The sequence below is a fragment of the Clavelina lepadiformis genome, chromosome 1, assembly GCF_947623445.1.
Source record: "Clavelina lepadiformis chromosome 1, kaClaLepa1.1, whole genome shotgun sequence".
NCBI classification, from domain to species: domain Eukaryota; kingdom Metazoa; phylum Chordata; class Ascidiacea; order Aplousobranchia; family Clavelinidae; genus Clavelina; species Clavelina lepadiformis.
Genome location: NC_135240.1, coordinates 19,671,803 through 19,730,682, shown reverse-complemented (window position 1 = coordinate 19,730,682; position 58,880 = coordinate 19,671,803). Strand labels below are relative to the sequence as shown.

Here is a 58,880-nt window from a genome sequence, read left to right as displayed (position 1 = left end):
AATCAATACAGTTATAGCCTATACATGCTTGGACAATTAGAGCAGGGGTGTCCAACCTTTTTGGCCAAAGGGCCACATGCGATTTACGAATGATTGCGCGGGCCACTTGAATGTTTACTGCTAATTTCTAATTAAAACCCTCACACCAAAATTCTAATCTTAGAAATACGAATTATCCTCTTTTACAATTATAAGAACAATAAATATACCAAGATATAGTAAATTCAACAAAGATTTTACTACACGTCGACATTTCAATGTAAAGTTTGACACTGTTTTTCTCAAACAAGTTTGGCAATATTCGGTGAGATGGACGATGTAGCAATGCGAAGCGAGTTTTCCATATGGCTGTCAGAAATTAGCAAACAAACAATAAATGCCAATTTCTCGGAATGTAAGTTCGCCATAAATTACGTAGGCGATTCAGTTGATAATTAATATAAGTCATTTCGAAAAATACTGCGCGGGCCACTCAGAACCTTCCCGCGGGCCAAATGTTGCCGACGGGCCACGGGTTGGACACCCCTGAATTGAAGCGTAGCCAATGAAATCCGTCTGACCCGTCAGCTTCACGTCACGCTTCAGCTACTGTAGGAAAAACGACGCACGGCTTGTATAGAATCAGTCTTTATTGGATTGAAGGCAGAAGACGCAGTTATAGCACTGTTGATTTTGGTAGATAAGTAAATACAAGAATGCGTGGTTTTTAAGTGGTCGCTCTAGCTTGGCTGCTTGAACGGTATATGTGGTTTAAGCAAACTGCATCTCCTAATGAGATGAGTTGGAACAGCTGAAATAATAATGTTAATTATCGTTAATAATGATCATCGTTAATAATTAATCGTTAATAACGGTATAAGCACAAAGACAAAGCTATGCAGCAAACAGAAAGGAAATAAGGATGCAATTATACAAGCAGGAGAGAAGAAAGAAATTTACCAAAAATGAAGAAGGAGACAAAAGACAAAGGAAAACACCAAGATGGTACATGCAAATGAAATTAACAGTACATAAAAACAAAGTGATGCAAATAATGAAACATAGAGTTGTGTGGGTTTCTGCGAAATCATCACGAGAAGAGGAAGCGGGTGGCACGTCATCGGAAGGTCCAGAAGAAGACGGTTGATCACGAGAACGTCGAGGCAAAGGCGTCGATTCAGTTTGCTGTGGATGTCCAACTGATGCTCGATGTTGATGTCGCCAAGCGCGAATACTAGAGACAAGGAATCTGGCATACTGCAAATGGTACGGAGATGATCGGATAAACCCGATGGTGTGGAAGAGAGCCCACATCATCGCAAGGAGTTGCAGGATGAATATAAGGGCTAAGAAGAATTCGTAATCGATTCGATTAGTAATCTGCGATAGTGCTAGGAGTAACGTTTGTTTCGCGGCGTGCGCGAATGTGTTTGCGACGTAGGAGCCGTTGACCATAGTTTCATTGGTTGTAGTAAGGCTTGTTAAGGCATACTGCATTTGCTCCTTAAGAATGTTTCCTGTACTTTTTCCTGAGTAGGTCGTATACCTTGGGAAGTTATGTGATGGGCAAGCTAGTCAAGAGATGTGCTGTTGAATTAACATTTGTCTAAATTCAGCGTTAAGCCAAATTCTTCAAGACGTTGAAAACACAGCTTAAGGTGTTCTGACTACTCCCAACGATGATGTCATTGAGGTAAGCGAAGATTCCAAGGTGCTGCAGGGGATGTACCACTTCTCCTATGAGTAGGGAAAACGTCCGTAGAGCGCCGGATAAACCAATATATTCAAATTGACCAAGAGGACAAACAAATGCCGTCTTGTAAACATCTTACGCAGCCACACAGAATTGATGATAGGCGGCTGCCAGGTTGAGTTTAGAAAAGACAGTCGTACCATACAAAATATCAGAAAAACTATGTAAGAGCGGAAGATAACAGCTGTCGATTGTTTGTATATTGAACAATTTGTAATCTGTGACCAGACGATATTTGTTGCCAGAAGAACCTTTAGGAACGAGTAAAGCTGGACCTCCGTAGGGAACATCACTGTAGCGGGTGATGATTCGCTCAAGCAAGTTATCAATCTCTGTCTTTGAGATCTTCATATTTTCTGGGCTATATCGACGTGGTCGTACATGCACAGGAGAACCGGTAGTATGAATGTGGTGAACGATGGAATTTTTCACCGGTTTAACAGCTGAAATAGGTTGTAGCAAGTCCGGAAATTGATGTAAAAGATCTCCAACCGGATCTATTTGGCTGACAATGGATATGCAAACAGGATCACACGCAACATGATCTAATGTATATTGATGTTGATTCGGAACATCTATTAGATGTTTGGCTTTGGGTTCGAAGACAAATTTGTAGGTAGTGAGAAAATCCAAATTCAAGATGCAATAAGGTAAGTCCGCAAGAACAAATTCAAACGGATAAGAAAAGCGTTGATGAAGAGACACATTTAGTTGTTTGGCGCCATACGTAGTAATAGGGGAGCTGTGGGCAGCTGTGGCAGAGAGGAGTTTGTGGTTTGTGGCTTGATTTATCCGCCTAAGTAGCCGATAAAATTAGAGACGTTGCGGCGGCATTATCTACATAAAAATGGATATAATTGGAGTGATCATAAACAGTCAACAAAGGGCAGCCTCTTTTAGCAGCAGACGCGATCGACGGGACTGACCGGGTTAATTTAGCGCCGACCGCCAAGCGTTTTTTGTAAACTTACCAGTGAAGAAAACAATCTGATTAGAAGAATAGAACTGGCAGGAACGGCTGCAAGGGTTAAAACACGTCAGGGTCAGTAAAATGAAGAGCTCTGTGACTTATCAAGGTGTCTTAAGTCATCTTAATTTACCTGTTGAATTACCTGACTCTATTGTTGCGTGCGGTTAGAATCAGATAAATACTAATCAGTGTTAAAGTTAAGAAGCGGGCATTTTCAATAAAGATTTCTTATCAGCAGATATGCTGGAAAACAACCTGGGAACGTACTAGAAGGAGTGTTCACACGAATTTATTCAGAGCAAGTTTCTAAATATCAAACGACAGTTGAAGTGTTTGCCAAAAAACAAATTCATAAACTTCAATCAATAACTAGAAAACACTTTTGCAAGAAATGATGTAATGGTATTAAAAAATACCACCCCGGCCGCTACATTCCTCCACCGCTACGGAAGGAAAAAGTTAACAAATTAAATGTAACATATTGATGATAACAAACGTGAGCAAGCACAAAGAACAGTCAATTAATGAAATTATGGAAAAATGAATGAAAAATTACAGATGACAATACAATTACATCTTGGAGGGTAACTCCGAGAGCAACATGTTTTGCAAATACTGTTTGAACTGTTCGTACTGCAAATTTTCGTCAGCAACACAGTAAGTACAACGCGCGAGTAAGTCATAAAACTGCTGCAAGTGAGCCAAATGGATAAGAGAAGTAACTGTTGTCATGGTATAGATTTTTCCCGGTAAAGGAAATTGTGGAACCAGCTGAAATATTTACTCCAGTTGTTGGAACCAAGATAGAAAATCTGCAGCCGAAGTGGATAGTGGCGAAGGAAATGCAAGAATTGGCACCAAAATATTGCTTCCAAAGGGCTGAAATTGTTTTTGTACCGGACACAATGAGACACAGATAAACACTAATCCGTGTTAAAGCTAAGATGCGGGTATTATCAGTAAAGACTTCTTATCAGCATAGATGCAGAAAAACAATCTGGGAACATATTAAAAGGAGTATTCACGCGAATTTATTCAGAGCAAGTTTCCAAATATCAAACAACAGTTGAAGTGTTTGTCAACAAACAAATTCATAAACTTCAATCAATAACTACAAAACACTTTTGCAAGAAATGATGTAGGCCTAATGGTATTAAAAATACCACCCAGGATGCTACAGGCCTAGACTAATATCACAATCTTTATCCTCGAACTGAGGAAAGCATTGACATTACTTAAACTCACGACCTTGCCCATATTTCGATGGGTTGCCCTAGTTACTTAGTTAGCCGCTGTGCAAATTCCAATTGACTAGATTGGAATTTGCATGATTTGGATGGAATTCGCACCCACACGGGATTGCGCCCACTGCATTGCACCCCAACGTAATTGCATCCATAGGTGGGCAGTACCGCGGTACTATGGTACCGAATTACTGTATCGCGGTAGGTTTCAGTTCCGTTACCGTCGGTACTTTTGAAACAAAGTACCGAATGTCTGTATTGAATTACTTTTTTCAAGAAATTTTCGTAGATCCCGATATTCAGTACTTTTTACGTGGCTTTTTCAAAATTTTAACAAATATGTTTTCCAAAATACATGTCAATTAATCCTTAATACCAATTTTGACATCTGTTGATCTTTAGTAGTCTAGAAATGTCAAGTAAAATTTCAAGTGAGTAACGTCATATATGCTTTGACCTGGAACAACCTTTACCCGGGGGTATAATAGCGACAAACTCCGCAATTGCAAGAGCATCTTTTACACAAAAAGTACCAGTACCAAAAAAGTACCAAACTACTCTTTTAAAATAGTACCGAAAACCGGAATCGTCGGTACCATTTTTTTGCCAAGTACCGGTACCGTTATCGATCGTACTTTAAAAGTATCGACTGCCCATCTCTGATTGTACCCACACGGAATCGCACCCACACAGAATTACACCTACAGTACGAAAGAGCACCCACAATAGATTGCGCCAATACGAAAATAACACCCACACGAGATTGCACACACATGGGATCAGTAGCGTACCTCAGGTTTTTAGTGCCCAGGGACAGAGGCAGTGTTTTCTCCCCTCTTGTCAAAACAAATGAGAAAAACGAAGACCGAAGGAGGGAACTACAATGAAATTTGTTTAATTTTTGCGTTTGACCAACCCGTCCGAAATGTGCAAAGCGCAAATTATGAAATGTATCCTAATATTTATACGTACAATAATAGCTGGTATTTCATGGTCTACAATTTTGAAATCGCGTAGGCTTACAATACATCCCATTTTAGCTAGGACAGTCCCGATTTTTAAGGCTTTGTCCCGGCGTCCCGGTCAGTCAACCAAAAAGTCCCGCTTTGGTATTTAATTAACCCGCATTGCCCTACACTAACGAATATTAGCATGCTGTGATTGGTTTGTTTAACCAACTTGCTGAAGAGTGATGCCTGATGCGTGTTCTTGTTTCGTTGTGTTAAATGTGATAGTAATTGCTACGTCATTATGGCGGGTAATTGGTACAGCTGTGGGTTGATTGTTAGCGCATTCGCTAGTTCTGTAATAGTAGGCTAGTAGGAGGAGGTGTTCTTTTTGCGGTTAGGTTATTGAAAGAACTTACTTCGTACCGGTACTTGTTTGTAATTCCTTGTGCAAAAACGTTTATCTGGTAAGGCTCGTTGTTCTAATCTAAAGCGTCCTGGTTTTCAATCACAAAAATATGGTATGTCTATCCATCGGGGTGTCACTATTTCACCGGAAATAATCGTGTGTTTGTGACGGTTACGCCACGTGTCATGGGTTCTTTTATAAATGCTGAAATTTTATTTTGCGATGTTGCGATTCAATTGCTGACCAAGTTTAAATTCTCCTTAATGACGTTCAGATAAATTACCTCGCTTGCACTGGTGTGCCACATATAAATACTGTTGTAATGTTTGCAATCTTTCCTTTACTCTTGTTACTACTGCGCAATGTAACATGCAGCAAGCTTTGCCCAAAGGTGAAAGCCTTTGTGTCTGACAAAAAATAAAAATGCGAACTTTATCATTTATTTATAAATACTGTATGTATAGACAGAATTAAGCAACTGACAGCATAGTCACGCCGTTTGAGGAATAAGAACTCATACCATCGAGTCAGAAGGAAAACAAGTTACCATCTTCAATAGTACCTCGCTCATATTGCATAGGGCTACCATGTGTCCTCTTTTCTAAAGAAAAATGAATTGTCCTCCTAGCACTCCGAAAAATGCCCAAATGTCCTCCTTTTTTGCATTTTGCGCTTTCTTGCTTATATTTTCAGCAGAATTATATGTTTATGTGACTGTTCGGCTTGAGGCCTAAGTCAAGTCAAATGACTTTTCAGCGACAGCATGAGGTCTAATCATTTTTCTTATCATTATTTTAATATAGACAAACATAAAATCTAAATAAAGCTAAGCAATAATGCCAAAGAGGAACACGGGTTTTTCTGATGAACTGCGGCAGAAGTATCCTTGTTTCAGAAAAGGACATAATGATTTTGAAGCTGAATGCATTACTTGTGCATATGCGTATAATTATCCAAAAACATGTGATAATTTCTTTAAACGTAAAACTTTGTTTGCATTGTACTTGCTGGAGAAATTGTCCTCTTTTTTGGTGATGAAAATATGGTAGGCCTAATATTGTAACAATAACCACCAGAGAAGTCGGTCTTTATGGCAGAGATGTTTGTTGTGTAATACTTCATACAAGTAATACCTACTACAATGGAACTCATATTTGTCATACGTTTAAAGCTATTTTTCACAATTTTTCTTAACCTAACTTAAATGTTGTAACACAGTAACCTATACATAACCTAAATCTACCTTCTAATCTAAATCAATTCCAATAAAACCTTAAATGGTTAAAATCATCTTTTTGCATACCCATTCTCGTAACCTAACCGCCTATCTTTAAAAACATGTCGCGTGATATACATACAGTGAAATAGCCACTTCGCATATGTCGACGAGAAAAGTAATATTATTCGCCAATGACTGTGGGGAGCGGAAGTATGGTGCTAACCTCGTTGTAGAATTGTCAAACAGGAAGCACGCTTACAACAACCAACGAACGGGAAAAAAACGTGCAATATGTAAATTACAGGGGTGCTACAACAATAAAAGGTTGGCAAGGTGCTTCGTCATCAAGAAGAAAGGAGCAGGTCCAAGAGCAAGTTGGTTTTATAGCAAAGAGTAGGGTAGTAGGCTATCTGTCATTAAGAATAATAATGTAGTGGTTAAGCAGTTATTGCCATAGATAGGTGGCAAAAAACACAAAGTAACCGCTTAATTATAACGGAGTCGGCGGTTTTTATTACGTCACAATTAATAAACGATGTTTGATGAGCATGAGTACTGAGTAGCAGGTAATTGGATTTACGAGTGCTGTATGAATAGAATGTTTGATGCGCCGACAAGTAATAATTAAAACGTACCGTACTTAAGTGTATAACAAGAATATTTAATAATAAATAGGCCTAAGCTTGCTTACCGTTGGTGTATTTGTTCTGGTGAATGTGGACCTAAATGCTACTTAACTAAGTAGTAGCTGTATTGCTAACTGCTAGTCGCGCCGTACGGTAACTCAGTAGCGTAGGCCTAGTGGTTTGCATGCATTGTTTTGTAAGTACGCCATCCGAGTTCGATTCCTAGTTGCGCTTTCGTTCAAATACTCTTGAGCAAGACATGAACTACGCTGGATTTTGGTCAGTGGTCCTGATGAACAGTTTTAAATTCATGCAATATTAGGCTAGAAAAATCTAAATAAGATTGTGGGCACTCTTGTACTTTTGCTCTGCGAATATATCCTTTACGAGTTACTATCTGTGTGGCAAGATATTTTCAATTGTTTATACTTAACAATGGAAAATGTCGATCCACTTTGATTCTTTTTTTAATTACAAGCGATCTTTGCATTGGATTGTGAACATTTCCCTCAGGTGAGTTGCATATGAATTAAAATATAGATAGATAAATTAAAATAGATAAAAAAAATTGTGATCAGCGTCCAGACTGCAGAGTATGGCCGTTTTCAGCAAGATCTTAGACACCATATCGAACAAGTCCAGTGCGTAGGATTCAAATCACTGTAAAATAAGAACTAGGCAACATATTTTCAATACTTTTTTATCGCTAAACAGAATTCATATGCAACTCACCTGAGGGAAATCTTTACAATCCAATGCCCGAAACGTTTGTAATTTACAATAGAATCATAGTGGGTCAACAATGTCCATTGTTCAGTATAGGCGATCGGAGAAATCTTGCCACCCAAAAATAGGTGGTGGCAACTCGGAAAGGTCTTTTGAATTTGAAGGCGTGAATGAGATGGAGTTCTGAAGCATTAAAAAATTATGACAAAAAAATTTCTCAATATTCGATCCTGATATGGAAGAATAAAAGACTGAGCAGAATGACAAGCTCGATGACCAGAGCTCGAACTGTGAATCATCGCCAAATTAAAGGCAAGCAAAGACTTTTCTCAGTACGAAGATAAACATTGTGAAACCATATCATGCCAAAAACAAGAATACTTTACTATTACATGACTGTACTACCATCTGTGACATTCCTATGTTGAAAATAAGCATTACTTGCTACTTATTTCAACTGGAAAATAAGATAGTTTTCGCCAAGAAATTGTGCATGCAAAGATGCAAATTTTGGTATGATGGCTAAATTGCTTGCTACACTAAAGCCTTAATTCTTTGTTTGTTTATTTATTCTTAATTGGCAGTCGAACAAGCAGCTTTTGTTTGTTTATTCATTATAAATAGGTATGAAGATAAAAAAGTCTGACGTTCACGTTGATGAATCTTATGCATGCAGGTGCCACACTTTTGTTGTGGCTTACTATACTTGCCCTTCATTTAGAAGATAATCTAAAAATCTTTTAAAGAAAAGCTATTCCAGAATTTGGTGTCAATTTTTAAAATATTTCTGTAATTTATAAGCACTTTGTGTGGTGTTGTGCCATGCGGACAAAATGCCATTATATACAGTCTAGACTCTAGACTCTGGATGCATTACTGCCATGAGATGAGGAATCTCATTATTGCATGGTTTCAGTACGTTTAAACTTGACAGATACAATTTTCCAATCATATTATCATATGTCGTCATTTTGAAGAAGATGATATAAACAGTATTTGTTTTTTTTCATTTTGGGAATTGGCACCTGGTGCTGAAAGGTTAATCCGTTATAATTAGTAATTAGCGTTAATACGTTTTATTATGTTTTGTTTGCAGAATGATTGGTTAATATGCAACAAGGCACATATGGACATATATAACTAAATACTTCATTTCATGTTTTGTAACATTTGAAGCAAAAAGCAACTTCCCCATACCAACTTGCACTTAGAAAAGGGAGATATGTAGTTCACATCACATATATATCTGTTATATGCATCTTGAATCAAAATGTCTTTGCTTTGTGTGAGAGGTACGTTGTTGATTTGGCATTGATGTAGTTAGGTTGTATGATTTTTTTTTAATTGTTGTAAGAAATATAATATAACTCTGGTTTAATTTGTCATTTCTTTACAGTCAAAAAAGCAAAGCTTTCTGGAACCAGTGGTAGGTGATAATTTTAAGGATAAGTATTTGCATTGGTTAATTATTTTGTTAATAATTAATTAATGTGTATCCCTCACAGTTCGTAAGCCTACTTGTTGTATAGTTTTATATCAATTCTTGTAAGCTTTTAAAATTTACGCCATTATACGTACCTGGGGTGGAGCTTTTGGCAAAGAAATACGTGTTTTTTATGGATTTGCCAGCTCAGTTGATATATGTATTCCAAAGTGAAGCTCTCAAATTCTTTAAACAAGTTGATTGATGTTTATCAGATAAATTCAACACATACACGACACTAAAAGTCCAAAATGTAAAGAGCAGCACTGTTTATGTTAAAGGAAGTGAACCTGTGTGGGAACAAGATTACATGTTGTAAGTTGACTTCGGCTGACATGTTTTGGAAATTTTCTTTCTCTGAGTTTTTGTATCAACACATTTGTTTGTTTGTTTGTTTTTGTTCTGTGTGTGCATATTTATTGTCGAAATGTTTATGCTCACCTAGTCACCTAATATATACTTAGAACTTTTTGTTCATTTTCGATAGTAGATGATGGTCATAAACTTATGTGATACACTGAGCAGAGATCTTGTTATTGTTAATTTCACTATTTTTTTTCAGTGAGGTAAATCGAATGGATTTAGGCCTAACTATGGAAGTATGGAGTAAAGGTTTAATATGGGATACACTTCTTGGGACATCCTGGGTGCCACTCTCTGATGTTCTTTGCAGTAATGAGGTAATTTATTGTTGGAAGTTGAGACAAAAATAGCATTTAATGCAGAATGTGCAGATTTGTTTTATTTTTTAACACCATGTTGTTTGATATTTTTGTGAAATTGTTGTTTTTCATTATTGTCAGGAAGGGGATGGCAAGTGGTTTCAGCTGTATTCTAATGTGGATGTGAAAGATGGCATAGTTTGTGGAACACAAAATCCTACTTCACACATGATTTTATGTGATATACGCTTTGAATTACCTACTGGTAGTAATCCATCCTTTATTTGATTTCAATAAATCCCATTATTTTATTTTCTCTGCCCATTCAACAGCAAACTATTTATTCTAGTGGTGGTAAATGGTTTTGTTTGCTTTAGATTTATCAGAGCAAGAAGTGTTGGTGTTGCAACAGAAATTGGATAAGCTCAATGAACTGCACGATGAAAGTTGGATGGTATGTTACAAAATGATTAAATTCTAGTTAATATAGAATGCTTATTTGAGCAACAAATGTTTTAATATTTTTTAATTATCATATATTAAGTTGGTGTTGAACCTCTCAGTGAAACGTAAACAGGCAGTTTGTAGTGTGTGTGATTTTTATTAATGGCATCATTAAATAAAGTTAATCTACTGGTAACTAAGTAATTTTTTTTAAATACACAAATGTTCTTAAAAAAATATTAACTGTCTGACTAAAACTTGCTATTGGAGTAATTTGATAACCTATTTTTTAGATTGATCGACCGTTGAACTTATCTGAAAGAAGCCAAGGCAGTTCAATTTGTGATTATTGATTGCTCTTATATCAATATTATAGCCAATTATATTGAGCTAATATTTTAACTTGCCTAAATTTTATATGCTTAAATTTCATCAAGGCAAGAACGCTTTTGATTCTAACATGTTTTAATAGCAATTGACAGTGATTATCGAAGTGATGTCAGCGCTCCTGGATCTTATCACACTGCTCAGCATGTTAGTGTATCTGCTTTACAGAAGCTAAGTCACGCATATCAGGTGCATTTCTTTGCAATCTGTCGAAACCTTTCTGGTGTAAAACAGGCTAATATATTCATTCTTTGTTGTATATGGTAGGACCAAATACCTGCGGTTCGTAGTAATTCAATTGCATCAAACACGGATGAATCTTACAACCCTGATGTGGGGTCAGAAACTGAGTCACGTGTGTCTGGCGGTCACAATTCGATGGAAATTGGAAGGTAGGGTTTGTAGTTTAGGTTTGGATAGCCTACTAAAATATAAAGTTTTCCCTGTTGATAAATGTTGGTGATAGCAGTAGTATTTTTTACATTACTGCAAGTGTATGCTGTTTAGATATTTGAAACCTATAAATTTTTAATAACTTGTTTTGCACTTTTCTTTTTTGTTGGAATAAGTTGCTGCTGTATTTTTCCACTTGTTAATCCGAAATTTGTTTCTTCATATCGGATATAATATATTAATATTATGTCAACTTTGACAACTTAAAATTGTTTGAAAAAATGAGTTATATTTAGTTTTTCAGCGTTACTTTCTCTATTTAATCAATCAACTTGTATTTGTAATTACTAGGACTATAGTATCACGTCATTGAATGTGATACATTACTATCTGTCTTATAGAAAATACTTGATCACCTATTACTGTTTAGGTAAGACTATCACAATTATGTGCTGCTACTGTTGGTATTTTGTTAAAATTTTGGTTCTGCATCTTTTTTGGGAGCCAGGCATATTTTCATTGTGGCGCATACTATTGCACAACCTGATACATCAAATTATTATGATGTATGTTTTTGAATTTACTTGCGTTTATCAGATATATTTTGCTTTTTTTCCAAACAATTTGAATAATGTTCTCAGTGAGAATGGTATTTTAAATAATGATAGAAAGTCTGTGAAAGTACGATGATTAATTCAGCAATAATACAAAATCAAGCCACACATTTACTAAATTTGGACTTTCCTGTTTATGTTAAATTGTCTTATCTTTGTGTCGTTCACTTTATGCTTGCAAAAAGTTGTGTGAAATGTACTTTGGAAAATGGCGTTGCCAAAGCTTCACTACTTACTAATTTACACTTAATGTTTGGGTCACTGCAAGAAATATGTTGAGAAGCACTGCTCTAACTGAAAACTTAGGTTTGACCAACACAATGGTGTAAACTATATCACAACCTTAGCTCCCCTGCAGGAAGTCAGGTGTCTCAGTGAGGTCACCTTCAATAAAAAAATTCATTAAAGCATGATAAACAATAAATTATTTCCTCAGAAGTCGATTAACTGACCAGATTAACCAGCAGGTAAAAGGCAATTAGGTACTAACACAAACAGATAAAGGAACACCAAGCAGCATAACAAAGTATTAACACTAACGTTTTTGCTCTCAACTTCGTAGTGCGTTTTTAAATGAAGTTGTTCGTTTGACTAAATACTGAAAAGGACTTTTTGTCACCTACCAAAAAATGTGAAGAAAATACTGTAAAGCCATAATACCAGAAAATGTATATTTTTCAAAGTTTTTGGCGACTTCCAGTCACAGTAGTTGCGTAAATTAACTGAAAATGCGTGGATTTATTACTTACGCTCAGTTTAGTTATCCTACTGAATATATAATAATTTATAAAACCATGCTTAGAACATTCGTTTCGATTTTTGACAAAAAATCAACTTTGGTTGAAAATTTTTTAATGTAAAAAATTTTCCTGAGATGCGTTAAAACTTGTATAGAAACAAACACGATACATGGCCTCAAATGTGAAATAATAAAATGAAAGTGTACTGGTATATGTATATATAATAAGGAACGTAGTGTGACATGCTTTTAAATGGTATCTGGAAATAATCTTAACAGGTGAAACTAGTTTATGCACAAGTGGCATATAGAAAGGATAATAACATACAGTATAAAGTACATTGGTACAAGTAGCATAAAATATGCAGGGTGCGAAGTCTGTTATAGCTTCATGACTATCTCAAACCAGGAAAATGTTGAGAATTTCATGAGTCTTGTTTAAGATTGATTTTGTGTCCTTGGTTAATTAAGTTCACTTTGTCACTGATTGAAAATTTTCCATGAATAAAATGTAGAAATATCAGTTCTACAACTATCATCGAGTTATTTTCTTTGAAAATTTCAGTCTCTCTTTATTGCCCAGTGACACAGAAGCTGAACAACACTCACATGTTGGAAACTACATTGGTCAGCAACAAAATGGAATCGGTAAACAATTTTTTTGTAGGACATTTGCATTTAAAAACTACTTGATATTTTCAATTTTGTGGCAATCATTTAGGGATAACCTCATCAAATAAGGACAATGAACCTGAGATAAAACATGACAATTTTAAAGACAACACTGTTTCTCGTGGCAAATATCTGTGGGTTCACACTATCAACCGTGTTCGAGGTATTGGACCTGAGGTGGGTGTTGTAACTTTTTTAATAGAATTTACAATTGTTTTATTTTCACATCTTAAATAATAATAATGTAATAGTAAATACTCATGTTCTTCAAAAGGTATTCTCGATGGAAGGGATTGGTCTATTCAAATACTTGGCCAGGTTTTGGCACATTTATAATACTTGAACTGGCATTATGCGTAGTATTATTATATTAATTCTATCCACAACAACTGCCAGCTTAAAATCCATTTACACCAACAAACTGTGACAGCAAGTCATAAGATTGTGATATTTGCTGGAATTTTTGATTAATGTTTACCATCATCAGCCTGTGCAAATTTACCATTTTCAGTGGCGAATTTTTTTTTTACAAATGTAAGGTATTTGATAAAAACAATGTGATAAGAAAAAAATACTGTTTTTAAATAATTTTCCATAAATAGATGTGGTATTTTGTCGTAGCTACAAAATCTTCTAAGCTTTTCTTCCAGTTTGTCATAATATTTAAACCAATAACTTTCAAACATGTCCTTCAAACGTGTCCATCATATAAAATTTAGTTTCGATTACATTATTATCAAGGTTTATATACTCTTTTTGTAATTTTTATTCTGGGTTTGTTTCTTCAGGAAAATGCTGAAGAGGAATCCGGTAGTTACTCTTCAGCAAGCCGGAAATCATCAATGTACAATGTTGGGTAAGATTTGTATGTATGCTATCATTGCAAAATAGCACATATATATTGTTTAAAAGTTATTTTTGTAAGGTAAAGGTAATGACTACTTTTGGACATATTAAATTATCGTTGTCATTATTTAATAGAGACATGGTTATGATTAATGCTGTGGAAACGGAAACAGGTTTCCCTTTAAAAAGAAAATTTTACTCAAACAAACCACCGTGCTACATTTTTGGCATTGGATTACTAATTGATGGCATTTTACCTTTCACAATCATTGTTTTTGCTGCTGGTCTCCGTAAGCCGGTTAGTAAAATCGCCCTTAGTAAATCCAAAATCGGTTGACACTAAGATGGATACAAAGACGCTTAGTCTACTGGTGTAAAACAACAAATGAAATAAGCATAAATCATATAAAGTGTCCTGCGGAAAATAAACACTGTAGGTTTCTATATTGCTATTTTGATGTCACAATTTTTTTATGAGGAAACAAATTCCAGTACAAAATTTTGCTCTATGGGTTTACAAATAAGCAATTTTGGTTGCTGCGTTTGCTCAGTACTGTACGCTTAGGTATGCATCAAAAAACATGACAAAGGCCTGCACAACTCAAAATGGTACAAGGGCCGCAACAAGAAAAACTATTTTTCGCTGGCTGCATACTAATGTTGACCTAACACTCACCTATGACTATCACTAAACTATTATACGCTTACAGTCACTTCAACTATTATACGCATAGCTAAACTATGTGTATTGTGCAGAGACAATACAACAAAGCTTGGATTGTTTTTCGCTAATTATTACAGCAATAATGTGAGATCATTCAAAACACAAGCAAGTCCTAACTTATTTAAAATCAAAGTAATAAAGCGAAAGGTGTTATTACATTGTGGGCCGCATGTGGCCCGCGGACCAGATGTTGTGCAGGCCTGCATTACAATTACAAAATATTCTCAGCACCATAACTATGCACAATAACTTAAATCAGGGTTGCCCAAGACTGCGAGCATTAAGGGCCACATTAAGATTTGAGGAACACTTGGCAGGCTGCAAATGGGGAAACTCTAATATTAGCAAAGGACTTAGTTTACTGTTCTTATTGACTTAATGTTTTGCTCGATTACTATTAATGCACTTCTTGATACTTTCTACTTGTTTGCGACTATGCTTGCAACAAAGAGCAAAAATCATCAATTGTATGTATTGTACCACAATACTGTGACATTAGCTGTAAAAGGGCATTATAACCACATAATAATCACATTGACTTGCACTCCAATGATATGCAAATTATCTTGGGTTGTGGCAAAGGCAAACCCATTAAAACAAAAAGCAATTGTATTTTTACAAAGATTTTGCAATATGGTGTACCGGTACCAAAACTTTAGAAATATTCGCGAGGAGCTTAAATTCTGTCCAGGGTTTGCACTGCCCCGACTTAAATGTTATTTTTAATTCAATGATGTTAATTTTTATTTTAAAAAAATTAAAATTGTGCACAAGAATTTTTCCGTATTTTCGTATTCATTATGTTGTAACATAGTGGTTAATTGGAACAACTATTATACTTTTAAATTTGATCAGTGGCTGACTCGCTCACGTTACTTTATACGCGATGTTATATTTAATTGATAAGAAACTACAGTAATATGGGAATACAATGTTGGGACGGAAACACGGCTTAATTTTAAATTACTAAGGATTGCTATGCTGCCCTGAGGATGGCGGGCCGTCCAGTTCATGACATCATTGTTAAAAATTAACTACATTTATCTGTGGTCTTCAACATATTTGAAATTCTTAAACAAAAAAGGTGTAAGTAAGGGTGATGAATGAAACCTTTGCGAACCAGCACAAAATGCATAGTAACCTGATTTTGGGTTACCACTCAGATCTTGAGAAAAGCCTATTAATTTATAGCAATGAAGCCTTAAGAATGCTGTTATTTGAGCTATTAAATTGACATAAATATAATTCAATTAATAGATATGTTTATTCAGTATGTTCTATTTTTCATATTATCTTTGCAGAGCTAACACAACACTGATCTCAGGCGTTGATATTACACCAGAAATGAAATTTTCAAGGAAAAAATCTCTTCCACTTGTTAGAGATATTGTAAGTATATTTATATAAGTTTCATACAGTACGTATGCATCATGTAAATATACATCATCAAATATCAAAGCATCTAGATTTATGTTTTTGTACAGCTCTTAATAGAAGGAATGGGCTATTATAAATATCATCTTATGCAAGTTCAGAAATATTGCTTATTAAATTTGTGGTTTTATGACCATGATTAAACTACTACAAAACAGGTTTAGTTATACCAAGCTATAAATATCCCGATTAACAGCTAACTTATTTTTGTTATTTAGTTGTTCTAAGAATCTAAGGCATTTATAACTTGTGGAAATCTGAGTGATATGTAAGTTGATACTCCACATTGATAGCATTTTGCTAAATAAAGTCAAGAGTTTCTTTTGGGCACATTCCTTCTTTTGTAAAATTCATATTTTAACTTCAAAATTTAGTTTTGCAGACATGTTTTGTTGTGGCTGATACCATTATATACAGTGGTTGAAATATTATACATACCTCTTGACTGTTAATATGTTTTGTTTTCCACCCTTTTGAATGCAGGCATTGGTAAGTGTTGTTTTCAGCTTCTTAGGAATGGTGCCTGGGAAATGGCATTAATATTGTGTTGCAAATAACATCTTGAATGTTTTGTTTTTAGTACAATACAATATGTTTCATCTAGATAAAAGCTTCTTAACAATACATTCTACTTTCTCTGTGAAAGCTGCTTTTGCATGCCACAAGTGTGTCCATAATAACATTATTGTCCGATTCTTGTGAATGAGTGGACAATATTTTCTATAAAGCTTTCATGCCAATAAAAGTGATGCAGCTGCATCTGGAAGTTTAATTTTTATTGGGAAAATATTTGGACATGTATTTCTACCAAAAGTAAAATCATTCCATCTTCATTGAATAGAGATACTTAGATTTATGGTTGTCATATGTTGTACAAATTCATGCATCATATTTGAAATCATAATTGAAAAGTTTGAAATAACACAATGTACCTATAAGGGTGAGCTTAAATCATAGTATTCTGGTTGTTAATGGTTACAGGCAAACAAACTAAATTGTAAGAAATGAAAGCAAATTTTCAGGACACTGCGTTGTGTTTCAAGCCAAGGATAAAGGAATTCAAACTTGATTTAAATCAGATACCGTAGTTGCTTACTGTCTGTGCCATAAGAATCTCTCAGTAAAAAACTTTTCACAGGCTCTCTATATTTCTTTCTTAAACAATCAGCAGGAAGCATTATATAGAGAAGAATTGATTAAACGTGTAATTAGATTGATAGGAGGAAGTGGCTATACTAAAAGTCTAAAGTACAGTTAGTGAGTAACTTCTACAAAGGTGCAGTTCACATGTAATGCTAACTTTTCAGAGTAGAGCAAAGGTTATGTCTAAGCATATAGATACTAGTGAAAATGGTGCAAAAAAACTACATCGCAGGGGTTGCCAAAGAATCAAGATTCATGCAATGAAATATGACAGTCAAGTATGTATTCAAAGCTTAGTGTTACAGTGTTACAAATCAATGGCTGTTCTGAAATTCCAATTTTGAATTAATTGTTTTCTTTTGCCTACTCTTTAGTATGTGCTTTGGTCTGGTTCTTGCTAATATTTGGGAAAGTTTTTATAATCACTAAAGTTTCTTCTTCTGCTGCTGTTGATTAACAAGTTTTCATTGTCAATAAATGCATTCATGCTGAAATATGTGATATATGACACTTTTCTGCATAAAACATGTGACTTTTGCATAAGAAAGATTTTTATATCCAGTCAATTGCTGTGATGAAACGACAGTCTGGCATTACTTCAGCCTTAGTTACATCAAGAGCATCATTGACTGATGAGGATCTTAAAATGCATGTTTACAAGAAGGCTCTTCAAGCTCTCATTTATCCCATATCATGTACCACACCTCATAAGTTTTCAGTAAGTATAGCTGCTAATTCTTGCATCGTAGGACACAGTTATACTAAGGTTGAATTCATGATTTGACTTGACAATTTAATTAAAATTCAGGTTTGGTCTGCTACCACACCCACCTATTGTTATGAATGCGAAGGTCTACTATGGGGAATTGCAAGACAAGGCCTACGATGCACTGAATGTGGTGTGAAGTGTCATGAAAAGTGTAGAGACTTGCTGAATGCAGATTGCTTGCAAAGTTAGTAAACTTCTGATTAATCCAGGCATGACATGTTACTTCAGACTCAGTTTTGTTATTGAACTTAAATGCCTAATTTTAGGAGCTGCTGAAAAAAGTTCAAAGCATGGCGCTGCAGATAAAACTCAACACATCATCTCGGCTATGAGAGACCGAATGATGATTCGAGAAAGAAATTATCCTGAACACTTTCAGCTGATTCGGTAAAGATAGTTGAATGTTTTGTGTTTGATATGTACAAACGTTAAAATTCTAATTTTTCATACTGTACAGTATACATTAATGACATATTAAGGCAATATAATTTATTTTAGATCTGTGTTTAACATTTCCAATGAAAAAGATCATATCAAACTTATGGAAACAGCTAAGCAGTCTGTCTTGGACGGCACTTCAAAATGGTCTGCGAAGTTATCAATAACTGTTATAAGTGCACAAGGCTTACAGGTTTGACATACTGATAGTTGGCATGTCAATTCATTGCTGATGTGATGGTTTTAAGCAAATTGTTTTGTTTAAAATCACTTGTTATTCAGGCAAAGGATAAAACTGGTTCTAGTGACCCATATGTGACTGTGCAAGTGGGAAAAGCAAGAAAACGCACGAAGACAGTTTTTGGTGATTTAAATCCTGTTTGGAATGAAAAATTTAATTTGTGAGCTGCCATAATAATAAATGTGCAAATTTTATCTTAAAGCATATTCCAATCTACATTTACCTGTCTGGACATTGATAATAATAGACTGTATTTGATTGGTAACGATAATTTGATGTCTGTGTTAATTAATTTCCATAGACGATAAGTAATAACTAATAACAGATTGGATGAACTAAATTTGCAGTGATTGTCACAATTCCACCGATCGCATCAAAGTTCGTGTGTGGGATGAGGATGATGACATCAAGTCCAAAGTGAAGCAACAGTTCAAAAGAGAATCAGATGATTTTCTTGGCCAGACCATTATTGAAGTGAGAACACTTTCTGGGGAAATGGATGTTTGGTATAACTTAGGTATAACATGTTTTTTAATTAATACAACAACAAATGACTAGATAAACTTAACCAACAAAAAATGTGATTATATTTCCAATTTTTTTTTTTTTAGAGAAGCGTACAGATAGAAGTGCAGTATCTGGAGCTATTAGATTACATATAAATATGGAAATTAAAGGAGAGGAAAAGGTTGCACCATATCACTTGCAGTATACGTGTTTGCATGAGGTAATTTTGGTAGCTTTCATGATTGTTTGTTAAGGCTTGATCCAGTCCCAAGTTAAAAAAATCTTGTTTTGCCGTGTTTTGTTAGAATCTCTTTCACTATATATGCAAAATGAATAATGATATGGTTAAAATCCCTCATGCCACTGGGGAGGAATCTTGGAAACTTTACTTTGATGGTTTTGCTCAAGAATGTGTCGATGAATTTGCAATGCGATATGGAGTTGAATCCATATACCAAGCAATGACGTAAGATGTGTCTGCCTTTTTGTGGATGAAATTTTTGAAGGAACTTTAAGCATCACTTTTTCTAACCAAACGATATTTTGTTATTATTAGGCATTTCTCCTGCTTGTCATCAAAATATAAATGTCCAGGAGCTCCTGCAGTGATGAGTGCTCTTCTTGCTAATATCAATGCATACTATGCTCGCACGTCTGCATCTACTCATGTGTCTGCAAGCAATAGATTTGCAGCTTCAAACTTTGGGGTAAATTATCAAATGAAATATTTCATGCGTTCTTTTTTTCATATCACAATTGAATCATGTACTTGTATGTTTGTGTGATATGCTAATACTGGAAAACTTTATGCTTTTGCAATCATGAAATTATTTTTTAATACAGACTGAGAGATTCGTTAAACTTCTTGATCAGCTTCATAATTCATTGCGAATTGATCTTTCTATGTACAGGGTAAGCCTATGCGTATTAGTGGCTGTGGAGTAGTTATATTTTTCAATGTTTATTACAACATTTTATGGAATGGTTTACTTTGGCCAAGCACATTAGATTAAATTTTTAAAAGAGACTTAACAACACTTTTAAATTTTTTTCTGCATTTTTTTACTTAGTGATTTGGCTTTTGCGCTAACATTAGTAAGTTTCAATGAAACTCTACATTTCTAGAAACATTTTCCAGCTTCAAACCAGGAAAAGTTAATAGATTTAAAATCAACAGTGGATTTGTTAACCAGTATCACTTTCTTCAGAATGAAGGTGAGAAAATAAGAAATTATTATGCTCAGCCTGCAAGTAATGGCAAGAAATGTCATATGTATGTGTTTATATGTAAAGATTAATCAGATATTTTAAATTTAAAGGTTCAAGAGCTGCAAAGTCCACCACGAGCAAGCGAGGTGGTAAAGGGATGCTGTAAGGCTTGTGTAAATTCAACTTACATTTACATCTTTAGCGACTGCTCAGAAATTTACTCAAGAGAATACCAAACAACTAAATCTGTATGTATAGTGTTTTCCTTGTAGTTTCATGTGATTTAGATCAATGTGTGTCATCTTCCTAACAAAATGAAACCTGTTTTTTGGTGTTTTTGGTTACAGAATGAAGAACCAGAAGAAGCTGGTCCTTGCATTGACAGCCTTGATTTCTGGCCGAAGCTCATCACTCTTATGGTGTCAATTATAGAAGAGGACAAAAACACTTATTCTAATGTGTTGAATCAGTGAGTTGATTTTTTGAGTGTAATATTTACCTGGCAAAGCAACTTGTTATAATTACCAGTTAACAAGATATTGTTAATTTATCCTTAAAGTAGCTTAATGCTTGTAATAATTTAGCCTAATAGCTGAAGTAAATATATTAAATAGTAAAACGTGTGCTACTGTGCTTTTTAATAATAATAATAAACGATATCAGCATGTGCTTTGCCTTTCTAACTTCTATTCAATAGAAAGTGAAGGAATTGTTTGTTTAAAACATTTTTTAAGTTGGTGTGGTGATGATAGTATGCCATTTTTGTGCATAGTTATTGTTCAGCTTTCAGCAACAACTGTTTTATTAAGGCTACTATGCTTACAGATTTCCAAATGAGTTGAATGTGGGACAGGTCAGCGCTGGTGAAATGTGGAAATTGTTTTCGGATGACTTAGGCAATTCTCTGCTGGAACATGCACAATATAAGTTGTGCAATACTATACAATACCTCAATCTTCAGTTCAAGGTCAAATGGCTTTACAACGAATACATTGTAGCATTGGATGCTTTTCAAAATGTTGTCCCAGAATATCCCAGGTACTTTATTAAATAATTTATTTTTCTTTGACATATCTATATATATATACTACGTATGGTAATCAAAGGATCAAATTAAAAGTACAGAAAGGTTTAAAAATAGATCCCTAAATAATTCTTATAATTGAATTGAAAATTAAAATAATAAGATATCACCTTACCGTGTAGATAAAACCTACTTCAATATAATCAATAATGCAGGGTTTGTTTTTGATGATATGTTTTAGCTGGTTTGAACCATTTACTTTGGATTGGCTTAATGAGCATGAAAGCCAGGCTCTTCTCTACCTCAAAGGAGCATATGAAAGAGATAAACGCGATGGAGTGAGTCATCAGTATTGATCAGTTATTTATTGTATTTTTGTCATCTTTTTGCATATATATAAAATATACAATAAAAGTACTGTGGTTATTTCCTGCGCCATTTGTTGTTATTTTCTGTTTTTATTCGTTTTTTAAACTTTATTTGCTACTTACAATTTGTGGTTTTCTGTCTTAGTTTCAACAAAGCTCTGAGCATGCTCTGTTCTCCTGTTCAATTGTTGACATATTTACACAACTTAATGAAGGCTTTGAAATCATCCATAAGTTAGATTGTCCTGATCCAGATATACTCTGCCGGTACATGACAAGGTTTGCCAAGGTGAGTTGCTTTCTTAACAGTTAGCTTTTAATACTTAATTTTTTGCGTGAATGCTGTAGTTACTAACTATAAATGTTTTAATATCTATAATTGTTTAATATCTGTTAATTGCAGACTTTAGGCAAAGTGGTCAGCCAATATTCTGAAATTGTTATCGACGATTTTCCAAGGCTCTGTTCCACAGAGAAGGTGGCCTGCATTTTAATGAACAACATCCAACAACTTCGTGTGCAGCTGGAGAAGATGTTTCAGGCAATGGGTGGAAAACAAGTAAGTATTCAAATAGAAAAAGTAGCAAGACCTTAATGTTGTGTATTATATACTTAATTTGATTTTCAAGATACAAAGTTTTACTTCGCTTAGTACTGGTATGTACGATTGTACATGCAGTGCAATAATAATTTCATTAATTACGTAAATGTTTCTCATTGAATCTCCATAATAAGTTCAGTACAATGATGTGTTCCAGCTGAATCTTGAAGCCACTAATATTCTAGATCAGAGTCAAAAAAATCTGATTGAATGTCTGAAACAATTAAGCCAGATGTTTGGAGAAAGTTTTACTACTCATGTAGAAACGAGTATTAAGAATCTTGGAGGACTGCTTTATGAAGTATGTAACTATATCATGCTCACTATCTATTTTGAGCCTCTTTGCGCTTGGTTTCATTGATTGGATTTTCAATTAGTTTGACAAATTATGCCATGAAAGTTACAAAACGGAATATTTACCCATTTATTTCTTAGATAAAAGGCTCTGGAAATATCCCAGCTGCCCAGAAAGATCGTGAAAATGTTGCTCATGAGGCTGACAACATTATACGTCCGCTTATGGATTTATTAAGTGAAAGGTTTTGACTCCTTCTATTGGATAGGTGTTTCATAGAATTTGGTATCAGTAAAGGCAAGGTGGTAATATTTATTCACATCTTTTTGCAGATTGAAGTTGTATAGCACAACATGTGAGAAAAAAATCTTTAAAGAGGTTCTCAAAGAGCTCTGGAAATTGGTTATCAAAACACTTGAAAAAATAGTTGTTCTTCCACCTTTAAATGACATGAGGGTAAATATACTGTTATTAAAAACAAATATTGATTTGAAGTTACCTCATATGCACACGCCGTGTTTTTCCAAAAATACGACCTTCTCCAAATAACTTGTAGTCATTTCATTGAACTTCTCTAGGAATATAAGCTATACCAAAAAATAGCCTACTCAAAACGGTTGGTACATAACAAGTATCAATGCAACAATTGGTGTCTTTCAGCTTTTTTCCCCTAAGCTAAAGTACAAAGTTTGTTTGTGTAAATTAGGGATAAGAATAGGGCTGTTTTGAAATTAATCATGTTTACAAAAAGAATTGAACTATAACTGAAAACCTTTCACCAAAATCAGCCCCAGGAATTTGAAGCTTTGGCCAAAATGATATAAATGGGGGTTTTATTTTAGGATAAACAATTAAACATTGATGATCGTATCTACTTTTTAGGCATATTTGTAATATTCAATTTATTTCTTCTCCATTGACATCAAGGGCTCACACTTGTTGCTCACTGCAGCAAAAGAACTTAGTCAGTTTTCTAAGTTTAAGGTAAATTGTTTTGATTATGTTGTGAATGTGTTTACTCTTAACACTAAATATGCCTTGCATTATTAACAAGGGTGAACTTTGTTTTTTTTTCTCACTGATTACTAAAGGCGGTATAACAAATCTCAATTTAGAATCTGAGTTTTTTTCTTCATTTTGGGACTTGAAATAAAATAATTGCCTTTCACTTTGGCTCTTTGCAAAGGATGTGCTGTGCAGTGGGTAATAGAATATTTTTGATTCTCACTTAGTCACTTCTTGCATTACCATTATTTCACAGATACAGGTCACCTGTAACAATTAGAATACCATATTCTAATATGGCCATTTTAGAGTTAGAGTCAAAATTTGCAAAACAAAATAATGTGAAAACGCTTAAGGTTTCAAATTAAAAAAGCATTCAAATGTACCCATCCTTATCCATAACCATTGACCAGCTTTTCATAACTCAATCCAGCGCATGTAATCATCGTACATTTAACTTACCCTGGTGTTTTTCATACATCCAAAGTCTTTGATTAATATTTTTTTTCCTGAAAATATACATATGCTTACAAAAGTTAGTGTTCAGTTAGTGTTTCTCAGAAAAGTGGAAACCTTAGACTAAATTTATGAAACGTGGTGATATGTTAATGTAAGGTGTTAATGTGCTTGAGAGTATTTCGAACAGTGATTGCAAGCTTTGATATTTTTGTTGTAGCATGCTGATTGTTTATTTTACAATTTTTTTGTGCCAGGTGTTATTTGGTTCAGTTATATTTGCAACATTTGTAGTAAAAGTGTTGTCAGTTTCTAACATATATCGTATATACTACATCTTAGTGAAAATTCATTTATTTATTGACAATTCATTAGAAAAAGCTTTCGTGCAATCATCTGTGAAAAAGTTTTCTTCCTTTCTAATTACATTTATTTAATTTTTCATTAGAAAATTTAAAAATGGTTTTTGTTTTACACCAGAATTTCCAGGTTAAATGTTTGCATCTATACATATTGTCTGTGGCCAATCACCTCAAGTATTTGCTTAAAAATAAATAAATTTTCTTGAATTATTTCCAGGACATGAACCGAAATGACATGACACAGAGTCTGTCTCCAAAACAGTGCACAGTTTTAAATGCTGCATTGGATTCCATAAAGGTGAAATTAATTTACACCCTTACTCCACAACCAATTTTTACACTAGCATTAACATATGCGTTGTACTTGTGAATTTGCAGTTTTATTTTCATGCTGGTGGTAAGGGTTTGACGAAAAAACACCTGGACAATGATGACGATTTGCAATCACTTAAATATGCTCTTTCACTTTACACTCAAACCACTGATGCACTGATCAAGACTTTCATTACAACTCAAGTTCAGCAAAGTTAGATGCTTGGTTTTAATGAATATGGTAGTTTTTGCTGACAGTTCCTGATAATTATCATTGAATTTTTCTGCAGATAATTCCAGTGTCCAACCTCTTGGCAGAGTATCAGTTCAGGTCGACGTATTAACACATCCCGGGACAGGAGAGCATAAAGTTACTGTTAAAGGTGGAATTCAGTTTCTTGTCAGATCGAAATACTATAAAATTTAAGTTTTTGAATTTTTAAACCTGTTATATGGGTTTAGTTGTTTTGGCAAGCGATCTAAAGTGGATTACAACTGGAATGTTTCGTCCTTTCGTTGAAGTTGTCATGGTCGGGCCACATATGAACGGTAGAAAAAGAAAGTGTTCCACAAAAAGCAAGAATAACAACTGGTCCCCTAACTATAATGAAACGTTCATTTTGTAAGTGCACAGTTGGTTTAATGAAAAATTTAGTAAGCGACTTAGCTGTTAAAAAAAGCTAATGATAAATATTGATTTTATAAAACGACAAAGCATTACCCCAGAACACTTGCAACTTGCGAGCTAAGTTTTATTGCCTTTTGACGGCTATATTTGATGCTAATGAGATTAGATAACAACTGTAGCAAATTGGCGAGCATTATATTGAATTATTGTAGGCAGAAAATATTTTTTTCGAATATTGTTTTATTTGTAAGAGACGATACTAAGAGTAAAAGTATTGAGCAATATTTGGCAGCATGTTGCATTTCTTGTTTTTAGCCGACAAATCTCGGTTATGCCATTTTATTTCAGCAACTTAAGCAATGAAGATGCCATCTCATCGTATGAGCTGCATTTCTGCGTGAAAGATTACTGCTTTGCGCGTGAAGACCACGTTATTGGGGTTGCCGTCATGCAGCTGGAAAGCATGGCTACGGAGGTAATCCAATGTTCTTTTGCTCTCGTTTTTTCCGAAATGTACGTTATGCAACAAGATTATAATTTTTTAGTGTAAGCGGTTAACTCTGTTCGGGGTCTTACAATAAGACTTGGCTGTCACTATTTCACCAAAAAATTGTACTTTCGAAATTATTTTTTTGCGGTTACTTAATAACCTAACTTCAATATTATAACATAGCAACCTAAACCTAACAGTAGTCTTCCGTCTCATCCTCATCCTAACCTAACCGCTTGCCCTAAACAACGGCGGTGATCTATTTCCATGAAATATTCAATTTTTAGGACTTCCAACATTTGCAAAAGTACACTGCTCGCTTATTACACGCTGTATAAGACATATGTTGTCAGGTGTACAAAGCGTTTGTTACGTGCATAACGTTCGAATTACATGTTACTCGCTCTGTAACACAAACAGGTTCTTTTGGTATTTGATAGTTCGTAATTAGAATACTGCGGTCGTGTCTACTTGGGGTAAAATTGATGATGATCAATCTTTTTGTACGTTGACGCAGAAGCCGTTTTGCAATCTAGTTGCTAATGTTGTTGGATGTATATTCTACGAAGATCGAATACAACAGCCAAGACAGTAGAAAACGTTTTACCCAACAGATTGATTAAACAAAAAATGTTTTCTACTGTCTTGGATGTTGTTTTCGTTCCACGCATGAGTCGCAACTCTCAAAACTTTTTTCCTGTTGATTACAGTATATATTGTTTTTACTGGCTATATTTTTTTAGAGTATTTATCTATTACTTTTAATGTTAGAAGGTTGGTTGCCTACCGCTTTCAATTTTTTTTCGGTAACCCTGTATGAAGCTACCACTTACGGTCGTGTAAGACCATCGTGGGAGATTGGGCTCATGAATGATGTAAAAACCTTTGGTGTCAGTTTCGTGAAGTTCTAGAAATGTGTTTTTCTCAATTGTTTAAATCAGTTAAAAGTTTATACTTAACCAAGCATTGATTGCCAAGATTTGCCACTCGTCACGTTCATCAAGCTTTTTAATATTCTTACACGGAAGAATAAACGGACGACGGGGCGTTTGGCTTGTAGCTTGTAGCTTGTAGCCTTTGCGCATGTCATTAAAAGTCATTTTTGACGATTGTATTTATTTTACATTGGATTGACATTTCAAAAGAGTATTTTAGTTGTTAAATACGGATCTAAAACAATAAAACGTTCCTGCTAGCATCAGCAAATCATACCGATCTTATTATACAGCCTTCATAAAATTAGTTGTATCTTTGCATTGATTTGTTTTATACCCAGGTACTTAGTTTAAAGTAATCTTATATTTTCAACTAAAATCCTCTTGCTTTGTCACATTTTCCCGTTCATTAATTGTTTGTGAGCAATTTCTTTATCGTATTTTTTTCAGAGGTCGTGTACGTGTTGGTGCTGGCTCAGAGAAAACATACACCTCGATCAAACAGGTTGGACAATTTTAAGAATTTTGTCACAGCGCGGCGGCGATGAAGTAGCGCGGGAGTTTGTGCAGCTCAAGTCCAGTACCAGGTCAACAGAAGAAAAACCACCGCCGTGAAATTAACGTATTTTTTCCTTTTTAAGCTTAACTTTTAGAAATAGGTGCTTTGGGTTTCTTTTCGCTTTGCGTTTATCCGAATACCATTATAGTGCCAGCAGTATAGTTACATTCTTCATTTTTGTCGAGATAAGTGATTAAAGTTTCCGCTTGAAAATAACTTGTTTTGTTTTTTTCCAGATTTTTTTTTATGTGGTTACAAGTGCAAGTTTTGTGTAAAGTATTGTTCGAACTTCTGTGCAATTTTCTGCTGTATTATATCTAACTTTTTACTTTTTCCAATACTTTTGTTTTAACATTTGCGTTTAACCACGGTAAGATTTAACTATTTCTGCTATCCCTTTAAATTTATTTTGCACAGCATTGCATGAAAAGTCATTGGATAAAAATGATAATCTAATTACGTGTAGGGTAGAACGCTTTGTGTGGTTCAGTCAAGTGAGACAAAACAAGTATTAAGGAAAAATTGATGATCACTTCTTAAAAATCAAAATTACTACACTTAATTAGAGTTCAGTAGTTGTAATAACGCTTAGGTAGGTTTAGCTTGGATGGTGGACTTTGGTTCATTTTACCATAAACCGTAAGTAAACGTTATGGTCTAGGTTTAACTCAGTATGTACTGTATGTTTCTAAACTACATTAGTAAAGTAAGCGTTTATGAATTGCATGATTTTTAAGATTACCCATTCAGAAGTACCCATTTCCATGTCGCTTGGCCGAATTACACATTGCTTTCTAGGATGTACGCAACAGTTTTCGGCTTCGTCCACTATGACCTTCTATAGCTTTGTGCAGTGGGTTACTAACGTTGTGTTAACGCAGTATTTGTATAACATGTTTGATGATCTTTGACAATAAATTTGCACGGATTTTTCGTTTTTTTTATTTTAATGTGTGGCGTCGAAGAAATATTCATGGAACTCCGTTTTCGGAAAGCTACATTACTGTATAATCCTAGGTAAGCCTTGCACTGTATTTCGTTATCTTTATTTATAGGAGGGCTGTCCGACAACTTGGTGTGCTGTGTGTGTTATGTAATAAAAAGGAAGCTCTTCACTTTTGCAGATGCGGGAGTAGATTCGCGTTACATTACATAAAATCTAATACCAGTCCATTTTCCGCAGCTATATTTGTATTCTCTTATTTGAAATGTCGAATCTGTCATAAATCTTTAACATTGACCTAAATTTCTTAAAGGGGCACGTGCGTTCAGATTTACTGAATCAATATCAACATTGTGATCACGTTTGTATACAGCTGGGTTCACCAACACTGTAATGCGTTTTTATTATTTTGGAAATACGCTTCATTTACACAATCTTGCAAAAATGGGATCGATTAATTAAACTACGACAGTTTGAAATCACGCAAGTTAGTCAAATTAAATACAAAACCTACCCGCAGTTGTCAGTTTTGAAGTCGTGCAAACACTATCCTCAATCCGAGGATAAAAATTATGACACCTTTCTTGCTATACATTTAAGTACGTATAAACTATCACTAAACCGAATTCGTCTCTTTTCCGTGAAACGTTCTTTTCGCACTTAATCCAAATACCAGTGGACAGCGCCATTACACATTGTGATATCTTAATTGTCAACTACGCGACATATTTTTGGCAATACCCTAGCTGTTCAACTATTACAAAGCATTAATTATTGAAAAATTCTTTGTCCGATTTGCCCACACCTTACTGACGACTATTCTTTGATTGGAGGACAACTTCTAATAGCATTTGACTCTCACTGCACTGGAAGTTCCAACCCATCACATAAGCGCAACAAAATTAACTACAGAAGCTGTTTTGTTGTTGTTTTGTTGGTTATGTTATCAAATATACAGTAGTTGGTTTATTCGGGTCACTCACAAGCAAAGAAGGCTGGGGAATTTACAAGCGTAACGAGAAATCTACAACAAATTGCTGTTAGATTATTATTATAATAGATGGGTATGCGAAAAGTTGATTTTGGCTATTGAAGTTTTATTGAAGTTAGACTCAGATTAGAAGGAAAATTAAGGTTGCTATGTTATAACAATTAAGTTAAGTTAACAAGAAACTTAAAACTTGCTTCGAACGCATGATTTTGTTAGGTGAAATAGAGGAAGCCTTTTGTCTTCAACAAGCCGTCTTCTAAACTCAGGCAAAAAAACAACACCGGCCGTCATGGCCTCTGATAAGTCAGGATTATCGTTCTTTCAGCCGACATGATCTGATTGTGACTGGTGTAAATTTTACAAAAATTTAGCTTTCTGATTTATTAGTATTTAGAGCTACAACGTAGGTAACCTACGGTTAGCTTCAAAATAGGAATTTTTTAGAATCACATAATCATGTCCTCGCAGATAAAACTGTCGAATAAACATCATTCAGCTCAGCTATTTTCATTGGCCAGAGCATAAAATCTGCTTTGACAAAAACTTCATCATTGTAGCACAGTTAAACATGTATTAAAAGGTGACACGGATACAAATTAAATACAAACATTCAGCATCAATTGCTACGGCAAACAGTTAATAATATAAAAACACAAAGGCTGTAACGCATGCGGGAGACCTTCCAACGTTAAAACGACTGAAATAATATTGCACGATGTATGGCGTTGCACGAGTTATAACTTGAGCTGAAGTAGAAAAAAATTATCTCAGCTGCAGGTCCATACGTATACTCGACCATGCTCGTCTCCGATAAAGATTTTCTCATGATCTCTGCAAACAAAAAAGCAAGTATAACCACAAGGTGAGCTTGGTAATTGCAGCTGTTAGATATTTATTTCACTTGACTACAAGTCAGCAAATAAGTGGTATACGTACTTGGACATTGCAATATAAGTGACGGATGACTGGGTTAAATTTCCACATTTGTCTTTGTATAAAGGAACTTCTACTTTTCCTTTCAACACTAGTTGTTGCTTCCATTTAAAACCTTAATTAAATAACACTGAATCACAAAACCTATCCAATAATCAGCAAGCTAGCGTTATGATCGCATCCACAGCTATTGCTTACTCAATAGACCGCGTAATACACATTAGAGGACAAACATTTACCGATATGAGATGAATTGGAAGATTTCTGTTCAACAGTCAGTTTACTTGAGGCATCTTTTTCATTCGAGGATACTTCATGCGATTTTGATGCCGCTGCACCTGGCTGGACATTTTTCTCAACAACCTCAACTTTCGATACGTCGTTCCACGGTAATTCCGTTACTTCTCCAATAGAAGACAACGAAACGCTGTCACAGGACAGCTGAAAACGTAGATGGTCATAGAAATGTGGCGAAGAGATGCTACAGTAAGTAAAAATTTTTGTACTGCTTACATTTTCGCTCATGACATGGTTGATCATAGTCGGATTCTTCTTTCCGGTGTTCGAATAGCAACGGAGATCATCGACTTCATCTGTTTCTGGAACTTGAAAGTGTTCCAAGCACCAAAACTTTAAACACGATCATTGGTGTAGTGTTAGTATAGATCTTTTTCATGTCGTACAGAGGTAACAACGGGCTGCACTGAAGTGGAAAACTAACTTACTCGAACATAACCATCACTGTGGCCTGTTGCAATCACCGAGTCGGCATCCCATTCATTTAAGCAAGATGATGACACAGTGGTGATGTTCTGCTGACGAAAATTCGAAGATAGAGCACTGGCAAACGCAATCAGCTGGCCGTTTATTGACCATAGATAGAAATTAGTTCCAGAACAGGTGATGATATTGCCCTGAAAATAGAGCCAGGGTGTATATTCAATATTCATGTTACGTTAACATGCAAGTAAAACGTACTATTGTCGTTAACAACTATACAAAAACAGTTCCACAAGGTTATTTCAAAACCATTTGTTCTCATTTGCTTTCTGTCAATGGAAGAGTGAACGAACGAATCAATTAATTATTATCAGTACTAGATGCCTACAGTTTTTTCGTTGATGCAAAGGTGGGAGATAGGCGCATCATTACTATGCTGAAGTTGTCGAACAAACACTAGGTGGTTGAGATCCCAGAGGATGCACGATCCGTCCTCGGACCCACTGACAATAATTCCGTATGAAGCACAAGAACCTACACTTGTAACTGCTTTTGTGTGACCGTAGAGGGTCTGAAATAACGCAGAAAATCGTTCAAAACGTAACGTACTTAGGTGCACAAATCGCAGGGTAAATATTCACCTTTACGAGCGCCATGGTTTTGTTTCTGTCCTTAACAGTGGGTATTTCCCAAACACGAACCACAGTGCTTTTGTCGCCAGTAATCAGCAATCGTTCGGTGGCCATGGTAGCACATACGACTTCAGCGCAACCGAGGTTTTCAAAAATCTGCAAAATTTCATTGCCTAATGAAATTCGTACTTAGTACTTCTGCCAAGAAGGTCATGTTTCCATTAACGTTTGCCTGTGTGTTGGCAACATTACTAATACTTGTCAACCCTTTTTAATAAAATTCTCAGCATACTTTCGCTATGATAATGAGAAAAACTGAATTAATGTTGGGATTTATAAACCAACCAACAAAATGGGCGAATAAGCAGTGCCAGCTTAGGCCATGTCTGTTTACTATTCTTTGTATGAAAAAATAGAACATGCAGGCAAGTAAAAGTACCAAAAGTGTGATATGCGGCTTGTTGCACATTATGTGATTAATTATAAGCAGACATTGGAACCATGAGCAGACACCGAGGAATATTGAGCTATATTGTAGTTTTTCACGTCTTTGTGCTGGTGCTTGTTGTGCAAAATTAGCGGCGCGAAGGTTACGGCTACTGCCACTGTAAGTGAGCCACGAACCATGAAAGGTTGATAACCATTGGACTAGACTAATACTCAGCAAAGTCGCAATTATGAGCTATTCTTGTTTAAATGACGTACTAAAAAAGACGAAACAAACTATTTTACCCAGCCTTATAAGATAAGCTGCAAACGGTGATATTATTTTAAGCCGCGCTATACAGTAGATTAATAAATTGCGCTAAAAAATGCTGCAATAGGACATTTGCCACATGGAAGTATTCTGCGGCCATGGCGGAAGTATACGTTCTGTAAGTGCTTTCCTAGTTGTTAAAATTAATTTCCTTGTACCTGCATTGCCCTTTCGCTTTCGTAGTAACCAACACGAACGCTGAGGTCTTTATGGCCCCATGAAATGCATCGCGAGTTTTGCGGCGGGATGAGCATTTTGCCACGCTCAGTGGCGAAAACTCCACGATCGTGTGGAATGATATGACCAACCACGCCGTGCAGTTCTACACAAAATAGAGTGTGATTTAAAATGTATGCGAGCGATTTCTGAAGGAATGGTACGTACAGAGACTAGGAAGACAATAAATACAGTATAAAAATACGCTCCCCACCTTTAATAGGGCTAGGGTTACAAGATAATAACTCAATGTGGTGATAAAAGGCCTTGTCAACAGGCGATATGCCTGTGCTGGCCGACTGATCGCTACGAAGTTTCTTCTGGGGGTGAGGACGTTTGAATAACTGTTTTGGAATCTGAATAAAAACAAACATAACGAAAGGAACAAGTTTAAAGTTTAAACTCTTCTAAATCTATCTGTTGTTGACAGTGCTATATGTACCTGGCCGAAATTATTTATGAAGCCAATGGTAGCGTTCCGTTTTAATGGATCCTTTATTGAATAGATGTCAACTTCGCCTTCGTAAAAAAGATGATGAAATACATTGTAGTCTTCTAACGCAGTTTCGCCCTTCTGCTTATAGCTGTAGATAACATCACATTGAAAATTTAAAATAATTTAGTAAACATTTGCATTATATAGGTCGCCATGTATGATACGATTCTCTTACCCAAATATAAGGTCAATCCACTCATGCAAGTGACTGGACACGTAATCACACTCAAGTGCCTCACGATGAGCTCGAATAAACTCGTGAGGGCTTCCACGCGCCCACGGTGGCAAAACGACGTCATCAAGCTTCACTCCGTTTTGCTTTTGACCTATGCCAAGAATAAACAAATAAAACTTGTCCTTAGCTCATAGCGTGATTGAATCATCAGTGCGCTCTAATTGTTTAATAATTGTTTTTGAATGAAAGAAACCAGAAGTAATGTGGGATGAATCATCTCGCTTCCCTATTTTCCAACATTACCAACCAAGGTCAAATCGGTTCGTGTTCAAAAGAAATTCAGGCAGGTAAAAAAATTCCGGAATAAGTTCCTTCACATCGGCCATATTCTTTTGACTTGCCGATATCCAACTGTCCTTGATGCTGTGGAACATTCTATCCGCCAAATCAAAGTGGCCACCCTTAACGGATATGTGTAGAAGTAAGTATGGCAGATAAGTAATAAGTGCAGCAGGCGTTATCGTGTTGCAAAAATGAATCATTTGAATGAGGCTGTGTTTAATGATGTGCAGTTAAAACACCACGCACAACGCAAACACCTGCAATCGCAAGAAATGTTGCGTGAACGGCTCCATTCTAACCAAGTATGAAGCCACGATCATTGCAGACGAGTAATGTGTTCCATAGTGATAAGGTGGTGTATCAACCCCTGCATGAAGTAAACGTCAAAACTGTTATTATGGTTTTCAGGGTAGTTAGGATTAGAATGAGAAATATGGGGAGTCAAACAAGTACCTCCAAGTTCGTCCCAGTCTCGATACCTTTTCTTATATTGCTCTAATCTAGATGGAGTTTGAGCACCCATGGGCTTGCTAAGATCTCGGAAAGTTGCTGGGTTTGTCAGGTCTAGAACCTTAACAGAAAATTGAAATCAAAGTTAGGAATATTGCCAAAATAATCGTCGTGTTTTGCTAGAAGTAACAACATTTGCAGTATTGTATTCTTGAACGAAAATAGACATCATAAAATATGAAACAATTTAAAGACAAAATGATGTCATGAAATTGACTTCAGTGTTACTCGTAACTGGGCACATCAGCTAGATTGTGCCTCCAATTATTGTGTGCGTTTTGTTTCATATGCACTGGTATTGTGTTTTAAGTGCACAATCAGCATAGCATTTAGTGCGTGAGCACGAAATAGAGGAGTCGCCAAATGGGTGTTATTATATAAATCATAGCTTAATTTATACAACAATGTCTTCAGCAGATCAGCATTTGATAAAGCTTCATACCTCAGATGTGTAGTCAGCTACAATCCATGGAAACACGGGATACTGCATTAAGTCATTGTACGACCGACCAGCTAGTGTGTTCAAGTGCATCAGATACTGGAAGTTGTTAATTTCACCTCTCTGTTAGAGTGACAAATACAAAAAAGAAACACGATGAATTAATGTATGCAAAGTCCAAGTTAAACAAATGTTAACTCTCTGTCATTAAAAAAATAGTAATTATTATTAGCGGCTACTAATATTTATCTAAGAGCTCATAATTGTTTCGCAAAAAGTTCACAGTAAATATCAAAACAAAAGTTTCACCTCCCAACGACTTGTAACAGTTTTCTCTCCAATAAAATTACTTAACAAGGCAGGACCCTGCTGTTCCACACTCAATCCACTTCTCTGCCCAGATATAGAATCTTTTCCACCATCAGATAATGTCTTTGCAAAGGACAAAAACCTATTTAAGAATTGATGGAATAAATGAAGTGCAACATAATATTCAGTGACCATGCACACTGTACATTGATCAAGAAGTATATTAAAGTAAACATCTTCAACACAATAACTTGGTAAACATGATCTGCATTATTAATTATTATGGGCAACAGTATCAGGTAATGTTTTCTTACTTGTTGTAAACTTTTACTCTTGTTCCTTGCGGAAACACAAGTAAACAATTACTTCCATCTTTGTTGAAGACTTCTAAAGCAATGTTCTGAAAAGTACATCCTATGTCATACACACAGGAGTGGTCACCAAAAAATAAAAATTAATACATACACAAAAGTATTACAAACATGAACAGACACCGCAATCAAAAACAAACTTGTAAAAGATATCTTCTTTTATGAACTTCACGAATATCATCATATGAAAACTTGCTGCACATTCGATCAGAAAATGAAGAATCGTTTTTCACTGAATCTTGATTTGGCAATGAAGCAGAAGGGATGATTGGTTCATGCCTGTATTATCCAAAAACATAAAAGTAGACAATATAGTTACAATGATAAACATAACACAAAACCAAAGGGTTTTTAACACCAATAGCTCTTTCTACAATGTTATCATTATGAGTTATTTGACTTACTCGCCAGGCAAAGATGAAATATCTCGTATTTCTCTGCTTTTTAACATGGTAAATCCATCTATAATATAGTAATGGTCTTGGCCAAACAGCAATAAACCCTCATGAACATCTAGACCTTGAACGCGGGCAGATCTGAACATGTGCCTACATGAAACACAACAAACAACATTCGAATGAAGAACATATATATTATAACTAATACCAATACAACACAAATTCAACTTTTGGCACACCTTGGTGACACATGTTTATTGTAAAGCAATGCTACCAACATAAAGATTAAAATTCTTCAGTTGCTTTAACAATATACACCACTCAGATACACTGAACTATATTTTTACCATTAAAAATTTCTTTATTGAACAGTATTAGCAGAAAAAAACAGTGCCTACCTAATTTTTTCACCAGTTTCCAAGAGCTTGAGAATGGTTTGATTGTCATGCTTGTCTTTTTCCTGAGCTGTCTGATCAGGAATACTTGAAAGGGAATCTGATGTCACCATGTCACTAGCATGCTTTAGTGTTGCACCATTTTGTTCAGGAACCTTAGACTGAGGTTCGTTGTTATTGGTGGTAGAATTATCTTGTTCAGGATTTGTGTTAATTTCAGAATTTGCATCTTCATTGGTTTGACCCTCTTGATTTTTATGTTCAAAAGTAAGTCCACATATGTCACAGGCAACAGCTTCCCTTCCACTGAGTGTGTGAATTTTTGTAGATGTCTCTGTCTGATTTGGTTGACAGTTCAAGCAGACATTCAATATAACTGCTTCATCTTCAACAGTGTCAGATGCTATCAAAATAAAAACCATTTTTAAAGACATTTATGCTACTGCAAGTAAGAAAAAAGAATATAAATTAAAAAATAAGCTTTTCCATAAAAGTTACATTCACCAGAAGAATCTTTCTCTGAAATATCCCCTTCAGTTGATTGTCTTGCTTCTGGTTCTTTGTCAACACATTTCTCTGAACGTTGATTGTCTCCATCAAAGTAAGGAGATAGGTAATTGATCCTTCGATAATACTCCCAGCTGTCTTGGCTGGTTGGTTTTTTATGTTTTGAAAGCTAAATTAAATTTGAATATTACCACAACTGAACTGACATAATTATCAGCAACTATGATCATCGGGAAATAATACAGAATATAACTGGTTACTGATACTCGGGCTAATACGCATAATAACATCTTATACATCATACATATGTGATATCAATATTTCAGGCTGACAATGTGCTTACTGTACTCTCAAGCTGTATTTGCATTCGATGTGGATAACGTATGTAAAACATTTCATCCCTCATCATTCTTTTTCTCATACGGCATGGCCCTTCTGTGGAATCGAGTGTCCACTTGGTTAGGTTTTCCTCATTTGCTGGACCCCATACGCCACGCTCCCTTGTCAGTTCTGCAGACATTTGTTCCCATTCTTTTTTAGCATATTTTGTCAAGTGGTTCTGCTCCTACAAAAGGAAATCTCACCTACTTATAACATAATTTATGCAAGAACACACGATGGACCACTTCACACAATTCCAAACTTTGGTTTTTAAATGTAAAAAATAATCTGTCTGCAATCCTTGTTAACGTTACACAACATTACTGTAAGTCACAATGTACATTTATGAAGGACCCAGAAACCTTGTCATATTAGACTGTTTTTATCAGTTTTAGTTTTCCTTCAGTTAGCAATGATACAGTCAGATGAAGTGGCCTAGCCAGAGATTACATAATGACGACGAGAATGAAACTAGCTATAGTGCATAGAGAATGTTGTTTTTTTAGTGAAGTTTTGCATTTGCTATCGAGTGAAAAGTTGTTTTCTGTTTTCAGAAAACCATCAAGCAGGTTATGATTGTAGCAGCCTAGAGCTGTTAGAAACAAGGTAGCGCCTGTTAAGCAGATTTAGATTAGGAGGCTATTCTATGTACATATCACCAGTTTGCATAAGCCGCCACTTTTTCTGTTCCCCATTAAGTTGGTGATTTAAGCAAATTCTACTGTATATAATCTTCTTGGCATAGTTCACACAAAGATTCCTGAAACATTAAGTGCATAATATAATATCATACCTGTTCATGTTCGTCATATTGCAAACGAACCAAGCTCTGGACAACTGAAATGTGATTGAGAGTCCAAAGATGCCTGTCCTGTTCCCAAAATATAACATAAACATAAAACATCAATGGTTCAGCAAAGATAACAATTTTATGTGCATGTTGTAGACATACCATATACCATGGCCATTAACGCTTATTATAAGAAGACATTGGTATAATTACCAGTAAAGTAAAGAACTCAAATTCATGAAGCATACCCTATCGCTAGATAAATGTTCACAGCATAATTATATAATACACAGATAAAAAACAAACTGATGTCAAAACAAGAAACACAGAAAATCTTGCCATTAGTGACAAGCTTGTTATTCATTCTCTGTGGAAAAATTCACGGCACTTTGAAAATATACCAAACCAAACATGAATCCGATTATTACACACGCATATCAACCATTTTTGCTTCTTTAACACATACAAATCTCGGAGATAGATTCGGGCCAAATACTGCTTCTGATAACTCATTGCGTAATGAAATACACACAACTACCGAAAAAAATCTTATTGCTATGTGATCCTAATTGGTATTCTTAAGCCTACAAGACTAAGAGAAGTAAGCTGAACTCCTTAATGCATATATTCAATTAAATTTTTTATCTCTAAAAAGGTAACCTGTAAAATGGTATATCCACTCTCCTCTTCCAAAATATACACATCACGCAATCTAAAAGCAAGTTCCAAATCTCTTTTGAAATCTTCAATGATGTTTACCATAGCATTTACTGGACTATCCCTTTGCAAAGAAGGTGAGGCAATACTCATATTAGAATCCGAGGTAGAATTTAGGGAGCGTTTTCTTGTCATCCACTCAAAAGGAGATGATGAAGCTGACAAGGATGGAAAAGAGAATGGCTGACTCGGACTTGCCTGTGCAGAACTTGGAGCTGATTGAGACTTGAAGCGAAGTGGTTTGAACTGAAACATGGTGCTAGTTTCTTCGCTTATGCCCATCAAAAAATGTTCACGCTAGCAGTAAATAGGTTCGTTCTTTTTAAATCAAGCAGATACCAAACTTCACCGATTTCCTCACAAAAGGCTTTCATATTCAAAATAGTACTGGTAATTGCACCTTCCACAGAACATCACATTAAACCTTTTTTGGCATTTCCGTACAAACCCCTAACAGCTTATGTTGTTAATCAAGATCGTCAAACAAACTACAGTCACTTACATCACATTCTGTAAGTAAGCCATAGGCTTACTCAGACTAAGCTGGCCTCAGGCGTTAGAAGTTGGTTGCGCTGGTGATAACAAAAAGTTTCAACTCGACAGAACGCTTAGACACGTCGATCATACAGTCAGACACCACGTGCTATGATTAACGGTCCAAAGGCCTGCTCTTACACCAACTTTTTACGATCACAGTAATTCATTACTTTGCCTCCTCGCGTATGGTAAAATATGGCTACTTTTAGCGTTAAACGAGAAGAAAAGACCTGAACAAGCCGATAGTACAAGACAGTTTAGCCGGTCGCGCTCACTGAGCCATTCGATGTCTGGAGTGCAGTCGTCGTTTTATCTTGTTAGTTGATGTTCAGCGCAAAGACGCTGACGTCATCGCGACACTGTCTTCAGCAAAAGGCTCGTGAAAACAAACAACACAGCTGGCGGGATTTTTTTGTGGGATGGAACAAAACGAAAATAATTTCTCTGCAACTGACTGAAAGAAACCTTCTCAGAAAAGCTAGTACCCCACTGGACAACAGTGAATAACGACAGGATGGGAAAGTGTGAGAAGCTGACAGAAAACGCGACATTCAGATGTAATAGTGAGAAGTCATTATAAATCAGTTACCATCGTAACGACCAGAGAAATACCGCTGCAAGCACTTTATATTTCGTTTCACTAATAAACCACCATGTTGTGTTCATATTCATTTCTGTTTTCTACGGATAAGTTGCATTTACAGCTAATAATTTAGAAAAATGTGCGAAGTCAAAGCGTTAAATAAATGTCTATGTTAATATTGTCCATGTCTCAGTACGACGCTTGGTTAGCACTCTCGTTATTGCAACACCACACGAATTAACTATCCAACAAAAAAAGACATTTAACCGAAAGCGACCAGACGAAGCCAAGCCAACACCAACACCAAGTTAAATAAAATACAAGTTGAATAAAACAACATTAGTTTTACACGCAGGGTCAAGTTATGTAAAGACGTTAAATGTCGAAAAGGTTTTTGTCATAACGATACTGGGTTTTTAAAAGTATTGCTTTGAACACAGTGTTTGATCAAGTACGACAGCCCATCAGACTTAACTATTTGAAAGGCTTAACTTCGCATGAAAACAAGCAAACGAGCTTTACCAACTGTGCATACTGCGAGACTATTTTTGTTCAAGTGGAAAAAAGCGTCAACTTAAAATACTGTTCTTGTAATGCCGTTTGGTGTCTTAAAACCGCGTAGTCCAAGCATAGCATTGCAGTAAATGGTAAGGTAGTAACATGAAGAAACGATTACGCAAACTTGCAATCGTATGGTTTCAACCAAATGACCCTTAGAAACGTTTTCTTTTTACAGATTAAGCTCTTTTCCACAAAGCTTCAGAAAAAATTTAAACTGAACATAACCTTTGAGCTGTTTTCTTTAACAGCTTAACAGAGTTGCAATCAATATTGCGTTTACTATTTACTGAGAATTTCATTAGTACAAACTGCGACAAATAACTTCTTTCCGACAAGCACTGCGCTGTCACTTTTGTTAAAACTGGACAGGTGTAAAAATTAACTTAATAACAGTAATTTTTTAAGGGGCCCAATCTTTTCTACCACACCTGCTTTGAATTACTGCTGATACACATACTATATCACAATAAGAAAAATTACTGCGCAGGTCTAGCCCCTAGACCTATCCGATGTAAAAATTTTGCAAACTTAGAATTCTTTACAAGTCTTAATCCCCTGGGAAGCTTTTTAAATCAAGCTAATTAAAATTGAAAATGACTTAACTAAAGTTCGTCATATTACAAGCTTTTCCAGTACATCTGTACTAAAGAAAAAAACTAAGGGATTTTTTGAGAAACACCAATTCAAATGATATTAGCTGCTAATTGGAAGTAATATTAACTGTTTGCAAAAGCTGTACAGTGTATACTACAAACTGATTTAAACTAAGCCCACGAAAATATCAAGTAAATTGTCCGGTTACTCATTTTGCTGTGCAACTAGTGGATTATACATAAAAAGGTATAAGCTATTTCAATAATTCTGGGGTGGATAAAACATTAGGTACTACTGTAGTAGTAATAAATAAAAAATAATAGACTACAAAATAGTTACCAAAAAAGCATGACCTAAAAAAACTGCAAAGTGTAGTACCTGTCACTTATTTTACTGACTCACATTGCAGCCATGAAGCATATACAAGTTTACAAACTGGGGTGAGATGAATTTGTTGAAATAAAGGAATCAAGTACGTAGTAGAATATCTGATTCAACATACCTGAATAGTGATGTTTTTACCAAGTTTTGATGGAAGTTCTTTTTTTTGCTTCCGTGTACCACCCAGTACTACTGTACTCATGCGCTTCATCAATTTCTAACAAAAACAATAAATAAAAACATACTTCACCTATTTCATATGCAATCATTATACAGATTAGCATAATTCGCTAAGAGTTGTGGTAAAATGTATGAACCTGTTGTTGAGGTGAATCCTTGGGGTCACCAACTGCTCCTTTTTTCTCCAAGGTAATGTAAACTGCCCAAGTTTTTGCTGCAGCTTCTCGAATTTGAACACGAGCTGAATCCAGATTAGATTGCTCGGAACCGAGATCGTGAAAACTGATCTAAAGGAGCATATTTCTAGTGTTTGGTATCACATACTGATATTTACATTACACGAAAAGGCAAAAGCGTTAGAAAATTATTAAATTAAGCAACCTTAAAAATTTCAGCCAATATATCCTTTTTTGATGAGACCAGTTCACTCCACAACCTTGCTGAAGCATTAGTTAGTAATTTTTGACCTTTCGCTTGAGGTGTGTTTGGAGTCCCAAGCATATATTCTTGTGGAATTTCTGCAGAACTTACATCTTATAATGAACAGTTACCAACCAGTATAAGAAAATAAATGGCAGTCAAAATTTGTGTTACCGTCTGTCACTGAGGAAGTTGAGCTCTTTTTCTGTATATCTGGTACATGCCAAGTTGTCAGCCTTTGCTCAGCTTCTATTCCAAACTCTTGACCTCCACTAGAAAATAGTCAACACACAAACATGGTTAGTTATTTTCGGCATGTTATTGAAGAAATGGTCATCCAGCACTTTTATTAGATTTAGATCGGGTGGGAGCCTGGTCAACAATCATTGTCTCTTCAGCAAAGTTTTAGTCATATTTCAAAGTGATAAAAACTTACCTATCGCCTGAGATCATAAACAAGCAATGACAAAGGCAGGAGAGAAACATTGGGTCACGAAATTTTGCACCAAATACAACATTACTGAAAAATATCAAAAATAGATATGTAATGCATACGTCTTGTTTGGTAAAGAATAGGCCATTTGCACAAAATTACCAGTACAAACAATGCTATTGAATAATAAAATCTACGAAACTATCTACACACCGGTTAGTTGTAAGGCAATGTAGTGCATCAAGAACTACCATTTGCTCTGAGATGGAAGAATGCCTTCTTGACAACTGATGGAGCATCAGTCGAACAAGACTACGATAGAGACTAGTAAGTGCATGAACGCTTGCTGAAAAACAACATTTTTGTAGATGCAACTTACACTATCCCCACCTTGACTAACATGATTTTTTAATCCATGGCTATAAACAAATTTATTGCCATGTTATACAGCTGTTTGTAGTTGAAGTACTTACGCTTGTTCTGACACAGTGCTATTAACTTGGCAATAAAATAAAAAATCTTCTTACAGTCATCTGTGAACATATCTGCATACAATGCATATTATACAGACAATAAGATAACAAGAATTTTACCAAAATCTTTTCCTTGAAAGCAAATATGTACACAATTGGTTACATTAGAACTTAAAGCATTCAAAAGAACCAACTCTAGAAAACTTACTTTGCCAGACTTTATCCACAATGCGTGATGCTAAATATGTGATATTAGTAGCACTGTGGTACGATTTAACATTTTCCTCAATGTTGGATAATGTGTAAGGTTCAATAAAATGCAAGATAATATCAGTGATGTATTCTTTATGGCAAGATGCTGAGCATTTTTCAACAGAAATCTGAAACAAAGTATTCCAGGCATCCCATTTACATGTAACATGTTATAAAAGGATTATTTCTAGATTGAAATACAAAAAAAACGATTTTCATTTCTTGATTTAAAATATTACAAAACTTACGTACATAATTTGTATTATTGTGTACCTCAAATAGCATATCTATAACACTGATATTTGCTTTGTTTTTGTTGGTGGTTAAAGAATCCCACAAAATCTTTCCAATCAACTGTATGACAGCTTTTGAACTGGGATGGTCTGAAAGTTTGTCATCGGAATGCTGACCCGATTGATTAAGAAGATCTTGCATGGAAGGCTGTAGTGATGATTGGACAGTCTACAGAAAATGGATTACTATGCATAAATGATCAAATCAATTTCAAAACCATATGAAATGCCTTATAGTGAAGCAAATCAAGAGTACGTTGCATAGTAAGCATTAGGTATAGTGGAATTTTCTACACATGGTATCTGTTTGATCAATTAATAAATAATTTAAACAGGGAAGCACTGAAACTAAAATAAATCATAGGCAAACCATGGAACATGAAATGATTTGGTCAGGGGGGAACAATGTCACAGCAAGGGCAGTGATCAACGATGATGTCATAAACACAGAGAAAAGTTGAGTAGTGTCATTGTCATACAATTGCTCAAATGTTTCAATTATAATGGGCGGATATGTTAAAATCCACAATGATTTATCAGCCATTTTCCAATTCTGTCAAAAAATTTGAAAACATTAGCAAACAATAGAAGATAATGATAGATCAAAATAGTAGCTTATTTCTTGAAAAATATCTTGTAGTCCAAAAATATAAAAAAACATTACAACAAAAAATGTATAGTTTTTACTAGCCTGATGCAAAATTTGTCTCAGCATCAAACAGAGAATTTGAAGAACCTCTGAGCTTAGCTGCTTTTCTTTACTGTCTAGCAGAGATTGGTGCTTTGATAAAAAAACTTTTATGCTGTCCACGTTGAACTAAAAAGATATTTCTATGAAAATAATTTGCTAAAGTAAAAATATTCACAACAACTACTTATCTTATGTGTTAATAGGCATGTATGGTGTAAGCAAATTTACATAATTTATGTCCACCTGCGTTTAGCAAACTATTTAGATGACATAAAACTAAGAAAAAAACTTACATCCATGTCTGATTTGGACTGGTACTGGGCCACAGCAAACCTAATAAGTAACTCAAGCACTTCATTGCAATTAGCATGATATGACATAAGATGTTGCAAAGAAAGAAAACCTGGAACTGGTACAGCATCACGGCAGACAGTGGGGTGACAACGACCACCAGGAAAATCATTTACTGTACGCACATTGAAGCCTGTAAATAAAATAATCAATAAACTACTTGTTAGATGTTTGACATATTTCATTTAGTTCCAGGGCAATGAGCTTTAACTATTAACATTTTTACAATGTCTGCACTAACTATATAAGCTAACTTCTTCAAAAGAATACACAAATTTCAAAAAGGTTAAGCAGATAATTTCTTTGACAGAAAACCATAAACATTAACATGTATATCAATACAATTGAAAGTAGACCACTGACATTCAATGTAAATGAGAATCAAGAAGTTATCTTCTCAACTCACCTAATAGTGACTCTTCCTTTTTATCCAGCATGATATCAGTACCTTTCAACCAGCCGCCAAAGTTTTCACCAGAACGAAATCTATCTATTAAGCTTAAGGCTGGAGAATAACTTGGCAGTGATGTTGTAGGTAATGATGCAGGGGTGGACATGGTAGCACTGCTACTTGGAATTGACAACTGATAAGAACATTGTAAGGCAGTGAACAGTAAGTGCAATGATGTTCTAACCGTTGAATAGTGCAAGTGAGACTGGAGAAACAACAAAATCCAGTCAAAACCAAGATGAAGCTCAATTTTCTCACAGAATCTATAAAAACGAAATTACAAGAGCGTTTAAGACTTTTGCCAATCCGACAATTACATGAAGCACAGACCAGTAATGTATACAAAAAATCTTCATGGCAATATAGGCTTTACAATAAAAGTCATACATTGTGCCCTGTTTTGAATCCTGTTGAATACATTTGAGAAACAGTTGAAGAATTAAATTTCTCAAATGGATAATCCGTTTGTAATCAGTTGAATCAAAAATAAGAGGATATTGAGGGTTTTCTGTAAATAAACAGAAAAGTTATGGTCAATATCAGTTAATTAAAAAATGTAATATACACAAACACCACCAAAAAGATTAGAAAAATATACCAGAAAAATTACTGATTGCATCAGATAGCACAATTTCATTTTCTGACACAGTTGAAGGCGTGATTAAGCTCACAGCAAATTGACCTAAACTGAAATTAAAAATTTCGAAAGATAGTTACGGAGAGAATATAATAGAGTATATTTCATCAAATATGAGCATAATTATAATTTGTAATCACTGTCAAAACAAATTCCATAAAATCACAAATACAACTGAAGAATTTACCACACTAGATCAGAAGAGTGAACATCTATATTGAAAATGGCTTGAACAACTTTTAAAACGGAAGTGATTGTTGAAAGTGAAAGGGATGTGTCAGAATAAATGAAGTTAACACAATTCTGCACCATCTCGAAGCCACACATTAGTTCATGACTTGCTTTAATATCACTTAAAAACAAAACAAAACTTAACAAAAACAATGCTATAAACTAAAAATACTTTTAAAATGTATGACAATGACAAGAAATCACATACCTGGAGTCTGTTAAAAGTTCATAAAAATGATCAAATAAGGATTTGTGAATTTCTTCAGGTGCATTATGCCACAGTTCAAGGTCAGAGAGAAGATACTCAAATGCTGGTGAGTTATATACAATTGTTTCTGAATCTTGGCCTGTGTCAATTGTGCCGGCAAGAGAAAATGCAAGATGAAGTATGTGGGTGTTTAACAAATTCTTTTTCTCTTTTAAGTGCATCCCCAATGCCTAAAAGAAAGAGAGTTTGGCGTTAACTTACAATTACTAATATTTCTGCCAGGTATATTTTTGATGGCTCAAAATGACCAACAAACACGTCAGTTTAACTTACCTGGTAACCTTTTCCTTTCTCCATCTCTTGCATCGCTCGATCATCACTTTTCAATACGCATGCAAGAAATTTAACAGCAGCATACAACCCTTCAACATCAGATGCCATTGCTACCAATTCAAGTGCAACCGAAATTCCACCTACATCCTGTAGAACAACGAAAAACAAGTACTACAGTATACAAACTATACATGCAGAGTACAATGGACATATACCTATTTTAATAAAAAAAATACTACATAAACATAGAAGATTAGTTATAAAAAAAAGTTTACCAACTTGTTTAACAAAAAAGATTAGATAATTAGCACCATCACAAAATAAAGTAATACCTGTAAAACACACCCAATGCTATCTGGCACAAAGCATCTGGGTGCATCTTTGTACTTTCTACCAACGGCAAAAGCCCCAATTGACCGGGCAGCACCAGGTGCGTGGACGCAGGCATTGGCATAAAAATCTAGAGGAGCATTTTGATCATCTTTGTCATAGCCCAACTGAAATTTGTTAACATTCAATGTGCTTTTTGTTTCGACGTGAAAAATCAAGTCAAAACAAAGGAGTCTTGTCGTATATTAGACAATTTTTTCTACAAAAAACCTTTATTGAAAGCTGCTTTTGATCAAATGATCGTGGTGACCGTTTTATAGTTGCAAAAGAAACTACTTCTCTGGAAGATGGCAGCAGGGAAAAACAAAGGTGTTCTTCTGTGAAAAGTGGTCCACAACTCCCATCTAAAAAGAAAACATTTTATTAAGGTGCAGCATATAACAAAGGAAAATTGAAGAGCATAGCAAACCTTGCAGGGTAACATTTTGATAATTTCCGGTATATTCTGGACCAAGATTGTATTGTATTGAAGCAGTATTAAAGGCAAAAGATGACACTTCATCAAACACTCGCAATGAAGCCAGTCTCCAAACAAGTGATGATCGAATGCTAAACTGAGATGGTGTTCCGACCCATGCATGGACAGCAAATGGGGAATTTAGAGTTTGTTGTGATGACCCACCTGGATTATTATGGATGTACCGAACCTAAAGTGAAAATGTTTTACAAGGCTGGAAGGTAAGTCATCAGCAAAACTTTGTATAATGGCTACTCTCTACAGCCTAAGGTTTTACACTGACTTTTGAAACTCCCAACAGACTGCCATTAAACACGGCCGTTATGTTGCTGTGCTTTAAAACAGTGGACCGCTGCAGCGTTATCTGCAAGTGGTGCCACTGCCCTTCAATACAAAGATGTTCAATGCTAAAAGTTGCAATGGCTTTCGAGTCTTCAACATCATGGGAACCAGCACCTAGCAAAAATTGTATACAAGTATCTGTAAGGAATCGTTACTTTAACCAGCTAAACTTAACTAACTAAACTTCATATACTAAGTTTATAAACAAGGAACTCATATATATCTAGAAAAACATACCAAACCCAAGTACATCTAGCTCATTTGTTGACACAACCAGTTTTCTGTGATTAGGAGATATATGAATGTATAAACATGTAAAACTCTGTTGGGTAGTAATAACCTACAAAGTAATAAAAGAAAGTTAATCAGAAAAGCTATGAAGATTTATAAATTTATTACTCATTACAGAAACATATATAACGTTTTTGCCAAAAACTTGCCCAATTTTTTAACATTATTCATAAGTCATGTTGATATGCCCCATACAAACAAGAAGCAAAAGAAACATTTTACAGAAGGTAATTGATTATGTGAAAGCAACCTGACCTGTCGCTCAAGAGTGAGAATTCTGATAGGATGAAGTTGAAGGCTGCAAAAACTTTCGATATAAATCCAAGCAGAGATGGAAATGCCATGTGCTGGTGGAAACACACGTTCATCTGTTTATGCAGGGAATTGTTAAACCAATGTAGAAATTAGAAAGATGCCATAGCAGCACAAAAAGAAATAACTGCATAATTACTACTTTACCTGAAGCAACAGGAGCACCCACTGTTGATTGACTGCGAGCAGGTTGCGGAAAAATATTTGGAATAAATAAATGGCTACTTCCCTAAACAAAAAAAAATTTTGTTTATGCGGTATTGTGGCAAAATAAATTGCAAATTACCTCTCATTACATTATACTTTGGCTGCAGGCTTTCACTGCAAACAGCATATAAAATATTCTTATGTACACCCAACTTTACTTACCTGTACGGACAAATCAAACTCAACAAACGCTGGCAGTGGTTTATAACCTGATGATACATCATTACTAACACTAATGTTGCGTGGAGTTGCAATTGAAACTAAAGTCTTCACTCTGCTTAGAGATACAACTCCATTTTTCATAAGCAAATCCTTGCAATGCAATGGCTTGCCCAAGCGCAGCATTTTACTAAACAAGATGAACATGTGTTATAACAATAATGATAAAACAAACACTGTACCATTTCGCTGAAAGGAAATACTAAGTACATGACATAAATTATTCAAATCCTACCCTTATTGTTGTATTTTTATTGAAATGTTATGATTAACAACAAGTATTTACTATTTATACATGGAGATAAATAAGAAGATAGAAAAAACAGAAAAAATCAAAAAGATACCGAAGCTCCTGTGGAGATACTGCTTGTCTTGCAAGTCTCTCCAGTAATCTCTGGCAAGAAGGATTAAGTGGATGACTGTCATCTACCAAAACATCTTCGAAAAATATCAATAACGTTGAAAGCATACCGACCTCACTCATGATCTGAAACAAAATATGAAAATGTTCTATTAATGTCAAAAGTGAAATTTATCAGCTAGGAAAGCCTCAAGCTAACAAGAATACCTGCTCATTTCTTTCCAGATTTAAGATGAAATTAATTTCCTCTAACAAATAATATTGCACTGTAAAAACATCCTAAAAACATAATGGAAAGCATTGTTAGTTGACAGCATGCTATTCTACTGAAAGCTGTAATTTCAGTATAGTTTGTTGTGAATATACAACTGACTATGTATCATAAAAACATTGAATACCTTCTTTTGTAAACTTGTACATGAAATGCATGTCAGAAGTTCTAAGATTGCTTTCACCATTTCAGGATGTTGAATGTAACTTGCACATATGTCATATCTAAGACTTACAGGTGAATCATCAGACAAACTAAAAATGAACCATGACCAGTTTGTTTATCAAGTATTTTTATGCAAGATACGCTCTACATTTCATTTTATCCTTGGTAAATTCCTTAACTGAAGAACAAAAACTGTAGAAGCAGACATAAAATTGCTAACAATTTCGTAATACACTTTCACTTACTCAGAACTTCTGCTGGTACTGTGCTGAAGTTTTTCAATTTTGCTTTGAACTTCGTCTTTAAATGAGTCACAAGCCACCATATAAATAAGCTTAAAAATATAAATGATGTTTTCTAGGGAGTTTGCATCTTGCCTCTTCTGGAATGGGAACGAATGGTCAGCAAGTGATGTCATCAAACAATCCGGCTTGTCAACTTGCTCCATTTCTGGTGCAGTTGGAAAATTGACTGTTTGTGAAAAACAACCAAGGCCTTTCACAGCACTGATGAAACTGCCATAACCAATCTGCCAAAAATATAAATAAGCTGTTATGTCTTCAGTTTACCTGAAAACTGAATAATCATTAAATAAAGACGCTTAGAGCACATTAAATGTTACATCTAAAACATTGGCAATAAATTTACCTCTGTCTCAAAGTATAGCTCATTTACTGGAGATTGCAATGTGACTGCTAAAATTTGCATAGTAACCTTCAATAGAACTCTGACATCTGATATCATATGACTCCACAAATCAGGTAAGTTTGACAAACAGCCTTCAAATAGCAATTCAGTTAACCATAAATTGAAGATAAAAAGTCACACCCTCAACTGCAAAAGTCCATACCTTCCATGCTCACAAAGATAGAAATAAGATTAATAAATCCTCCAACATTGCGAAACATGGCACGCGAGTCCTTGCTCTTTTGGACAACCTAGTTAAAAGATTTAATTGTAATTTGTAAAAATATTAAAACAGAGCAAAAACCCAATGCAATTATACATACAATCACTAGTATGACAATCTTCTTGCCAGTGTTGTAATGACTAGTGTCAACTTGAGTCACACTTTTTCATAGCTTGAGTTAAAAGTGCTATATGAATCGACTTAGAGTTATGGTGCAGAATGACTTGAATCATGTTATGACAGTTGTGACGACAAAACAATTCTCTCTAACAAAACCGAAACTTTTTCTAAAAAATTACACTTCTTTGTAAAAGGTATCAATCAGATTAATTTGTAAACAGCCGTGACATTGTAGTAGACCTAATGAATTTAATGCAACACATAATATTACCTCAGAAAAGTTTTTTAGTTGAAGGCATTGACTTGATCTGACTCAAGTCAAATCTCACATTTTATTTCTAATGTACATTTGTATTGTACAGTATTATATGTAAAGTATATATATATCTATGAACGTATTTAAACAAAACGTGCTATTCAAATGTTTTCTGAGCATATTTTCTTTGCATAGTGAAAAGAATCAGAAAACAGTATAAATTGATGAAATAAAAGAAAAGTTGCGATGCACAGCTAGGCTATGTGAGTATCAGTAAGAATCGTAGGCAGATAGGTGAAACAAACAAAATTTTGTTGTAGCAGCAGATTTACAAAATTTACAAGGTAGTCAGGCTGTGTAAGTCAAAAAACTTTTTCATGAGCCAAAGAAAAAGACCTCATCACTCAAATTCGGGTCACGACCTTTGTACTAGAATAAGGGATTCTCATATTTCCTTGACAACGCTTTTTTCCTTGCTATTCTTGCATTGCATTATTAGAAACAATCATGTGATGTTATCAACCTCCATTGTTCTCAATGATTATATTGCTGCAACAGTAATTTACTGCTATTTGCTTGCTAGCTACAAAATGATGATTAGGAGAACTAACTTTATAAATCTTGGAATTGGCTATCATCATAGTTAATTCAAAAGTGACCAAACAATTCAAAAAGAAGAATGTTATTTTCATGTTACAAATGTTTTAATCGTTGCATTTGATCAAACCTATCTCGGGTAATTGTAAGAAATTAAACAACATTTTCTATCCTTTTGGTCCTACTGTTAAGGTCTGCATAAACTTTTATTCTGTTTTCTCTTGAAAAGCTGAATAAGGAGAAAGGGCCCGGGACCAATTTTTGGCCCCTAGCACAAATCCCTGAGATTAATTAAAAAATTGAAAGGAGTTATACCTAATCTGCCTGGTTGTGGGTTCTATTTTGAGTGAAAGTTTAGTAGCTCTGGAAATCGTTCTTAAAAAGTCTTTCTACCTTGTGACAGAGGGTCAGACATGCCCACATATACAAAATGAGTAAACTGGAGCAATATGATAGGTATTTGCTTGAGATTTCACAGACTGACAGTAACTTAAGTAGGCAGTAATACTAAAACAGTAATAGATAAAAGTATTACCACCAAGCTCACAGTAATACTGTATTACTATAATAACATAATATTACTGTCAAACCAGTAATAGATAAAATTATTAGTGCTAAGCTACAACATAACACAAGCACAGTGTAGAAAATTTTATTGTAGAAATCACTTACTTTACATAAACTTAACAAAATATCAATCTTAAGCTGTAGCTTGTCACGAGAAAGTGTACTTAGTATCCCAAGCAAAGTGCCCATGTCATCATCATTGCTCTCAGCGGCCGGCTGTAAGATCAGGGCTTCAACCAGGGACAAGGCAGATGATCTACATTGCTCATATGAGATTGTATTAAAAGCACATCTAGCTCCACCAAGCTCTCTAAATATTCCTAAAAATATAGCAAAAGGTTTTTAAAAAATCGTAATCATTAAGAATACTATTCAAGCATCTCTACTCCAGCTCTAGCTAGTTTAAAGATCTAAACTCACCAGCATTTGTGAAAGAGCCTTGGATCATCTCCACCAAAATATCCATTGTAAGTGTACCAAACTCATGGTGACACTTATCAAAAACTTCATTTTTAGCTTCATATTGAGATTGGTCATGAGACATGTCAACTGCTTTTAGCATAGCACCATATCTAAAATATCAATATGTAAAACAATACATAAAAATCAACACTATTAATTATTAACTACCATTAATTCTTACTACAGACACTACAGTCTACAGATCACTAAGTGGCTTTTGTGGAAGCATAAAGTTTGCAATGATTTGCCATGAGACAATACAAAAATCATGGGACCATCAAAACATGAACAATAACTGAATCTGAATTTTATTGCCTACCAGGAATTGTACTACAACACACAAAGTTGGCAAAGTTGTGTTATAGCCGGACAATCTGTTGTAAGTACAATTTATTTGCTAGCAACTTCATAGTGAGTTCTGATGAGTTCCTTGAAAGCTTTAATAATATTTCAAGGTTCTCTGTGGCTTGAAAATTTTGAAATCACAGCGTTTAACTAACACCAGAAATTTACTTGTAAGATAGGTTGTTTTTAGCAATCGATGAACTCTTCGATTGGGCAAGCTATCCAAATTCTTAGAAATTTACCATTAAACACGCAAAGTGGCAGCATTACACAAGTGTGTAGAACACCTTTTTGGTACTGTACTATGTAAAAATAAAATTATACAAAACCTAGCAACACAATTCAATTAAAACAAACTGAAAAAAGTAAGTCTACAATCTGTTTTGTGAGGTGCAATAGTAGTTACAAGATGCATACAAAGAAAATTGGTCATTAATATTGTACTAGTCAAGAAATTTGTTTCATTAAAGTTACCTATGAAGGCAGTTGATAAGCATTTCCAGCACTCCCACTTCTCGAAAAACATCTTTGTATACTTTAAAATTACTTGCCATCAGTTTCAATAAACTCTTCAAGCATGCAATGCCACACTCTAAGTTGCTGTAAATGTATATTCTAGTAATCTAGTTTGAAATAGGTAGAAGAATTACAAACCAATTCAATTATAAATAATCCAAGCATATTTGAAAACAATTGTCAGTGAACTACATAATATCAATTATAATATAAGTTTTTATACACAAGCAATATCGCCATAAACTTAACACATTCCTGCAAATGATAGTTTATAAAAAAGTGTTAGCCTAAACAAAATCGTTTTCTGTAATACCTGTCTGTCTTCAACAACAAGCTGATACTGACAAGCTCTTTTCGTGGAATGTAGCCCAGAGTTAATGAAATATATTCAAATATTGCAAAGTATCTAGAATGAGCATTTGGTTACACACGTACAATTAAAATACTAAACTTATATGTTAGTATAAACAATTTTATGCGATAGCTGCAAAACCTGCACTACTGGTGTTTTCTACTTTTACATTTCAATACACTTTCAACAACAAACTGTGATTACTGAGGCAAAATTTCTGAATTTTTTGATGACAGTTTTTCAGAAAAGCTGGAAATGGTATTTAGACTTTCAAGAATGAAGTAATTCGCAGGGTCACGACAATACACAGCAAACACTGCATCCAACACTGCTCTAGCTAAATGAGTTGTTCGAGATCTTGTAAACAATGTTTCCAACACATGAAAGGCTTGAATGTTGCGAACACTCTCCCCTGAAAATTTGTTTTGCCTTGGTAAGTTGTTATGACATAAATGATTGTGAAGTACAAGCATCAGGTCATCAGAATCTAACTTCCATTGTTGTGTACACAAAAGATAAGATTTTGCACTTGGAGAATTACTGACAAGCTTTAATCAATGCACATTACGATCTTACCTTTTCCAAGGGGTATAGGAGTTACAAAGTCATTTTGAAATGATGATTTGATAACAGGGTCAGGAATGATTTCATTAAAACCACAGGTTGTTAATTTTTCTACAGCACCTATAACACTCAACAAAGCTTTGTAATGCACATCACTTTGAGTTGCAGCACCCTCCAACCTAAAATCCAAATTCATAAAAATTTAAATGTTTCATTTATAGAAAACGCCAGATAGCATCCATTAAACATATTTCAAGAAGAGTTCAAGTATAAACATGTTATAAATAAATTATATATACGGATATTTTTAAGAATTGCTACTGGTCAGATGGCTTACTCAGAGTAGCAATGAAAGAATTTGGTGAAGGTTATGAATACGCAAATGAAATCTAAAAACAAGAAGTTTCAACCACAAACAAAATTAACCTCAGGATAAATTCGCCTACAAAGATATATCCTTGATATTGTCGAAAATCATCTAGTAGCAGCTGAGTTACTTCTGAGGTATTGCTTATAAATCGCAGTATGCAGTGCAATTGTTCAGCAAGATCAACATCCACAATGACAGCTGGATTTTCTTCAAGTGAGACAGATGCTCTCCAAAGATTGTTTATGCAAGTTTTGATGCATTGCTTACCTAGAAAAGATCATAAACGAAAAAACAAGTTGTTCCTATGATCAAAGGATGACTTGTGTTAGGAAACCAGTAGCCACAGTATTTTAGAAGTTGTGTACTTCTTATGTATTGCACTACATTGTGGGAAAGACCATGGCGAGATATTGTTATTAACACTTCTGAAGCAGCAGATCTCCACTTTTTATTGTGGGGTGAACACCAAGAAGTAACAGCAGAAAAAACCAAAGCTAAATCATCTTTGCTGGAAAGCTCTTCTGCTGGTGAAATATAAACTCCCAATCGCACAAGTGTCTAAAATAAAATTGAGTTATACGACTTACTCTAACTGTTGCGAACAAGTGGTTTCAAATGTTATTCACCTGCACAAAAATCTTTTGCAATAAATCTTGTTTATTTTCTGTTGAACTATTGAAATTTACATCATTACTGCGTGAAACTAAAGTTTCAATATTTGAATCTGTGCTAAATAGCTTTTCTTCAGTATTTAAGGGTTTGTCAATTGATAAAGTGTTTTCATCAGGTGGCAAGTCAAAGAAAATGTATAAACATTTAACAAGTGTTGATGGCAAATGCATGGTTGTCATACAGTCCACTATACTCTGAAAAACAAAGTACATTCATGATTCAACCTGGCACAGACATTCTACCAATTGTACATTTCTACACATATATTAATGCATGCGGCCAGCGCTTTAATAAATGTTATTTACACAATGAACCGTAAGTTAAAAATTAACCAAATATATTTGGAAATAATTCTTTGTAGCCAAATGATATTTTTTCTTCTACAGACAGCACCATGTTGTGGTAAAACCACAACACAAGGAAATCTGTGAATAGATTTACGAGAAGTGAAAATAAGTAACCAGCTAACAATGCTCGAACCGCATTCTTGCACATGTCAACTGATTGGAACATGACAATACAATGAAAACAACAGGTGAGTAATCTGTAAGAGTTTTAGCAAACAAGAATCATTTTTAGATCAAAAAAGGCAAAATGAGAAAAACTCTGTCTTGATAAACTCATTAACACAATTGAAAGCAAAATCATTATAACTTCACTGAAACTGCTGCAAGAAAACATGGTATCTCGCTTGTAGGTTAACATGGAATGAATCTATACCTGTCCACCAGCAGCTAATAATGAGAGTGTGTTCAGTAACATCCAACCAGGACTGGAACTTTCACTTGAGTGAGGCATAAGAAACTGTGCAATGTCAACACTTGCTTGTTCTGTTGATTTATTTGAAGCTCTTTTTCTGATTTCCGATACCATCAACCGAGAAACCTTACAAACAACAAACCATAAAGGTTGCAAAGAAAATTTTCAAACCATATGTATATAAAAGCCTAATAGCTAATAGATTGAACACAACAATTGTTAACAATATTAACGTTTTGTGTGATGTAATACAATATAATCACCTGTGTTGAAAATTGTAGAACGTCTCCAAATTTTTCTCTCATATCTTGAGCAGGGGTGTTTTGAAATACCTGATAACCCAATATAGTGAAAGTATTGTGCAAGAAATAAAATCTCTAGGTCAAATACTAAATTTATGAGATTGCATTTACTGCAAAAGCTAATAAGGCACTTGTATACATACCTTATAGAACAGAGGTAATATGGTATACAATTTTTCTTCCTGTTCTGCAGGTGTTAATGGAACCCGAGAAAAACAGAGGTCACGAAATTGCCGTCGTAAAGTGACCAAACCAAGACTATGGGAGGTTTGACCTTGACTACCCTGTTCAAAATGCATCAAAGATAAGCATGGGTAATTATATCTGTAAAACCTTCTGGATTTCAGCCTTTTTGGATTTCATTTAATAGTAGCTATTAAAACTAAAAAACACCAAAACTTGTTCCAAATTGGTTTGCCAGCTTTCATGCAAAATAACGTTTTTCAATGTAATGTACATATATATATATATATATATGACAAATAAGCCTAAAATGAGAGACAGCTCTACAATTAACAACCTGTGCTCCAGTGATTAGTTATTAAATGTATATACATAAATTGATTAGTCAGAAGTATCTAAGGAAAAGTAATAAAATGAGAATCACAATATTTGTATTAATGCAATAGCCTACATATATATTAAATTTTTACGTTCAAGGTTGAAAAACATATCCTGATATCCTGTTAACACTATTACAACCTGAAAAAAACCACTAGCTATGGAGTACAACTTTTAAAAACAAACTGCTAATGTTGCAATGCAGCAATAAGGCTGTAAGATAAAGAAATGTTTCAAAACCAAATCGAAACTGGAAAACATTTTAACATAAAGATTATTATTATTTGTTTACTCTTTTGGTACAGACTATCCATCTCTTTGCGTTGTTGAGTTGGGCTCACCTGCCACGCACTAATCATACCCAAAGAGATATGGCTAGCTCACACAACTATAGCTGGCTGATAGCTTTCAAGCGTTACGTATTGCTGAGCTGCATAGACTTTGCGTGTGAGCTACTTTTTGAAATTGCAGCAGCAAGTGAGTCGCTACAACAATGTGCTTCGGTATTGTATACAATGTTAAACTTAATTACGAGTAATGTAAGTTATTTAATGTGCGGCCCTCATAAAAAATGATGTCACTTTTGGCCCTGAAAAACATTTCGGTTAGACATAGCTGGTTTAAAACATACTCAGGTGTGTAACATGAATATCTTGTATAAAATAAGCCTAACCTACCTTACACTTTGTGTATTTATACTGAAGAAGATACTGGTCTGTAGATGCTAAGAGACAGCTTACTGAGCTCATGCTTGGTTGTTCGCTCTAGTTTAGTTTGCTATCATTAATTTCCATTAAGACGCTAATGCTTCACCAGTACACTATGTACTGTTACATGTCAGATTTCTATGCTAAAAGAAAATGTCACCTTGACAACTAAAGCTAATTGTTTGGCTGCGAAGTTGCTTTCTATTCAAAACATCTTAACCAATTTTCCGCTTTCAGCATACTTAATCCAAATACCAGTCATCACTCATCAACCATGATGATTGTATATTGTGACATCATAATCGAAGCTGCTTCTATCCTAATTAGCGGGAAACTTTCCATACATTTTTGGCAATAATGTTTAAGCACCAAATATTAGTGAAAACCTCAGATGCATTATGCTTACTGACAACTATTACTTCATTTAAAGGTCAACTTAAGTTTGGACTTATCCCTCACCCAGCTGAGACTAACAACTAGTAAGCTACTGTTTTTAAATATGACGATTTCTTGGTTTTTGAGGGTTCTAAATACTTATCAGTGATGGCTCGAGCCCAGTGATCAAGTTTTAAAACCCACTTTGCTTTGATTCGACATTAAATTAAAGATTTAGTATAGCTAACTTGTCAAAGATAATACTCAGTAATACTAACAGCATTTTTAGTTACTGTGTAAGCAGAGTACTAGATCAACTAGACAAGTGGAATCCAAACTGGGGGCTGGTACCTTCTCAGACATGTATTGAACGTCACTTAATAGAAATGCTTGGTCATTTGAAATACTTGTAAATTTTAGGTTAACTAGGGCGGTGATAATGTTCATAAGTACTCAAAGGAAGCTGAGAGAAAGAAAAAGTTTGGCAACCGCTGAACTAGATAACTGGTTATGGTAGATAAGTATTCAAAAGCATATTTACCACCACTGCAGGTGATCCTCTAACAAGCTTCCTTACAAAATCCATTGGTGTTTATATTTTCAACCAGCACTATCCACAAGCAATAAATTCATTTTTTACAGTCCTATTCACTTTACTGTATAACTGTCTGTGCACAGAAATAAATGACTTATGGAGAAAACAAACACATTTACTAAATTTATGAACACACAAATAAACAGAGTTGAACATGTAAAACAATACCAAGGTTTATGTTGATTGTTGTTTGTCAGAAATAAGCAAATCAACTTTGCAAAAGTGACAACTTTCATCTGATCAATCATCAATTTGTAACAACGAAAAACTTTTAAACGGCAGGGGCTACAGGCTACAGCTGGTGAATGTACACAAAAAGTAATAATAAGGCTTTTTGATAATTTATCAAACTTCAGGGGGAGCTTAAGGGGCAAAAGTCAGTTCCAGAACATTTGCCCTCAACCGTTGTTTTGGGAAAACAAGAAATCGTGCATGGATATGTACCAACAGCAGTAAAACTTGTCACGAACTTGAGCTTTTTATGATTACTCAAGATAAAAAACTTGAATGTGGCAAAAATTTCTCTTTCTATGCCTACCTACAGGCTACAGTCATTTGTTTTGTCTTAATTAGTCAAGTATAACAAATGAA

The 58,880-nt window shown here is 34.9% G+C and overlaps 2 protein-coding genes across 7 annotated transcripts; one reads left to right on the top strand and one right to left on the bottom strand.

Annotated features, from left to right (window-relative positions):
• Positions 1-7,093: 7,093 nt before the first annotated feature.
• LOC143448291 (protein unc-13 homolog B-like) lies at positions 7,094-28,728 on the top strand. Of its 6 annotated transcripts, XM_076948087.1 has the most exons (41): positions 7,097-7,660; positions 8,970-9,165; positions 9,270-9,299; positions 9,572-9,671; positions 9,919-10,036; positions 10,160-10,283; positions 10,396-10,472; positions 10,756-10,804; positions 10,935-11,038; positions 11,117-11,241; positions 13,161-13,243; positions 13,317-13,444; positions 14,056-14,123; positions 16,139-16,226; positions 17,977-18,132; positions 18,223-18,367; positions 18,450-18,570; positions 18,682-18,814; positions 18,904-19,022; positions 19,210-19,379; positions 19,474-19,589; positions 19,675-19,835; positions 19,926-20,076; positions 20,213-20,281; positions 20,495-20,584; positions 20,689-20,826; positions 20,926-21,047; positions 21,404-21,616; positions 21,844-21,940; positions 22,116-22,259; positions 22,374-22,529; positions 22,729-22,872; positions 23,007-23,110; positions 23,199-23,322; positions 23,794-23,850; positions 24,907-24,987; positions 25,068-25,215; positions 25,292-25,384; positions 25,464-25,623; positions 25,978-26,104; positions 27,505-28,728. In XM_076948087.1, exons 2-41 carry the CDS (start codon positions 9,144-9,146, stop codon positions 27,667-27,669), a joined length of 4,620 nt encoding a protein of 1,539 aa, XP_076804202.1. In that variant the 5' UTR covers positions 7,097-7,660; positions 8,970-9,143; the 3' UTR covers positions 27,670-28,728. The 6 variants fall into 6 exon arrangements, 5 of the variants coding, with proteins under 5 accessions (XP_076804202.1, XP_076804286.1, XP_076804363.1 ...); XM_076948171.1 differs by having other exon boundaries at positions 7,097-9,165; positions 10,756-10,792; XM_076948248.1 differs by having other exon boundaries at positions 7,097-9,165; positions 13,179-13,243.
• A 1,370-nt stretch (positions 28,729-30,098) lies between these two features.
• Positions 30,099-58,395, bottom strand: LOC143471726 (WD repeat and FYVE domain-containing protein 3-like). The gene is made up of 68 exons (XM_076969911.1): positions 58,236-58,395; positions 56,195-56,335; positions 56,013-56,081; positions 55,711-55,875; positions 54,945-55,184; positions 54,684-54,876; positions 54,375-54,585; positions 53,961-54,127; positions 53,589-53,796; positions 53,346-53,438; positions 52,991-53,116; positions 52,130-52,281; positions 51,815-52,029; positions 50,110-50,197; positions 49,908-50,038; positions 49,505-49,788; positions 49,222-49,348; positions 49,031-49,102; positions 48,807-48,949; positions 48,406-48,592; positions 48,184-48,265; positions 47,980-48,092; positions 47,671-47,773; positions 47,375-47,547; positions 47,044-47,281; positions 46,845-46,978; positions 46,577-46,741; positions 46,245-46,391; positions 45,912-46,141; positions 45,660-45,824; positions 45,434-45,522; positions 45,223-45,343; positions 44,791-45,098; positions 44,327-44,517; positions 44,034-44,159; positions 43,713-43,895; positions 43,323-43,511; positions 43,006-43,177; positions 42,798-42,869; positions 42,538-42,670; positions 42,328-42,411; positions 42,066-42,163; positions 41,853-41,989; positions 41,609-41,758; positions 41,413-41,508; positions 37,922-37,999; positions 37,091-37,312; positions 36,745-36,916; positions 36,244-36,643; positions 35,852-35,995; positions 35,588-35,726; positions 35,391-35,476; positions 35,077-35,218; positions 34,771-34,890; positions 34,272-34,389; positions 34,076-34,185; positions 33,784-33,937; positions 33,477-33,627; positions 33,248-33,389; positions 33,020-33,161; positions 32,748-32,911; positions 31,842-31,988; positions 31,589-31,771; positions 31,206-31,394; positions 30,994-31,110; positions 30,720-30,921; positions 30,484-30,595; positions 30,099-30,378 (listed from the first exon to the last, which is right to left on the bottom strand). Exons 1-68 carry the CDS (start codon positions 58,278-58,280, stop codon positions 30,315-30,317), a joined length of 10,254 nt encoding a protein of 3,417 aa, XP_076826026.1. The 5' UTR covers positions 58,281-58,395; the 3' UTR covers positions 30,099-30,314.
• Between the last annotated feature and the right edge of the window lie 485 nt (positions 58,396-58,880).

Coding starts and splice junctions, on each gene's coding strand:
- LOC143448291 (XM_076948087.1), top strand. CDS start 9,144: ATGTCTTTGCTTTGTGTGAGAG. Junction 10,037..10,159: donor ATGTTCTTTGCAGTAATGAG/GTAATTTATTGT, acceptor CATTATTGTCAG/GAAGGGGATGGCAAGTGGTT. Junction 14,124..16,138: donor TCATCAATGTACAATGTTGG/GTAAGATTTGTA, acceptor TTATCTTTGCAG/AGCTAACACAACACTGATCT.
- LOC143471726 (XM_076969911.1), bottom strand. CDS start 58,280: ATGGATTTTGTAAGGAAGCTTGTTAGAGGATCACCTGCAGTGGTG. Junction 52,030..52,129: donor AGGCTCTTTCACAAATGCTG/GTGAGTTTAGAT, acceptor CTATATTTTTAG/GAATATTTAGAGAGCTTGGT. Junction 41,509..41,608: donor AGGATTCACCTCAACAACAG/GTTCATACATTT, acceptor TGTTTTTGTTAG/AAATTGATGAAGCGCATGAG.